The 72,089-nt window shown below is 31.0% G+C and overlaps 3 protein-coding genes across 3 annotated transcripts; 1 reads left to right on the forward strand and 2 right to left on the reverse strand.

Moving 5' to 3' along the window:
• Positions 1–31,683: 31,683 nt before the first annotated feature.
• On the forward strand, positions 31,684–36,630 carry LOC139891534 (probable ADP-ribosylation factor GTPase-activating protein AGD8). The gene is made up of 7 exons (XM_071874508.1): positions 31,684–31,938; positions 32,072–32,190; positions 33,639–34,062; positions 34,791–35,054; positions 35,279–35,401; positions 35,828–35,929; positions 36,299–36,630. Exons 1-7 carry the CDS (start codon positions 31,870–31,872, stop codon positions 36,404–36,406), a joined length of 1,209 nt encoding a protein of 402 aa, XP_071730609.1. The 5' UTR covers positions 31,684–31,869; the 3' UTR covers positions 36,407–36,630.
• A 1,715-nt stretch (positions 36,631–38,345) lies between these two features.
• LOC139891535 (uncharacterized) lies at positions 38,346–39,071 on the reverse strand. Its single transcript, XM_071874509.1, has one exon. It carries the CDS (start codon positions 39,069–39,071, stop codon positions 38,346–38,348), a length of 726 nt encoding a protein of 241 aa, XP_071730610.1.
• A 2,122-nt stretch (positions 39,072–41,193) lies between these two features.
• On the reverse strand, positions 41,194–42,060 carry LOC139891536 (putative gamma-glutamylcyclotransferase At3g02910). Its single transcript, XM_071874510.1, has one exon. The coding sequence runs from the start codon at positions 41,945–41,947 to the stop codon at positions 41,396–41,398; it is 552 nt and encodes a 183-aa protein (XP_071730611.1). The 5' UTR covers positions 41,948–42,060; the 3' UTR covers positions 41,194–41,395.
• Positions 42,061–72,089: the final 30,029 nt, after the last annotated feature.

Raw genomic sequence — 72,089 nt, forward strand, 5'->3', positions numbered from 1 at the left:
TATATAAATAAAGTATATTAAATATATATTTTGTGATTTCGAAACTATTTAGTAAACGACAGTAACACTCAATTACCATTCGATGGATATTTAAAAAGTTTAATACGAACTTATATGATTTTAAAGTAAACGGTGATTCGAAAATGAGTGAATTAAATTATAGGCTTATTAGAAATGCATTTAGGATCTAATTATTAAATTTTAACACTTTTTAGTTTTTTCATGAAATCGAGCGCGGACAGTGATTTAATTTTCAAAGAATGAATGATCGGTTTTTATACCATAATGACCAGAATAAATAAACGAACTTAATTTAAAAATTTGGGATTTTTAGGAACACTTTTATATTTTAACTTTTTAGCAATTGACCACGAAATAATATCCTAATAAAACTGTCGGCAGATTAAAAATCTTTAACTGTTTCTGGTGCAAGTTTAGGAATCACTTATTATTATTATATAGATTTATATTTATTATTATATTCATTAGATTTAATATATATGCATATACAAATCATACATATCACATACAGAGAACTCAAACTTCTTCTTCTTCTTCCTCTCAAAGCCGACGCCACCACCTTCATTGTCTATCACCACCGGTGATCACCCATCACCACCACAATCTCATCACCAATCACCACCCTATCATCACCTTCACCACCCTCTCATGTTTTCTACTACGTTTTCCGTTTATATATATATATATATATATATATATATATATATATATATATATATATATATATATATATATATATATATATATATATATATATATATATATATATATATTCTTTTCGATCACCATGACCACAAACACGAGCCACCTTTTTTTACTATTGTGCAACCCAAACCCCCACCTTCGGTCAGACCCATATCTTAAACGATCTAATGTTGCTCGTCTTTCAATTCCTGTTTTTGGTTCGAAACAAAACACCAACACATGAACACCACTATCACTTACTATCTCTGTCGATTTCCAAACCCCTTTATTCATGTTATAGTTCGACTGAAACAGTTACAACCATGGTTTCATTCGGCTGTTGTTGCTGCTATACACCTGTCTGTTTCTGCAGCTATACAAACGCCCACAACCACCATTTCCTGCTACTCACCTACATACCATCGTGAACACCACAACCAAAGGTAACCATACACTACTTGTTACCACCTCCACGACACCTTCATTCAACATTAAACCACCTTAAAAGCTGTTACTGCCCTATATGTTTCTGTTCATTCGAACAAGCCAAGGACCACCCTGCACCACCGAGAAAACCACCATCATTATCTCTATTATTTCTCCTTCTTCTTTCTATCTAATTGTCGACAAACCACCGTAAAACTACAGCGGTTAACTTCTGTTTTCGTTCCTATTTTCGTTCCTAGTTTCCACCACTAAACACCCACTAAGATAAACCATCTAATAACTGTTTTTCTACTATTATTTATCTCTGTTGTAGCTTTTCTAATGAAACACAAAAACCCAACAGTTACTATCTTTAAGCTTCGAAATAATTGAAACCACCATTAATTCGCTGTTTTAGTTGAACTAAAACAAACCGAGACACTCGTACTCTCAACAATCAAACGTCTTTGTTCTCAAAACGGATCCAGAGGACGAAGAAGAAAACGATGACCGATAACAAAGAAGAAGAAGATGATGGTACGATTTGAACAAGATAATTGTGACGACCCGGAAATTTCTGACCAAATTTAAACTTAATCTTTATATGACTTCGACACGATAAGCAAAGTCTGTAATGTTGAGTCTCAAAAATTTTGAAACTGTTTTAATAAATTCAGTTGACACTTAACAGTCCCGACGATTCACGAAAAATTGTGTGTAAATAAATATGTAAATATATATATATATATATATATATATATATATATATATATATATATATATATATAAGTGTATATATATTAATTTGAATTAATATGATAACATTTAATCATTTGAATTAAATATGCAGAGTAATATACAAAATAAATAAGATGTTATTAAAATGTATGTATATATATATATATATATATATATATATATATATATATATATATATATATATATATATATATATATATATATATATATATATATATATATAAATTCTGTACATAATTAATATTGTATGTATGTATGTTGTAATATGCATAATATATATAAATACTAAATATTCAAATATGTTATTATATAATATGAGTATTACATAATTAATGAAATGTAATATTATTATATTAAATTTAATTACAAGTTAAAATATAGTTATCATATTACTTTCATTATTAATATTGATATTTGTATTATTAATATTATTAATTTAATATATAATATATAAATATGAGATTTGATAAGCATAATTTGTTATATCAGTATTATAAGTATTACTCTCATTATTATTATTATTATTAGTATTAATATATGTATTGTTAATAATAATATTATATAATATAGATATATAAATATTTAAAATATGTAACTTGTTATTACTAGTAATATTATTATGTTTTGTCATTAAGAATCATTATTATTATTATTATTATTATTATTATTATTATTATTATTATTATTATTATTATTATTATTATATATTATTATGATTAATATTATTATTATTATTATTATTGTTGTTGTTATAAAAATAATATAATTTATTAATATTCTTAAAGATATCATTATTATGATAAATATTATTATTATTAGGATAATTATTATTAATTGTATTATTATTATGTTATTATTGTGAATAATATGCAGTATTATTATTATGTATTATTAATAGAATGATTATTATTAATTTTATTTTTATAAAAGAAAATCAAGAAAAGGAACTCATTTCAGTTGCTAGTACCTATCAAACTGTATATAAATTTGTTTCTTGTCTATAACTTTATAATAAGAATCAAAATCCAAAACAGATATATCCAAATTCAGTTACCCATCTATATCTGTTTTAATTTTTTTTATTCATATTTCTGTTTCTGATTGAAATTCTTGTCGACACAATTAAGCTACAAAACAAATTACAGTTAAGCGAATTTAGCTGTAATATTATCACTCAACCTCTATATAATACTCTTCTTATACAATTCGAGAATCAAAAATAGAAAAATTCAATAAACAACTCGTTATCCCTTGTTTTCATTAATTTTTGCCATAAATCGAATTCGAGTTCCATTTCAAAATCTATAAATGCAGTTATGTTAAAAATCTTTCGTTTAAACTATCTGCAAAGTTTCAAAACCCAATTCTTCGTATCAAGTACGAATTTTGGAGTCAAAGTTTTGTTTTCAAAAGTCAAAGAATTTGTTCATGGGGAAATTTGAACTTGTTTTGATGTTTTAGATTAAACTGATGATTCAAATAGTTTACATGAATAATTTAAAACCTTTTTTATGAAGAAATCATGATCCAAAACATCTTAAAATTTGAATTTAATGTTAGAGGTCATGGTATTCATAACTGTGATTATCCATAGCCTAAATTCGAATTCAATTTCAAAATCTTTAAATGAAATAAGTGTTAGGAATAGTTTACTTAAACTATCTGTAAAAATTCAAGTTCCAACTCCTCGGATTGATTGTTAATTTTGAAGTCAAAGATTCAGTTTAAAAAAGTCAAACAATTGTTCAACGAACAAATTCGAGTGAAATGTTTTGATTCAAGTTCAATTGATAATTTCAGAGGTTTCTATAAATGATTTAAGACGTATTTCATGTTATAATCATAAGCAAAAAGGGTTCGAATCTTAAAATCAAATTTTGAATTTATTATTTTTTTCGTATCAGCTACTGCTGCTATTTTTTTTCCTTCTTTTCTGGTAATCAAAATTTCTAAAATCTTTTTAATTCTGTGTCGTTTGCAAAGTCAAAACCCACTTCATTGTTCAGTTGCTATGATTAAAAGATTTCAGCCGATTGAATTATTAAGAAGAAAAAGAAAATGGAAACAGTTTTATATACGGGTTAAATAGAAATCGATTAGGAATTAGATCAGAAAAATAATAGCAGAGGAATGGTTTGGGAATGTTTCGGGGTTGCGAGAGGTCACGGGTTCGAATCTCGTAAGGAGCAATTTTTTTAGAAAAGGCTTTCAAAAGGGGTATACACTCCTAATTTCATTTATATTATTATTATTAGTAATTATTATGATTATTATTAATGTTATTATTATTATAAATATAATTATTATTGTTATTATTATGATTATTATTATTATTGTTATTACCATGATTATTATTATTGTTGTTGTTATTAATATTGTTATTATAAGAATTATAATAATTATTAGTTTTATCATAGTTACAAGTATTATAACAATTATTATTATTATTATAAGCATTATTATTATTATTATTATTATTATTATTATTATTATTATTATTATTATTATTAATTTATCATTTTAGTATTATTATCATTATATTGATTATGATTATTATTATTACTATTATTATGAAAATAATACAAGTTATTAATATTTTCATAAATATTAGTATTGGTATCATTTTATAAATACTAGAATTTTTATTATTAACATAAGCATAATTGGTAATATTATCATGAGTACTATTATCATATAATTATCAAAATCATTATCAAAACTATCTTTAACAGTAAAATTAATATTTTAACAATTATAATTATTAATATCATTATTATTATCATTAATGGAATCATAAGCATTTTATCATTATTAATATTAAGTATTATCATTATTATCATTTTCACCATTACTAATATTATTTTAGTATTATTATAATTACTATTTTTAACAAATAAATTATATATATATATATATATATATATATATATATATATATATATATATATATATATAATATATTTAATACATATAACATAACAAAATTAATATTTTTGTATACAAAATGAATACATGAAACGTATATATATATTATTAACATAAAAATGATATAACTAATAAATTAATATATATATATATATTTGTCTGATTTCAATTATGTGTGTTAATATATATACAAATGATATAGGTTCGTGAATCCAAGGTCAACCTTGCATTGTTCAGTTGCCAATGTCGTCATATGTATTTTTACTACGAAATACAGTATAGTGAGTTCATTTGATTCCCTTTTACTCTTTATATTTTTGGAACTGAGAATACATGCGCTGTTTTTTACAATTGTTTTATTAAATGCCTTTGAAATCTATATTTTTGGACTGAGAATACATGAGATGCTTTTATAAATGTTTGACGAGATAGACACAAGCAAAACATTCCTCGAATGAATTATTATACAGACAGAAGTTCTGTTGATTATTATTGAATTAGTTGGACGTTATAATTGCCACTAATTGATGTGAATATTTCCCCTTGATTATTATACCTTGGAAACCTAAGAATTAGGAAACGGGTATGGCCCCTAATTCACGCGAATCCTAAAGGTATCTACCGGGTTTAACACCCCCATCCAGAATGTTCACTAGACGAAAGAGCTAGTGGGTGTGGTGTTTAGTACTTCGAAGTTTATATATTATACAGACGAGATGTTCTGTTTTTGGGGATATTATTGATGCGCATTATATGTTAAGGTCGGTTACCAAGCCAAGCAACGAAAGCAAAGTGAATGTTATGTATCGAGAGAATGATTTTATACACAGGTTATGTGTATGTTATTTTTGTGTACGAGATATGTGTACGGTTATTAAAAATTGTGAGGCAACCTACGGGGGAGAAAAGGATACGAACCTACTCTGCCAAGTATTATGAAAAATGGTTTTGTACACGAGATAGGTGTACTGTATTTAAATCTTGTGGTCTATCAAAATGACGAATTTTATTGTTTATGATAAACCTATAAACTCCCCAACCTTTTGGTTGACACTTTTAAGCATGTTTATTCTCAGGTATGAAAGAAATCTTCCGTTGTGCATTTGCTCATTTTAGAGATATTACTTGGAGTCATTCATGACATATTTCAAAAGACGTTGCATTCGAGTCGTTGAGTTCATCAAGATTATTATTAAGTCATTTATAGTTTGGATATATTATGAAATGGTATGCATGCCTGTCATCTTACGATGTAATAAAAGTTTGTCTTTTAAAAATGAATGCAATGTTTGTAAAATGTATCATATAGAGGTCAAATACCTCGCAATGAAATCAACTATTGTGAATCGTTTATAATCGGTATGAACGGGTCTTTTCAGTTGGTATCAGAGCGATGGTCTTAGCGAACCAGGTCTTGCATTAGTGTGTCTAACTAGTAGTTGTCAGGATGTATTAATGAGTCTGGACTTCGACCTTAGCTGCATGTCAAAAGTTTTGCTTATCATTTCTAGTCGGAAATCATCTGTTTATCATCCTTAGGAAATTACCTGCTTATCATTCTTAATCTAGACACATGTTACTGTATTAATTGCATGAATAGTGTATAGACAAAATTCTTATCTTAGCGTATCTGTTACTATAAACTTTGCCTGACTGTGACGACCCAGAAATTTCCGACTAAATTTAAACTTTATCTTTATATTATTCTGACACGATAAGCAATGTTTTTTAAGTTAAATCTCAAGGATTTTAAACTATGTTTATACATTCATTTAAACCTCGACCAAATTCCAATGATTCACGAACCATTAAATGAACATATATGAATATGTATGTATATGTGTATATGTTATAAATTGAAAATGTCAACAAAGTATTTAAAAGTATAATGCTTTATATGAACGTATTTGTTTCAATATGATTATCGACGAAATTAAAAAAAATATATTAAATGATTGAATTATCAGAAACATTGAATTATGATTACAAGTCTCAGTTGAGAGGTCCACTATGATTTGAGAAATCTATTCCTCTTAACGATATTCGGAATAATTTGTAAAGCTATTTATAAATAAAAATAAAAAGTGTCATTTACGAAAGTTAGACAAAAGCTAGTGGAGAATTGGTTTCCATAATATTCTATTAATCTATTTTCAAACGTACAAAAACGTTTTCAGTTTAAAAAAAACTTTATTATTAAACTTTTATAAATATCTAGAATCACTTTTGACAACTCATTACTTAACCAGTATAATAAATATAACGATATTTATATTTTATTTCATTAAATATATATAACGATTTAAATTAATATTATATATATTTATACGCGTATTATACATACATAGTTTTTATACTTTTACTATACTTTAACTTTACCTTTACTTTACTTTTACTTTACATTAACTTTAATAATTCACTTTAATAATTCATACTTTAATAATTCACTTTAATAATTCATACTTTAATAATTCACTTTAATAATTCATACTTTAATAATTCACTTTAATAATTCATACTTTAATAATTCACTTTAATAATTCATACTTTAATAATTCACTTTAATAATTCATACTTTAATAATTCACTTTAATAATTCAAAAATCTATTATAAATAGAATTCAATAGGTTTCATTATTTCATAGAAACTTGAAAATATATTTCTCTAAACTCTCTCAATCGATTTACATATATATATATATATATATATATATATATATATATATATATATATATATATTTGCTCTGTATTATTTCAAGATATTATTAGTATACATAAAATATTACGACGGAGTGATGTCCGAGTGATTTCAAAATAGTTTTTTGAATGAGTCGAAGCTAAGGAAATTATGGGTTATAGCTATGGAAGTGATGGGTATGGTTCATGGGTATGCTCGTGAGGTCAATCTAGTGTTTATCATCTCCGTTGCGTCTACGTACTTTCCTGCAATATTGAATCTCAATATTGATACGTGAGCACTCATAACTTAACTTTTATATATCAATAGTGTATCCCTGACTAGTGCTCGAGTATATAGGATTATGCATGCTTGTACATTCGATATTGTCCTTAGATAGGTTTGTTGAATCCTGAATTAGATACATATGCTACTGAGATAGGGTATATGATATGCATGTCATTGGAAAGCTAGCGAAAAATTAAGAACTTTTTATTTAGATATCGAATGGTTTCGATGAACGGATTTGAAGTTATAGTCAACTGAATTTTAGTATTATTGTTAAAATGATTATTATTACTATCGTCGTTATTATTTTAATAGAAATATCATTGTTATTATAAAATATCATTATTACTATTATGTTAGTATTATCATTTTATCATAATAACATTTTTAGTAAATATAAATATTGATATTTTTTTATAGAATAATAATTATTATTATTACAAAATAATACAACTTTTACTTATTATTATTATGGTCAATATTATTTTATCAAATAAATAGGGGATACAAAGATATTTTTCACCACGCGTAATATAATTACATTAATAATACTTACCACTATAGTTTTAAGATATTAAGTGAACTTTATAAATTTTACTACTTAAGATATATAAAAGTATATTTTATCATATATAAATGTTAATATAAATTTTTATTAATAAATGACTTTTATTATTATAAAATCTAATAAATATATTTAAATATATAAAACGACTATAGTTAAGTTATATAATAAACACGTATAAATTTTAGAAGTCATTTTGGGTCAAGTTGACTTTTGTTGACTTTTGCATATTAGTCTCGAGCATTAGGATTGTGGTACACTATGACTTGACCAAAAATTGTTAGACAAATATTGACCAACATATAAATATATATAATTAATATAGGTTCGTGAATCCGAGGCCAACCTTGCACTTGTTAAATGACGTTATATGTATTTTTACTACGAAATACAGTATGGTGAGTTTCATTTGCTCCCTTTTATATATATTTTTGGGACTGAGAATACATGCACTGTTTTTATAAATGTTTTACGAAATAGGCACAAGTACTAAAACTAATTCTACGTGGGTTTAAACCAGAAATATACCCTTAGCTTGGTAACATTAAACTACTTGTCTATGTACGGTAGGCGCGAATCCTAAAGATAGATCTATTGGGCCTGACAAACCCCATCCTGACTATGGGATGCTTTAGTACTTCGAGGTTATTTTAAACACACCTGATCTGGTGTACTTCAGAGGGTAAAACATGAACGTTAAGGATTGTTACCGGGTGCCTACAACTTATAGAATATTTTTATACGCTTGCGAGTGTACATATATTTATAAACGGAAATCTTGTGGTCTATTAATATATTGAAATGATTGTTATGATAAACCTATGAACTCACCAACCTTTTGGTTGACACTTTAAAGCATGTTTATTCTCAGGTATTAAAGAAATCTTCCGCTGTGCATTAACTCATTTTAAGGATATTACTTGGAGTCATTCATGGCATATTTTGAAAGACGTTGCATTCAAGTCATTGAGTTCATCAAGATTATTATTAAGTCAATTATAGTTGGATGTATTATGAAATGGTGTGCATACCGTCAATTTTTGTTATAAAGAAAGTTTGTCTTTTAAAAACGAATGCAATGTTTGTAAAATGTATCATATAGAGGTCAAATACATCGCGATGTAATCAACTATTGTGAATCGTTTATAATGTATATGAACGGGTCCTTTCAGTTGGTATCAGAGCAGTGGTCTTAGCGAACCAGGTCTTGCATTAGTGTGTCTAACTGATAGTTGTTAAGATGCATTAGTGAGTCTGGACTTCGACCGTGTCTGCATGTCAAAATTTTTGCTTATAATTTTTAGTCAGAAATCATCTACTTACCATTCTTAGGAAATTACCTGCTTATCATTCTTAAGTCTAGACGCGTTTTCCTACATTTATTGCATAATAGTGTATAGACGAATTCTTATCTTAGCATATCTGTTACTGTGAACTTTGACTGACATCTTTCAAAGATTCCTCCGTAATTTATGGGATTTTGGTATTATATATACATATGTAAATTATGTATTGAAGAATACCAAATCTAAATTCTACAATCTATTTCATACCAAAAAAATTCTTTCCCTGATCATACAAGATGGATCCCTCAACTAGTTCGAGTTCCTCGAATTCCGACAGCTATGCCGATATGGATTTCCACATGAGCTCCGAAAGCAGCGTGACCGGAATGGATCAACCAATTAGCTATCATCTATTCTGGATGAATTGGGGATGGGTTCGTAATCTACTTAACCATTGGAGACAAGAAGAAGGCGATCCCTTTCATCCACCACATTGCCCTCTTGGCAATGAACCTGAAGCGCTTACCGGCGAACCTGTCCGAAACACCATTTTCTCTCTCATTTTCAGAGTATCTCGTCATGATTATATACTACACCAAATTCTAGATCTTATTTATCCGCTCGTCCGAACCGACAATCACCCCGGTGTAATAGAAGAAGTCAACGAGCTTCGCGCTCGGGTAGTGGCTTTGGAGAATATGGTGCAAAGGTTACAAACACCAGCAGTAGCACCAGCAGCATAACCAGTACCACCATCAACAACATCAACAGTACCATTACCACCACCAACAACAACCGCATCGCAAACCTCAACTTCACAATCTGTCTCACGAGCATCGACGTCATACGCCATGTAGATACCAAGGAATACCACAACGATGAAGTATTGATTCATAACTTCATTGGGGAAACATTCTACGGCGATTATGTAATTTCTAAAGTTTAGAAATTATCTATCCTAGCCTTAACCATAAATCAAATGAGTTTAATTTAATATTAACTCATTAAATCAATATTACATCTGAAGAAATATACACATATATATTTTCATAAAGACTGTAATAAAATTCTTTTGTACAAAATATTAATTGTGAATTTTTTTTTTACGGGTAGGTAATACCCGAGAGATATATAAATTCACAATTAATATGTTACATTCTTCGAATCTGAATCAGCAAATCATCCATTATACTCCCTACTTTCACAACAATATACATTCTTTTATAGAAATCAAAACAACCATACTCATTCAAAATCTAATTACATATTCTGATTTTGAAATTTCAGAATTCGATTCAAGATATAACCGAAATCATCACTCTTAGATTCCTACATCTTTCAAAACTATACTTTGACTTTAAAACTGTCCTAGAACCTCATTTCTATTCATGGAACTCACAAAAATATTTGTATCATTCAAAATCTTAGAACATCATATGTATATTAACAATTACAATATGTGTTCAAACACTTCGAAATTCCTAAAGACATGCGAGATGATGATCCAACCACATATTACCCACTGTCATGCATCTGAAAAGCTCTCGAAACCAAAGTTATAGTTTAACACGTATCCGTGTCAGATCCTTTGATATTTATTACCAAATATAATTTTTCAATCTCTTTCCAAAATAGACAGTTTTGTCACAGCTCCAGCAAATCACCTTCATTTGTTTATACGAATAAATCTTATTATAACAATTACCCCGTCATCATTGTTACCGGGGAACCTTTCATATCTCGCCACATTAGCAGTAAACTTATTAACAACTTCATTGATCTTTGACTTTCCGAAAAATCTTTATATTTATCAAAATCCCATCATTTACTCATCTGCATCTTGTAACGAGAATTGCCATATGAATCATCAGAAATTAGCAATCAGTATTTTGAAATCTCGCAGCATGTCTACGCCAACAATTATATGTGTCTATCTTCTGGACTTATATACTTTGAATGTGAAGTTTCTGAAAAACACCTTAAACTGCGAACTAGTTCTCGAAATACTGATGAAGCATCAAAAACTGTAAACGATCTTAACAGTAAAAAGTTTGATGACAAAGAATAGTAAGGTGGAAAAGCTGAGAAAAAGAGAAGGTTTGGAACTGGAAAACGGATTGAACAGACTATGAAGGAGGCTGTTGACAAATCACAAAGACTAAATCTGCCTTCAAAGAATCCAAATGATTCAGTGCCTGCTAAAGTCATTAACGAATACCTTACTCTTTATTCTAAACCTTTACAGACAAATCTTCATCATCATCCATCAATATTAGAAATTCTAAGATATTATCATATCTTTCATTATAAATATCCTCGATATTTCTGAAGATATTTTCATAACTAATCTTATCTGAAGTCATTTATCTCTTTGCGCTATCAGTGTTACATCATATAAGAAACTATTAGTTTCTATATTCTATAAACTTTCGAGTTTAAATTATGAATGTTTTGAAGTAGTGTTGGGAACTGAAGCATGAGTTAGTATAATATAATGACACTTGATCAACGTGATTATATTACAGTAAGTCATGCTGAGTTTCTAATGGGACATGACGATTCACAGATCATGCCGTCATCATGTTCCATGTTACACGACTCTTGTATTCTATTTAATCTCTAAAAATATCAAGAATATATTTTCTTGATGATTCGGTCTTTTCAGGGTATTCTGGTAAATTAACAAATCAAGATCGTGCAATTACCATTTCCTTCTTAGAACATTAACTATGTTCATTCTAAAATTCATATCTGCGAATACTGGACCATTACAAACGTTGCTTAATCGCAAGAAGAAGAAACGAAAGGACAAAACTCCAAAATAGAAATTGGAGTATAAATCGCAGCAAATAGAAGGGAGCATTAACTGTGGATGTCAATGATTATAGAAGACAAAAGCAGGGGCTTTGAAATATAAGGGAAGATATAAATCCCAACAACCACCCAAAAATTATAAACCGTATATATTGATGCATATAGCAATATAAAGACACGGAAGAACTAAAAACACTATAAAACCGAGAGTATAGTGGAAGTAAATAGATTCTTCCGGAGGCAGATGAAAAAGAAGAACGACAGATATGAAAGTGAGGAGTATATCAAGAATCAGTACTGGATGAAGGATATTGACAAATACTTTAAAATATGAGTTGAGGGAGAAAGAATAGAAGGTGTGAGTTGTAAGGAAACGAAGGAGGTGGATTTATAGTGAAATACCTGACAGAGAAATCAAGATGGATTATCGTATTAATTCGAAGAGAATCATAATCTCCTTAATCACCGAAGCATCAAATCCAACATAGATTACAAAGATTTTCTTTAAATTCGGAGATCAATTGTGATGACGTCAAAAGATATGACGAATCACTATAATCTTATTTCCTTCATTTACGATAACTTCCCTCATACGCTTTGAGTAATCGAATTATTTTATCCATACTTCTTAGACATGATAAAACTTCATAATCGTCATAATAACATTTTCATTGTTAGCCATAACGACCTCTATCAAATTTCGGGGACGAAATTTCTTTAACGGGTAGGTACTGTGACGACCCAGAAATTTCCGACTAAATTTAAACTTTATCTTTATATTATTCTGACACGATAAGCAATGTTTGTTAAGTTAAATCTCAAGGATTTTAAACTATGTTTATACATTCATTTAAACCTCGACCAAATTCCAATGATTCACGAACCATTAAATGAACATATATGAATATGTATGTATATGTGTATATGTTATAAATTGAAAATGTCAACAAAGTATTTAAAAGTATAATGCTTTATATGAACGTATTTGTTTCAATATGATTATCGACGAAATTAAAAAAAATATATTAAATGATTGAATTATCAGAAACATTGAATTATGATTACAAGTCTCAGTTGAGAGGTCCACTATGATTTGAGAAATCTATTCCTCTTAACGATATTCGGAATAATTTGTAAAGCTATTTATAAATAAAAATAAAAAGTGTCATTTACGAAAGTTAGACAAAAGCTAGTGGAGAATTGGTTTCCATAATATTCTATTAATCTATTTTCAAACGTACAAAAACGTTTTCAGTTTAAAAAAAACTTTATTATTAAACTTTTATAAATATCTAGAATCACTTTTGACAACTCATTACTTAACCAGTATAATAAATATAACGATATTTATATTTTATTTCATTAAATATATATAACGATTTAAATTAATATTATATATATTTATACGCGTATTATACATACATAGTTTTTATACTTTTACTATACTTTAACTTTACCTTTACTTTACTTTTACTTTACATTAACTTTAATAATTCACTTTAATAATTCATACTTTAATAATTCACTTTAATAATTCATACTTTAATAATTCACTTTAATAATTCATACTTTAATAATTCACTTTAATAATTCATACTTTAATAATTCACTTTAATAATTCATACTTTAATAATTCACTTTAATAATTCATACTTTAATAATTCACTTTAATAATTCAAAAATCTATTATAAATAGAATTCAATAGGTTTCATTATTTCATAGAAACTTGAAAATATATTTCTCTAAACTCTCTCAATCGATTTACATATATATATATATATATATATATATATATATATATATATATATATATATATATATATATATATATATATATATATATATTTGCTCTGTATTATTTCAAGATATTATTAGTATACATAAAATATTACGACGGAGTGATGTCCGAGTGATTTCAAAATAGTTTTTTGAATGAGTCGAAGCTAAGGAAATTATGGGTTATAGCTATGGAAGTGATGGGTATGGTTCATGGGTATGCTCGTGAGGTCAATCTAGTGTTTATCATCTCCGTTGCGTCTACGTACTTTCCTGCAATATTGAATCTCAATATTGATACGTGAGCACTCATAACTTAACTTTTATATATCAATAGTGTATCCCTGACTAGTGCTCGAGTATATAGGATTATGCATGCTTGTACATTCGATATTGTCCTTAGATAGGTTTGTTGAATCCTGAATTAGATACATATGCTACTGAGATAGGGTATATGATATGCATGTCATTGGAAAGCTAGCGAAAAATTAAGAACTTTTTATTTAGATATCGAATGGTTTCGATGAACGGATTTGAAGTTATAGTCAACTGAATTTTAGTATTATTGTTAAAATGATTATTATTACTATCGTCGTTATTATTTTAATAGAAATATCATTGTTATTATAAAATATCATTATTACTATTATGTTAGTATTATCATTTTATCATAATAACATTTTTAGTAAATATAAATATTGATATTTTTTTATAGAATAATAATAATTATTATTACAAAATAATACAACTTTTACTTATTATTATTATGGTCAATATTATTTTATCAAATAAATAGGGGATACAAAGATATTTTTCACCACGCGTAATATAATTACATTAATAATACTTACCACTATAGTTTTAAGATATTAAGTGAACTTTATAAATTTTACTACTTAAGATATATAAAAGTATATTTTATCATATATAAATGTTAATATAAATTTTTATTAATAAATGACTTTTATTATTATAAAATCTAATAAATATATTTAAATATATAAAACGACTATAGTTAAGTTATATAATAAACACGTATAAATTTTAGAAGTCATTTTGGGTCAAGTTGACTTTTGTTGACTTTTGCATATTAGTCTCGAGCATTAGGATTGTGGTACACTATGACTTGACCAAAAATTGTTAGACAAATATTGACCAACATATAAATATATATAATTAATATAGGTTCGTGAATCCGAGGCCAACCTTGCACTTGTTAAATGACGTTATATGTATTTTTACTACGAAATACAGTATGGTGAGTTTCATTTGCTCCCTTTTATATATATTTTTGGGACTGAGAATACATGCACTGTTTTTATAAATGTTTTACGAAATAGGCACAAGTACTAAAACTAATTCTACGTGGGTTTAAACCAGAAATATACCCTTAGCTTGGTAACATTAAACTACTTGTCTATGTACGGTAGGCGCGAATCCTAAAGATAGATCTATTGGGCCTGACAAACCCCATCCTGACTATGGGATGCTTTAGTACTTCGAGGTTATTTTAAACACACCTGATCTGGTGTACTTCAGAGGGTAAAACATGAACGTTAAGGATTGTTACCGGGTGCCTACAACTTATAGAATATTTTTATACGCTTGCGAGTGTACATATATTTATAAACGGAAATCTTGTGGTCTATTAATATATTGAAATGATTGTTATGATAAACCTATGAACTCACCAACCTTTTGGTTGACACTTTAAAGCATGTTTATTCTCAGGTATTAAAGAAATCTTCCGCTGTGCATTAACTCATTTTAAGGATATTACTTGGAGTCATTCATGGCATATTTTGAAAGACGTTGCATTCAAGTCATTGAGTTCATCAAGATTATTATTAAGTCAATTATAGTTGGATGTATTATGAAATGGTGTGCATACCGTCAATTTTTGTTATAAAGAAAGTTTGTCTTTTAAAAACGAATGCAATGTTTGTAAAATGTATCATATAGAGGTCAAATACATCGCGATGTAATCAACTATTGTGAATCGTTTATAATGTATATGAACGGGTCCTTTCACTGACATATTTCGTAAATTCCTCTGTAATCTACGAAATCTTTTATTCTATATATATAGATATTCTATGTAATTAGAATACCATTCGATAGCCGGAAATCATTTCATATCGGAAAAAAATCCTTTATTCAATTATACGAAATGGAACTCGTCACTAGTTCAAGTCCCTCGGATTCCGATATGGAGTTTCACTCGAGCTCTGAAAATAGTGTAACCGGAATGGATCATCCAATTAGCCATCATTTATTCTGGATGAATTGGGGATGGGTTCGTAGCCTACTTAATCATTGGAGACAAGAAGAAGGTGATCCCTTCCATTCACCACATTTTCCTCTTGACGAAGAACCTGAAGCACTTACCGGCGAACCTGTCCGTAATACCATTTTCTCTCTCATTTCCCGAATATCTCGCCATGATTATATACTATCTCAAATTCAAAACCTTATTCACCCGCTGGTTTCAACCGCCAACTATCCTGGAGTAAAAAAAAATTCAACGAGCTTCGCGCCTGAGAAATGATTTTAGAGAATATGGTACAAAGGTTACAAGCACCGGCAGCAACAGTACAACCATCAGCAACATCAACAGTACCACCAATAACCCAAGTTTCAACATCACATGCCTCAACATCTCATTCTGTACCTCGAGCATAATCATCGTTCTACGTATCATTCTACCTCCTTTATCTTCGTTCTACATATCGTTCTACATCAATTATATTCGTTCGACATGGTGATTATGTAATCTCTAATGTTTTAGAGATTATATATTCTTGTTCTAACGGTAAATCAAATGAGTTTAATATCATATTGACTCATTAAATCCATGATTACATCTGAAGAAAATATATATGTATATATGTTTTTATAAAGATGGTAATTAAAAATTCTTTTGTACAAACTGTTAATGGTGAAAATATTTTAACGGGTAGGTAATACCCTAGAAATATTTAGATTTCACATTAATAAGTTACACTGTACATTCTTCCAATTTGATTCAACAGTCATTTACTATCCTACTTACATCCACAAATATACGTATCCGCTCACCGCAGAATAACCATTTTCATTCAATTTTATATTTGGATTTTGACCTATCAGAATCCAACAAGTGGCATTATGAAGAAAACATTGGACAAAATAAAATTTGTTAGAAACAAACAAATTAACTATGAGAAATTCTATTAAGAATCCACGCTAACAAAATCCTATCTAACTGTTCCTAGCTAACTGTTAATTCCTTATCACATTTTATTGATCGCAATTTATTTATCGCAATTTATTTATCGCAATTTTAATTCTCGCAATTTTATCGTAATTTAATTTCGGTTATTTATTTTACGCACTTTAAATATCTTCGGATAAATCGGGACACATATACAATGTTTTGACATATCATATCGACATCATCTATATATATTATTTGGAATAATCGTAAGTCACTCTATATGGCGGTAATGCTCGAGTTAGCATATAGAGGGTCGAGGTTGATTCTAAAATAATATATATACTTTGAGTTGTGATCGAGTCTGAGACATGTATACAGTGGATCACGATACGTATTAATTAATTCGAATATTATATATTAAACTATATATGAATTGTTGAATTACTAACTGTGGACTACTAACATTAGACAATTAAAATGAATTATAATATTGATTATAACGTATGAAACTAAACATTTCTTTAAGTTTGCCACTTGATTTCATCTTTAACCTCATTTATATCTTGACGATTACAATCTGCGTTCAAACCTTTCATGATTCTTGAAAACACCTCAATCGAGAGGATGAACCAACCGCACTTCATCTACGGAAGGAAAGATTTATGCATATAGTTATGCACCTGAAAACACTTGAAACCTGAGTAAACGTTTAACATATATATGTGCTAGCTACTTTGGCATTGTTATTACCGAAAATAACATTGCAATTCTTTTTTATATTAGCCAATTTTGTCACAGCTCCAGCAAATCAACTTCAATTTTTTTCATTTGAATAAACCTTATTATAAAGATTACCCCTTCATCATCGTTACCGGAGAACCATTTATATTCCACCACATTAGCAGTAAACTTCCAGCAACTTCATTACTCATTGGCTTAAGTCTCTCCGAAGAACCATTATATTTGTTCATTAAAACCTATTCATATACTCATCCACATCATATAACGAGAATTACCACATCAATTACCGGGAATTAGCAATCAGTATTTTGAAATCTCGCAGCATGTCTACACCAACAGTTATATGTATACATATAACCTTTATCTCTTAGAATTATGATCTTCCATTCTGAAATTCTGAAAAGCACCCAGTCTGCGAATCAATACTCTGAATTTTGAAAAGTTGAATGAAGTAACAAAAACTGTAAATGACCTTTAACAGCCAAAAGTTTGATGATAAAGAATTGTATGTTGGCAAAGCTCAGAAATGTTGGAACTGGAAAATGGATTGAGCAAACTATGAAGGAGGTTGTGGACAAATCACAAAGACTAAACTTGCCTTCAAAGAATCCAAATGATTAAGTATCTACTGAAGTCATTAATGAGTACCTTGCTCCTGACTCTAAACCTTTATGGACAAATCTTCTTCATCATCCATCGATATTAGAAATTCTAAGATATCATCGTATCTTTCATTATAAATATCCTCGATATTTCTGAAGATATTTTCATAACTATTCCTATCTAAAATCATTTATCTCTTCGAGATATCAGTGTTACATCAGAAAAGAAACTGTTTTAGTTTCTAAATTCTGAAAAAAATTCGAACTTAAAATATGAATGTATTGAAGTAGTGTTGGGAAATTGAAGCATGAGTTAGTATAATATAATGACACTTGATCAACGTGATTATATTACAGTAAGTCATGTTGAGTTTCTAATTGAATGTGATAATGGTTCACAGATCATACCTTCATCATGTGCCATGTTACATAACTCTTTCATTCTAATTAACCTCCGAATATATCAAGAAAATATATTCTTGATAGTTCTATCTTCTGCGATTCTGGTAATTTAACAAATCAAATCTTATATAGATTTCCAAGATTTTCTTTAAATTCCTTTAATTTCGGAAATCAACCGTGACTATGTCAAAAGTTAAGACAAACCTTTAATTTCTCGTTTCGCTCTTTTGTGATAGCTTCACTCGTACACTTTGAGTAATCGAATTGTTTTATCCATATTACTCAACAGTAATAAAACTCTATTTATCAACTCATATTCGTCATGAAAACATTCTTATTGTTCACCATGATGACCTCGATCAAATTTCGAGACGAAATTTCTTTAACGGGTAGGTACAGTGATGACCCGAAAATTTCTGACCAAATTTAAATTTAATCTTTATATGACCTCGACACGATAAGCAAAGTCTGTAATGTTGAGTCTCAAAAATTTTGAAACTGTTTTAATAAATTCAGTTGACCCTTAACAGTCCCGACGATTCACGAAAAATTATGTGTAAATAAATATGTATATATATGTGTATATATATATATATATATGTATATATATATATATATATATATATATATATATGTATATATATATATATAAGTGTGTATATATTAATTTGAATTAATACGATACCATTTAATCATTTGAATTAAATATGTAGAGTAATATACAAAATAAATAAGATGTTATTATATATATATATATATATATATATATATATATATATATATATATATATATATATAAATTCTGTACATAATTAATATTGTATGTATGTTGCAATATGCATAATATATATAAATACTAAATATTCAAATATGTTATTATATAATACAAGTATTGCATAATTAATGAAATGTAAAATTATTATATTAAATTTAATTACAAGTTAAAATATAGTTATCATATTACTTTCATTATTAATATTGATATTTGTATTATTAATATTTTTAATTTAATATATAATATATAAATATGAGATTTGATAAGTAAAATTTGTTATATAAGTATTATAATTATTACTCTCATTATTATTATTATTATTATTATTAGTATTAATATCTGTATTGTTAATAATAATATAATACATAATATATAGATATAAATATTTAAAATATGTAACTTGTTATTACTAGTAATATTATTATGTTTTGTCATTAAGAATCATTATTATTATTATTATTATTATATTATTATTATTATTATTATTATTATTATTATTATTATTATTATTATTATTATTGTTATAAAAATAATATAATTTATTAATATTATTAAAAATATCATTATTATGATAAATATTATTATTATTAGGATAATTATTATTAATTGTATTATTATTATGTTATTATTGTTAATAATATGCAGTATTATTATTATGTATTATTAATAGAATGATTATTATTAATTTTATTTTTATAAAAAAAATCAAGAAAAGGAACTCAATTCAGTTGCTAGTACCAATCAAACTGTAAATAAATTTGTTTCTTGTCTATAACTTTATAATAAGAATCAAAATCCAAAACAGATATATCCAAATTCAGTTACCCATATATATCTGTTTTAATTTTTTTATTCATATTTCTGTTTCTGATTGAAATTCTTGTCGACACAATTAAGCTACAAAACAAATTACAGTTAAGAGAATTTAGCTGTAATATTATCACTCAACCTCTATATAATACTCTTCTTATACAATTCGAGAATCAAAAATAGAAAAATTCAATAAACAGCTTGTTATCCCCTGTTTTCATTAATTTTTTCCATAAATCGAATTCGAGTTCCATTTTAAAATCTATAAATGCAGTTATGTTAATAATCTTTCGTTTAAACTATCTGCAAAGTTTCAAAACTCAATTCTTCATATCAAGTATGAATTTTGGAGTCAAAGTTCTGTTTTCAAAAGTCAAAGAATTTGTTCATGGGGAAATTTGAACTTGTTTTGATGTTTTCGATTAAATTGATGATTCAAATAGTTTACATGAATGATTTAAAACCTTTTTCATGTAGAAATCGTGATCCAAAACATCTTAAAATTTGAATTTAATGTTAGAGTTCATGGTATTCATAACTGTGATTATCCATAGCCTAAATTCGAATTTAATTTCAAAATCTTTAAATGTAGAAGTGTTAGGAATAGTTTACTTAAACTATCTGTAAAAATTCAAGTTCCAACTCCTCAGATTGATTGTTAATTTTGAAGTCAAAGATTCAGTTTAAAAAAATCAAACAATTGTTCATCGAACGAATTCGAGTTAAATGTTTTGATTCAAGTTCAATTGATAATTTCAGAGGTTTCTATAAATGATTTAAGACGTATTTCATGTTATAATCATAAGCAAAAAGGGTTCGAATCTTAAAATCAAATTTTGATTTTTTTTTTTTTCGTATCAGCTACTGCTGCTATTTTTTTTCCTTCTTTTCTGGTAATCAAAATTTCCAAAATCTTTTTAATTCTGTGTCGTTTGCAAAGTCAAAACCCACTTCATTGTTCAGTTGCTATGATTAAAAGATTCCAGTCGATTGAATTATTAAGAAGAAAAAGAAAATGGAAACAGTTTTATATACGGGTTAAATAGAAATCGATTAGGAATTAGATCAGAAAAATAACAGCAGAGGAATGGTTTGGGAATGTTTCGGGGTTGCGAGAGGTCACGGGTTCGAGTCTCGTATGGAGCAATCTTAGAAAAGGCTTTTAAAAGGGGTATACACTCTTAATTTCATTTTTATTATTATTATTATTAGTAATAGTAATTATTATAATTATTATTAATGTCATTATTATTATAAATATAATTATTATTATTATTGTTATTATTATGATTATTATTATTATTGTTATTACCATGATTATTATTATTGTTGTTGTTATTAATATTGTTATTATAAGAATTATAATAATTATTAGTTTTATCATAGTTATAAGTATTATAACAATTATTATTATTATAAGCATTATTAATATTATTATTATTATTAATTTATCATTTTAGTATTATTATCATTATATTGATTATGATTATTACTATTACTATTATTATGAAAATAATACAAGTTATTAATATTTTCATAAATATTAGTATTGGTATCATTTTATAAATATTAGAATTTTTATTATTAACATAAGCATAATTGGTAATATTATCATGAGTACTATTATCATATAATTATCAAAATCATTATCAAAACTATCTTTAACAGTAAAATTAATATTTTTACAATTATAATTATTAATATCATTAATGGAATCATAAGCATTATTATCATTATTAATATTAAGTATTATCATTATTATCATTTTCACCATTACTAATATTATTTTAGTATTATTATAATTACTATTTTTAATAAACAAATTATATATATATATATATATATATATATATATATATATATATATATATATATATATATAATAACATAACAAAATTAATATTATATATAATAACATAACAAAATTAATATTTTTGTATACAAAATGAATACATGAAACATATATATATATATATATATATATATATATATATATATATATATATATATATATATATATATATATATTATTAACATAAAAATAATATAACTAATAAATTAGTATATATATTTGTCTGATTTCAATTATGTGTGTTAATATATATACAAATGATATAGGTTCGTGAATCCAAGGCCAACCCTGCATTGTTCAGTTGTCAATGCCGTCATATGTATTTTTACTACGAAATATAGTATAGTGAGTTCATTTGATTCCCTTTTACTCTTTATATTTTTGAAATTGAGAATACATGCGCTGTTTTTTACATCTATTTTATTAAATGCCTTTGAAATCTATATTTTTGGACTGGGAATACATGAGATGCTTTTATAAATGTTTGACAAGATAGACACAAGCAAAACATTCCTCGAATGAATTATTATACAGATAGAAGTTCTGTTGATTATTATTGAATTAGTTGGACGTTATAATTGCCACTAATTGATGTGAATATTTCCCCTTGATTATTATAGCTTGGTAGCCTAAGAATTAGAAAACGGGTATGACACCTAATTCACGCGAATCCTAAAGGTAGCTACCGGGTTTAACACCCCCACCCAGAATGTTCACTAGACGGAAGAGCTAGTGGGCGTGGTGTTTGGTACTTCGAAGTTTGTATATTATACAGACGAGATGTTCTGTTTTTGGAGATATTATTGATGCCCATTATATGTTAAGGTCGGTTACCAAGCCAAGCAATGAAAGAAAAGTGAATGTTATGTATCGAGAGAATGATTTTATACACAGGTTATGTGTATGTTATTTTTGTGCACGAGATATGTGTATGGTTATTAAAAATCGCGAGGCAACCTACGAGGGAGAAAAGGATATGAACCTACTCTGCCAAGCATTATGAAAAATGGTTTCGTACACGAGATAGGTGTACTGTATTTAAATCTTGTGGTCTATCAAAATGATGAATTTTATTGTTTATGATAAACCTATGAAGTCCCCAACCTTTTGGTTGACACTTTTAAGCATGTTTATTCTCATGTATGAAAGAAATCTTCCGCTGTGCATTTGCTCATTTTAGAGATATTACTTGGAGTCATTCATGACATATTTCAAATGACGTTGCATTCGAGTCGTTTAGTTCATCAAGATTATTATTAAGTCATTTATAGTTTGGATATATTATGAAATGGTATGCATGCCTGTCATCTTTCGATGTAATGAAAGTTTGTCTTTTAAAAACGAATGCAATGTTTGTAAAATGTATCATATAGAGGACAAATACCTCGCAATGAAATCAACTATTATGAATCGTTTATAATCGGTATGAACGGGTCCTTTCAATAATGAACTCGTTGATGATGATGAGTAATCAACGATCTACTCAATTTGTTTTCCTGTTGGTGGCCGACAACTTTAACGAAACCCTTTATTTATTTTTTTCTTCGTCGCTGCATTATTCACAGATCAAATTTAACGGGCCACTAAACCCAATTTTGGTTTGCAAGTTAGGTCGTGGACATTCTGTTGGGCCAAGAACGTTTATGCCGGTTGGGCCGAGTCACATATGGTCCATTCAAAGTTTTGATATTCGCTGTTATGATTTTCAAAGAAGTAACGGGTTTTATATATTTAGAATAGCAATTATTTAGATAAAGCAGAAACGGGAGAATGGTTTGAGAGTGTTTTGGGTGAACGGGAGGTCGCGGGTTCGAGCATGCCCTGAGGCATTTCTTTTTTTAAAAGAGCTTTAAAGGTAGCCTATTTTATTTATTATCATTATTATTATTATTAATCTCATTATTATTTTTATTTATTATTATTAATAACATAAATTTCATTATTATTATTATTATTATTATTATTATTATTATTATTATTATTATTATTATTATTATTATTATTATTATTATTATTATTATTATTATTATTATTATTATTATTTTTATCATCATTAGTATTATTATTATGTCACTAGTATAGATATTATAATTATGATTAACATGATTAGTTATGACTATAATTATAGGTATATCATTAGGAATATAACCCTAAGCATAAAATGGTACATGGTAATGATAAGTATGATTTAAGTATAATCTTTGTATGTATAAAACTAATACTGATAAAGATAAATATATTATTATTATTAACATTATTATTAGAGTTATCATTTTTATTAGAATTATCTTATTTTTATTATTATTATTATTATTATTATTATTATTATTATTATTATTATTATTATTATTATTACTATTATTATTATTATCATTAATAGCATCATTAATATTATTATCATTGTTATTAATATTAGTATTATCATTATTATTACTTTTATCATTACTAATATTATTTTAGTATTATTATAAATAATAATTTTAACAAACATATGATATATATATATATATATATATATATATATATATATATATATATTTAATACATATAACATAACAAAAATTAATATTTTTATTTATTTACAATATATAAAATGAATACAGGAAACATATAAGTTATTAATATAAAATAGCTAATAAATTTATATATATATATAACTTTATTCAATTACAATTATGTGTGTTAATATATATATATAAATGTTATAGGTTCGTGAATCTAAGGCTAACCCTGCATTGTTCAGTTCCATCGTATGCATATTTTTACTACAAAATATCGTATCGTGAGTTTCATTTGCTCCCTTTTTAAATGCTTTTGCAATATATATTTTTGGGACTCAGAATACATGCGCTGCTTTAATAACTGTTTTACGAAATAGACACAAGTACTTGAAACTACATTCTATGGTTGGATTATTATACCGGATATCACTCTTTTTAGTCTGGTAATCTAAGAATTAGGGAATAGAAACCCTAATTGATGTGAATCCTAAAGATAGGTCTATTGGGCCTAACAAACCCCATCCGGGTTACAGATGCTTTAGTACTTCGATTTTATCATGTCCGATGAGAGTCCCAGAATGATAGGGATATTCTAGATGCATTTTGTTAATGTCGGTTACCAGGTGTTCACCATATGAATGATTTTTATACACAAGTTATGTGTATTATGTTTTGTACACGGGTTACGTGTGCGGTTAAATATTTGAAATCTTGTGGTCTGTTAAAATGTTGAAATGATTATTATAATAAACCTATGAACTCACCAACCTTTTGGTTGATACTTTTAAGCATGTTTATTCTCAGGTATGAAATAAATCTTTCGCTGTGCATTTGCTCATTTTAAAGATATTACTTGGAGTCATTCATGGCATATTTCAAAAGACGTTGCATTCAAGTCGTCTGAGTTCAAAAAGACGTTTATTAAGTCAATTACATACTAGTCATTCATATTACGAGAATCATATATCATTGTATCAAAAGGTTATGTTTTGAAATGAGTTTGTCTTTTAAACGAATGCAATGTTTGTAAAACGTATCATATAGAGGTCAGTACCTCGCAATGGGACCAAATGTTGAAGACTTCGTCCAGGTGGATTAGGATGGGTTACTACAAATCACTAGGATTAGTGATTATGTTGGTGATTGAGACCCAAATGGGTATGTTTGGAAGTATGATTTTGGGTGTAAACCCAATTTGGGTCAAAATGTGTCTTTGATTGAAATGGGTCATGAAGTGCTCCTAGCACTTGACCATAAGTTGTAATTTGGTGAGTTTGAGATCAAACCATAAGCCATTAGTGATTTGGGTTGTTATGGTATTGTTTGACCAAGTTGGGAAGTTAGGTGCAATTTGGGTTGAAATTGCACTTGAGATATTTTGGGTCACTAGAGCTATAATTGATTTTAGCTTGTCATATGTGCAATTTGATAGGTGACTTGAGTCTTGTTGATAGTGAAGCTCAAGTGTTGGTGCTAGCTCAAGTTGGTAAAGGTGAGTGGAATATCTATGTGTATAATTTACTTGCTTGAGTTTGTTGTGGTTTAGTGTTACCGCGTGTGTCAGGGTTCACTAGAGTGCTACCACGTGTGTCGGGGTTACACTCAAGTTCGTGTATCGACACCACATAAGTCTTATGGTGAAACATGTGTCGTGTAACCGCGGGGTTAGTGCAAAACGTATGTCGTGACACTAACGGTTATTATGAACGATCAGTGGTTCTTCTAATGAACCGCTCCCTAGTGCTAATGGTTAACCATGATGTGTTGGGCTTTTATACATGTTGTTTCTAGCATGCTATTTCGGATTATTTGTGCTAGGTGATTGTGGTGCTATATGTTATGCATATGTATTGGTTGTGTGGTAAATCAAGTTGGTAAGTTGTATGCATACTTGTATACTTATTCTTCTCACTAAGCTTTGCTTACCCTCGTTGTTTTACTATTTTTTTTATAGATTGTGGCACCTCGAAGGACAAGGGTAAGGGATTGGCTTAGCTTGCTTATTGGTGGTATTGGAAAAGCGCTTTTAGAAATGGTCCCGACGGTCATGTTCACTATTGAGTCGTTTTGGTTAAACAATTAGTTAAATTTATGGGACTTGAGTTCCCGATGATGTAAACTCATAACTTATTGTATTTTGAAACTTATGTTAACATTGAGCAAGTAATGTACCCAAACTTATGTTGTTGTGGTTAATACCATTGTTCAAAAAAAAGTGTGTCATATTTTTACAAGTAATTGTTAAATTGGGTTGGAGTCGTTTCAATTAGGGAGTTGATTAATCTCATTGGAGAATAATACTTGACCAAGGTGGAAACAAGTTGATCTAAGTTGAAGGTAATCTTTTAAAGGGATAGAAGGATTAGGTTTGCTATCTAAGGAGAAGTACAAGACTTGTAAATCGGATCACCACCGGATTTGGAGAAATGTGCTTAGTGAAGCAAAAATCCCGATTAGTGAATCGGGGAGTGGATCAAGGTGGATTAGTTAACATCCACCCGAACCACTATAAATCTTTGTGTTTATGTTCTTACTTTACATTCCGTATTATTACAAACATAAACACACCACACAATTGTTTGAGTTGATAGCAGTGATTAAGAATTGTTTAAATTGCGTTGATTATCGAAAAAGTTTTATAAATCGTATTAAGTAACTATTCACATCCCCTCTAGTTACTTACATACAAGAAAAAATTGCCTTTTTTGAGACCGACTTAAAAATGTGAAAAATGACTTGAAAAGTTGGAGAAAAAAAGAGTTTGGGTGCTTAGATAATGAAATTATTGTGTTAAAAGATGAAGCAAATAATCTAGAGTTGCTTGTTGAATCCGGCACAATTAGTGATAATGATCGAAAGCGATGGTTGGAGGTTCGTAAAAATTGGATTGAAAAAGATAAAATAAAGATGAATATGATGAAGCAAAAAGCGCGAATTCGTTGGATACTTGAGGGGGACGAAAACTCCAAATACTTTCACTCTTCCTTCCATAGACGGTAAAACAAATGTAATCTTCGGGGTTTAAATATAAACGGGTCTTGGAATGAGGAACCAAATGTTGTAAAAGAGGCGGTATTGGAACACTTCCGAAAAAGATTTAGGGCAAATAATAACTCCATGCCCTCCTTTTGTACTCGATCCAGTAACACAAATGGGCCTGCTGGTCCGCCAGATGCTACTTTTGCTGGTCTTGGCTCAGTTGGGCCGAATGAAGATGCATGTAACATATTGGACGGAGGTGCAGTTAGGCCAATTGGGACTGATTCAGGTAACAAATTGGATACTGTGGTGGGCCGGTCCAACATGTCGGGGTTAAATCATAGCGGGCTATAGCAAGGTGGGTTAAATCATAGAGGGTTGGCAAGGCTGTTAGAAAATGAGGCAAAAGAATTGGAGATTAGGTTTAGTGAAGCCGAAATTTGAGAGGCGATTAAAGATTGTGGTAGTTCAAAGGCCCCGGGTCCGAATGGATTTAATTTGGGCTTTTATAAGTAATATTGAAGCATCATTAAGGGAGATCTTTGTGTGGCAATAAACTTGTTTTAGGAAAAAGGTGAAATCTTAAAAGAATGCAATGCATCCTTCATCACCCTTGTGCCAAAAAGGTGGATCTAATTGGTTTAAATGATTTCCGCCTGATTAGCTTGATAGGAAGCTACTACAGGGTCATTGCGAAGCTTCTTGCTAATCGACTTAAGAAGGTTATCCCTAATCTAGTCGGGTTTGAACAAAGTGCTTTTATAAAAGGAAGAAATATTTTAGATGGTGCTCTTATCGAAATGAAACACTCTCTTTTTTGAAACACACACGTCTTAAGAGTCTTATCTTTAAAGTAGAATTTGAGAAAGCATTTGATTACTTAAATTGAAATTTCTAGATGAAGTAATGGAGATTATGAGATTTGATTTAAAATGGAGGAAGTGGATATTATCGTGTCTCAAGTAGGCTTCTATTTCGGTTCTTGTAAATGGGTCACCACAAGTGAATTTTATTTAGATGTGAGGTTAGATAAGGTGACCTACTCTCCCCTTTTCTCTTTATTTTGGTAGCGGAAGGCTTAAATGTCCTTACGAAGAATACGGCGGAAACAAAACTTTCTTGGGTGTGGGAATTGGGTGCGAAAAAATTCCAATATCTCATCTTCAATATGCGGATGACACTAGTTTTTTTCGGGTCGTGGAGTGAGGGAAATATCCAAAACGTTATGAAACTCCTAAAGTGTTTTGAGCTTACTTTCGGTCTTAAAGTTAACTATCATAAAAGTAGTCTAATCGGTGTTGGGGTAGACAATAATGAAGTTGAAAACAAGGCTAACTCATTTCGTTGCAAAGTTTGTACGATTCCATTTATCTACCTTGGACTTTGGACTTCCCGTTGGTGGTAATATGAAAAAAGAAGATAATTGGAAACCAGTTGTTATAAATTTGAGAAACGTATTTCGAATTGGAGAGCTAAATCGGTGTCTTTTGGTGGGAGTTTGACTCTTATAAAGTCGGTGCTGAATAGTCTTCCGTTGTACTACTTCTCGCTATTCCGTGCCCCGCAATGTGTGATCAAAAAACTTGAGTGTGTAAGACATTTTTTTTTTTGGGCGGGTCAGGGGGTAATAAATCTAAAATTTCTTTGGTCAAATGGGATGAAACAATTTTACCTTATGGGGAGGGTGGGTTAAATTTAGGTTCTCTTAAAGGCAAAAGCATGGCTTTGATTGGTAAGTGGTGGTGGAGTGGGTCAAGGTCATTTTGAGTATTTACGGAACATCGGGCAGTCTCTTGGTTGATGATTCATTACATATTGATTCTTACAAATTGATATGGAATGACATATTAAAAACCGGTAATAACATTAACGATATTGGTCTTCCTTTTCGGAGATTTATTGTCTAAGATCTAGGCGATGGCGGCTCTACTTCATTTTGGAATGATGCTTGGATTGGAAACGAGTTACTAAAATACAAGTACAAAAGGTTATTGAGGTTAGAAGCCGACACTAATGCTTCGGTCAAAGATCGGGTCATTTGAGACGGTTCAAAAGGTGTGGACAATTGGTCATGGACAAGAGAACCATTCGGGTGTGCGATGGATGATTTACAAAGTCTATCCGCAATGATCTCGGGTACGGTTCTAATTCCGAAAAATAAAGACACATGGAGGTGGACACCGGGTAGCAATGGGATTTTCACCACAAAAGCACTTACGGTTATGATTAACTCGAGACTTTTAGCTTCAAGTGATACATATGGTGAGACTCGACCGGAGCATTGCTTTTGTCAAATTCGAAAATAATTGGCAATCAAATGACGCAGTTACAAAGATGAATGGAATGACTCTCAACGATAAAATGAATTTCGTAAGATTCCCCAAAGTAAATATGATTGTCCGGTTAGTTCAAAAGACAAATTCTACACCGACACAGGTATTAACAAACTCGATATCTTTTTGTTGGAAATTGAATGTAATTGAGGGATTTGGTCTACACTTGTAAATGAGTTAGGAGGTACGCAGTGTACACTCATTACCCATTAAGTGATAGACTAGCCGAACTCAAAAGTGGTTTTCCATATTTTACTATCATGACTCAAAATTAGACTAGCATTTTCGTGTTATGTCTTCTTAGTCAGCTAAAATTTGACTAAGTGTTTTATGTGTTATGTCTCCTTAGTCAGCTGAAATTTGGCTAAGTGTTTAATGCTACCTCTTAAAAGGCAGCACAAGAAAAGCCTCTAGAGGTAGCACAAGAAAGTGCTAAAGAGGCAACACAAGTTTAAGGTTGATGCTCCTTTTAAGATACTTCGAGGTAAAAAGAAAACAAAGAAGAAAAATATTTGTACTCCGTATCTAATTTCTTTAACATCTACTTCAAACCATTATCTGTATAAACTTCTAAACTCCATATTTTGTTCTTCAAAAGCACCAAACACAGATAAATATAACAGTAACTACTCAAAATTCAGAGAGGGCGACTGCCTCTTCTAGCCTCCAGTAAGATCCGACCCTGATCCAATTGTATAATCTCTTAACTAACTAAAATATGATGAAAATTACAAAATTAGTTTTAGGGTGTGTTTGGACGAAAGTAGCTGGAGCTAGAGCTTATAGCTGGAGCTGGAGCTTATGAGCAGGAGCTGGAGCTTATTTTTAAAGCTGGTAGCTGGAGCTTATTATTTTTTATAAATGTTTGGTAAACTAGCTGGAGCTTATTTTTCAGTTCATAAGCTCTACTTTTTTTCATAAGCTACTACAAGTAGCTTATTTTTTCAGAGCTTATGATTTTCATAAGCTCTATTTTTTTTGTCTACCAAACGAAGCTTATGACTTGAAGCTTATTAAATCATAAGTTCAAGCTCTCATAAGCTTTCATAAACTACAATAAGCTACGCGCCAAACACACCCTTTAGACACCTCTTTAACCTCAACTAACTACCGTACTAACTAGACAACTACACGATACCAATACAAAGGGCATTTCCGTAAAACACCACCTAACATTGCCATGCCTTCCAATAAACGTAAAATCACATAAAACAACAATCATACGGAGGGGTTCAACCTCAACGAACACATATAAATACTCGCACAAGTACTTACATATATTTCATTTTCATTAATTATTATTCTGAATATTAATTTCAATTCCAATTCGATTCAACATCTTCCGTTTCTCTCCTTCATCGATTGTTGTTCCCCTGAGGAGTTCATAAATTTCAGATTCAATAATCTCCTCTAGGGAACTGTTAATAAATCAAATTTTGCTTTCAGTGTACTCTAATGGCTTCCGATACTTTCACCGACAAAAATGCCGTTTTCAGAAAGCTGAAAGCTAAATCGGAGAATAAGGTAATGCATATATGTAAGTTTTACATCTAATTGATTGAAATTATTTCAGATCTGTAATTAGGTTTACGTGAATCTCATCATATTCAATTGATCTGATCTGATCTGATCTGATTTTATTTGTATTGTGTTTCAGATGTGTTTTGACTGTAACACGAGGAACCCTACTTGGGCGTCGGTGACCTACGGGATATTTTTGTGTATTGATTGTTCCGCTACTCATCGTAGCCTCGGTGTTCATATCAGCTTCGTTAGGTATATAAATAAATATCAACTATTTTATATAGATATTGTATTTATGTGTGATTGAATCATGAATTGGTTTTCGAGTGAATTATGGCTGATTTAACTTAGAATTGACTTAAAAGTTGAACTTTAATGTAGTTTGATTGAAGTGAGTCTCATATACATGCTGGTTTGATTTTTGTGTGATTGGCATGACTACTTTTGAAGTTGCATATTCATATTGGAATATTAAACTTTACAAGGGCTTTTTGAGCAGTAAAAATTGGTATAATAATTTGAATCTGGTAACTTCTACATGAATATGCCTTCTGCAACTATAGGAGGTTTAGAAAGAAAGAAAGAAAGGGCCTTTAAACCTTTATTTTTTAGGATTTTAAATTATAGTTTTAGGGAAGCAATGCAATTATGTTCTGGTAGTTAATGATGTTATTATCTCGAACTGAGAATTTGGGAAATTGGACATCAGTCTGAAACAACTTTGGTGATCATAATGACAATCATGTGGAAACTTTTTGAGTACACAGACAAATAGTGATCATTGCCTCACTGAATTGAACTAACAGTGTAAACTCTAGATTAGAATTGTAAGCTCTATAGTAAGCCACACTACCCTTGGTAGATAGATAGTTGGGGGAATGCACAATTTCCGTTTGTGTTTTGAGTCAAATCACTTGATACTTCAATGCCAGGAGAAGCAGATAGAAGTTAGGCCTATGAACCTGATTTTTTGTAGCAACTGCTGCTCCGTGCTGGTTGAATTTCTCTTTGCAGTTTTTAAATCACAAATTCTGAATAAGATTAAAGTACATCGTTTTCAAGTTAATCTACAACATCCAACTTTAAGCAGCTGATATACATTCCATCAGTTCATATAGTTCCATCTCTGGCAAAGACACAATCTCAACACAGTAACCAATACCCAAAATTTTATGCAACCTAAAGGGAATCTGTACATTTTTGCATGCATCTATATTGTAGCTTTAGCTAATGTTGTTATGAGACGATGTGGTGGTGTCTTTAGGTTTGTATACTTGTATATCCATTGCATTTGAGTTGCTTCTAGCTGGTGATAGTCACAACAATGTAACATTATTACATTAGTGATTAGACCACATTTTCTTGCACATCTTACTTCTAAATAGAACTACAATCTGTTAATTATTGCACTAACTAAATATCCAACTGAGGGAATATGAACATCATTTTATCAAAATTAAGTACTAAGGTATGTTGTACTTTAAGATTGTTCCAGAGTAGCTTCGAATTATATTTTTATCAAATAACAGGGTTCATTTGATCGATTTGGTTTCTGAGGGTTGGTTCCTAAGTGAGGCAAAATTTTTGAGTGTGCTTTAGATTTATTTAACAACCAACCATTTAAATTTGCAATTGTAATAGCAACATCTTAGTTATGGTTAATAAGGTGTTTGGGTTAACAATAGAGATGGTTTCTGCAGGTCAACCAACTTGGATTCATGGACACCAGATCAGTTAAAGATGATGAGCTTCGGGGGAAACAATCGTGCTCAGGTCTTTTTCAAGCAGCATGGTTGGACAGATGGAGGAAAAATTGAGGCCAAATACACCTCAAGAGCTGCTGAGTTGTATAAACAGTTACTTTCTAAAGAAGTTGCCAAAAGTACTGCAGAAGATGTTATTACTTTGCCATCTTCACCTGTGTTTGCCAAATCTGAAAATGAATTATCAGAGTTTAAGCTCAATGAAGCCCCAAAAGAGAGCTCTTTAGCAAAATCTGACACCAATGGGTCTACTGTTCATGTGAAAGCTCCATCAATTCGTACAGCTACTATCAAGAAGCCTATTGGTTCCAAAAAACCTGGAAAAACTGGTGGACTTGGTGCACGAAAGCTTAGCTCCAAGGTATCGTATTCAGTATGCCTGGAAAACGGGTCAGGTTGGGTCGGTTTGGGTAACGGGTCAAAGCGGTTTTAGGTTGAAATGGGTCACGAGTCAAACGGGTAAAAAATTTAAACGGGTCAGGTTGGATCAGTTTGGGTAACAGGTCGAAACGGGTAATGGGTCAAATAGGTTGAAACAGGTCACATGCTTTTACATTTGATTTTTACATTTATTATACTGTTTTAGTTATTACTCCGTACTTCCGTAGTATTATTTATTATTAATATTAATATTTAATATTTATTATATATTATATATATAAGAAAATATAAATATAATAAATATACATAATAATTGATATCACATTAATGCTTTCATTAATGATTGACGGATGAATCTTGTTATACTCGACCCATTTGACCCATTCACAAGACCCATTAGAGATGTTTCTATTTATTGAACTTTAGAATTTGATATCCATTTGACCCGCTCTTTTATATTTTGTATAAGACCCAATAGGTTGAAGAAAATTCATTGGACCTTTTTTTAGATTTTGGTTTACATTGTCAAACTTAATTTTTTTCAACATCCAATTGACCCAAAAGCTTGACCCATTTGACCCAATTTTTAGATCATGGGTTTCAATTGCCAGATATATAATGCAGTTATCTATGTATTATCTTCTTGAACTTATACTGGGATTTAAGTTTCATCTATAGAAATTTGTTTAAATTTATTGTATAATGCAGACTAGTGAAAGCATTTATGATCAGAAGCCTGAAGAACCAGTTGTACAAGTGTCCACCTCTGCAAGTAGCAAATCGTCAGCAGCTGTAACACAGCATACATCTCGGTTCGAGTATGTAGATAGTTCTCAAACTGTGGAGACTGGTCCCGGGGGCGTGAATTCACTTAGTCATGTTGCGCCTCCTAAGTCATCCAGTTTCTTTGCAGAATATGGAATGGACAGCGGTTTCTCAAAGAAAAGTTCTTCATCAAACTCAAAAGTCCAGGTAAGCAATGTCTTACTTGAACTTTGCATCTAATGGTTATAAGCAATGTCTTTCTAGTTTTGTTACTTTTGGGATTCAGTGGTCATAGTTTATTTTTTATCTTCTTTACTCTTTGGGTCAATGTTGAATAATATCTACTTCTTGGTATTTCAAATAAAGATTTTTGTGCAATGTAATTATGTTGTTAGTTTGTGATATAATACATGTTCTATATCTATACTCAGGTAGAAGAAACTGATGAAGCAAGGAAGAAGTTCTCTAACGCCAAGTCTATTTCCTCCGCCCAATTCTTTGGGGACCAGAACAGAGCTGATCTTGATGGTCAAGTTTCCCTCCAAAAGTTTTCGGTGTGCATTCTCCCTTTTAATCACATATTTTAAGTCCCATGTGCATGTTCTTGTTTAAATATAATGTTGTTAGTATTTTTGGCTGGCCACAGAATTTAAGCTTCTATTTTATCTTCGTGTCAACAAGCCAACTCTTTTTATTTATGTCTCTTAAAGGTGACAAATGGGGAGGTTAGTATACAAATAAATTGGTAGAAATATTTTTTACAAGCTGAAACTTGTTGGGCTGGGCGGGGCTGAAAAGCTTTTTGTCCAAAAACATTTTCCCCCTCTAACCAATTAGACTGTCAAATACGGTTGTAAAAGCTTCTACTATAATTAAATAAATAGAAGATTTAAAATAAGTTGGTGCTAAGCATGCATGGCCTATTCATTTCTGTAAGGGTATTAATACGACTGAAACGCTCTTTATAATTGGTCTTATAGGGTTCTGCTGCCATCTCAAGTGCCGATCTATTTGGTCATGATGAGGACAATTCTAATCTTGATCTCAGTGCAAGTGACCTCATCAACCGGCTCTCATTCCAGGTAATTTTTGTTAAAAATAAGATTTTTGGGACTGCTACCTTTCACGCTTATTTTTCTTGTCTCGAATTCACTTTAAGGACTAAACATATATTTAAAAAATGAAGTCAACATACTTTATGAGAATCCTAACTTACAATTGATACATATCACAAATAATCAAATATGAAGTCAATACAATTGATACATATCACAAATAATCAAATATGAAGTCCATAAAGCAACAATTCTGTAGACATGGTCTAGTAGGTCCTGTACTTGACCCGGGCTGTAACTTGTTCTCATTACTGATAATGGGGCTGCTTTGGATAACCAAGGGGGTGATTTGCAAATTTGTCATCTTATTATTTTATAAATATTTTTAAATTGCAGGCACAACAGGATATGTCATCCCTAAAGAACATAGCAGGAGAAACCGGAAAGAAGCTGACCTCAATTGCCTCGACTCTAATGAACGATTTCCAAGACAGAATCCTGTGAGTTTGTATGAGAAAGGTGTTAATTACAGAAATACCCTGATAAAGATTGTATGTGTAATTTGTAAAGGGTGAAAATACTCTCATATTCTATCTGGCCTTCTATCGAATTTTTGTAGCCGGAGATTCTTTTTAATATACTGTAATGTGTGCATTTGTATAATTTTCTTGGTTTAAGATTTAGAGAGCTACAAAGTGTTGGTACATCTATATCTATAAAAATATTAAATTCTCCAGAAACAGACTGTGTATCAAGTCTTTTTAAGACTGATCTTTTTAAATTTTGCATTTTATTCTCACATTTTGATTTGAAGTCATATTCAAAGGATTTCTGGTTTTTTACTAGTTACCATATTAAATAAAGCAATGATTTTTGTACCAATGTTCTATCAAAGGTATCAGGTTCACCTGTCCAGCTTAAATTGGCTGGTGAATTCTAGCTATATGAAATGATTACCTTGTTGCTTAGTACTGACTAACCTCTTGTAAAACGTATATACCCTTATAAGTTATAACATTAGTTACTTGTCAGCTTACAATGGAAGATTGTCCCGTTGTAAAGAAAAACATGATCGTTTTTATTTTGCAGTTAAGTTCCGTCATTCAGAACTAAGTTAACCACGAGCTTGAGAAAATTGCAAGCGATAATAATTGAATTCGAGTGACATTTCCAAGTTCCCACCTGAATATTAGCCTATTGGGCAACTTTGGTTCCTAAAAAGTTCTCCCGTAATGTCCTAGATACTTGTTCTTTTGTGCTAAGATGTTTGTATTGTTCAAGTGTCTAAGGAAGTTCAAAAGTGTCCCCATATACTCAGATGCTGTGTTGTTGTTTCGTATACACCACACAATCAACATAAAAATGTCCTTAATGCTTTTCGCAAATGTATTTGTATAGTGCTGCTGACATGCTGTTTTATTTTAATAATCACTCATTCACCTTGATGTCATAAATTAAGGTGGCAGCAGAATCGGATGGGAGTCATATGGGTTGGGTCAGCTTGACCCGTCAACAATTTTCTGCAAACTTTATTATTTTGTTCACCCAACTAATGTATTAAATATGATCATGAAAACTATTGATAGGTTTTTCCTATTTAGATTATCCGGAGAGGGGCAAGTATGTTTACTCAATCTGTACTCAAGTGTACGTCAGTATGTGGTCTAACCGGTTTATCCCATGCCTGGCACCTCATGATAATGAAAACTATAATGTAGAACTAATAAATTTAACTTTATATATATATATATATATATATATATATATATATATATATATATATATATATATATATATATATATATATATATATATATATATATATACACACATAATTATGAATGGTTGCAACTTTTAAGCATGTAAATGCACTCCAAAAGACTTTTATCCATTTGAGCATGACGTACAGGCATCATAACAAGAAGCACATAGGATTAGTTGCCAAGAAAGAGCGTATTTTCGTCCACTTTTATAATCAATGACGATTTTTCAAGATTTTTTACATCTACAACTGCTGCATCCAAGTTGATGCTTCCTGATGAGTACAAGAAGAAGCTCAACCTCATAAGTCCTTAGAAGATGTGTTATATAACAAGCTTATACAGTATGTTATACGGGTTTACAATAAGTGTCTCTGTTTACCAAAAGTCTCGCGAGTCAGTCACGTTTGGTTTGTTCCACAGATTGAGTGTGTTATGGCGAATAAAATTATTACTAAGGTTAAAATTATTACTAAGGTTAAAATCATCATTAATTACCTCTCTCATATCTCTACTTTTGTGAAATTGAGTGTTATTGATGTTGAAGTTAAAATCATCATTAAATTTTATCAATTTAAGAGCATAAATGGCCGATTAATTATACATAATTCAATGACATCAATTATTTTTAAGGATAATGGAAATGAAATTCGAATAAACATTATAACTTATAACTTAAGATGTCATGGAATATAGCCACCATGTCCACCACCACCACCGTTTCCACCACCATATCCACCGCCATGTTCACCACCGCCACCACCACCTCCAGAGCCACCACCTCCACCACCACCATAAGCACCACCACCACTACCACCATACGCTCCCCCAGCACCACTGCCTTCTCCACCACCACTCCCACTCCCATATCCACCTTCCCCTCCAGCCCCTCCACCACCTCCACCATGTCCACCACCACCTCCACCACCATATCCTCCACCATTTTCACCTCCTCCTCCATACCCTCCACCACTACCACCTCCTGCACCACCACCCCAACCATGCTCTCCACCATAATACCCACCACTACCACCTCCACTCCCTCCACCACCACCACCACCATACCCTCCACCATGCTCTCCATACCCACCATACCCTGAACCACCTCCAATCCCACCACCGCCACCTCCATAACTACCATCACCTTGTCCTCCATATCCACCACCACCACCTTGCCCTCCACCTTCACCACCACCATACCCACCGCCAATATGATCACCACCTCCACCATAACCACTACCACTCCCTGAACCTTCACCGCCACCTCCATATGAACCACCATACCCAGGCACAACATGTTCACCACCACCACCACTTTCATAACTGAAAAGTGATCTAGTAGTGGCAGAGCAAATGCCAATGCAAAACAGGACAAATAAAACACTAAGAACAACTTTCCTATTAACCATTTTGGGAAAGTTGAGCAATAACAAACAAGTTTATATGCAATTTATAGGAATTCATTTTGGGAAAGCTGACCCTATATTTGGTCCCAACTTCATCCTACTGCGCACTCCACCGCACTGAGTCTGGATTATATATATATAGACAAAAAACATTGAGCGCACCATGTATATAGCTAGGTAGCCGCAATTTATCATCATCTTCAACCATTCTAAAACGAAGTTCTTTTACTTTAATATATCAAGCTGATTTGGGTTATATTTGATCTCCTATAGACCAAGAAAATAAGGATTAGAAGTTTTAGCTAATGAATTTATAAGGGTCATGAGCTGCCCAAAGTATATCTTGATTCTTTCTTAATCCTCTTAATAACCAAGTTTATTTGGATTTTAAGACTATATGATTCACACATTTGTAAAACATGCGAGTTGATTTGTCATATTATCGATATAAGTCCAAACTATTTTAATTAAACATAAAGACACTTCCATTTCGATCATGTTACGCCAGGTATAGGACCAATGTTGTAGACAAATGCAGAGTAGTGAGTTCTATGATCTATGGCTTCTCATGCTACTTTGGATGATAAGCTAATTAATCACTTCTCATTTTCTAAACTAATAGAACGAATATTATGTTTGTGGTGAAAACCATGATTAGATCAATATGTACAATCCATTATTGATGTTAAAACCATTTACATACTAAAATCAAACAACATAGCAAGTCACTATTGCTTTGTTTTGATATTTTTGGAAGCAAAGTGTATAGAAGACAGCTAACATCCCATTTAGATTGTGGGCACAATGGCTACTACCCATATCAAACACTCAAATTATTGGTTTCATCCACCAAAGAACTTAGGTCAACTGTTGCCCATTAGGCATACTCTAAATTGTTCATCAACAATTCTTATATTTCTCTAAAAATTTAGTAAGATTGGTTGAGAATTCGATTTCCAATTCTTCATTATCTTATGATGTTAGTATAATGAAAAGCTACTTATGGCCACTATGTATGTTGTATGTGATACTCAAGTTACGAGTTCGTATTGGGCCTGCCCAGCCTCATTCAGTCATATTCACCCATACCTAAGCCCAACATCATCTAAGCGAGTCTTATTCCGAAACCTACATCAAGTCTTATTCAAACTGTGAACCCGTCAACATAACTCACTAGAACTAAATGCAGACTAGCCCAAAATAAGTCAAAATCTAGTCCATTATTGACTAATGGTTGTTAGATTTATGATTCTACAATATTGTTCTGACTGATTTCTTGTTTCAATATTAATTTTACATCATCATATTATGTGACTATCGAGTAAGGAACGAATCTAGTATATAACTTCTTAATCAGGACTGATGTGGTGTAAGATTACTATATTATACAAGTCTTCCAAAACTGTTTCTTCTTTTTCATTTTTTCTTTCTTTCTATTTTCGAAGCACCAAAGGAAATCACACACCAACAACTTAAAGGTTGTAGAGGTTGTGTGGCACCGATGGGCCGAAGCCCCTCTGGTCTCTGATTACTATCATCTTATTCTAGAAAGATTGATTACTTGATTAGGTTTGCTGAGCATACCCTAGTCATCACATAAATATTAACCTATTTGATAATAAATGGGTCAGCATGGGTTTTCGTTTGTCTCCACCGGGTCAAACTGATCAAATGAAATAAATCAAACAGACTAATCAAATGGGTCAAAGAGAGTTTTTTAATCCTTACAACCTCCTAAACCATTTTAATTAAAGTTAAAATTTGGATATCTTTGTAATCAACTAGTTATACAGTTTATGCAGTCAGATTCAACGCTTAACTGTACTCATTAGATATTTTCCTTATCTTGTTAAGGTGAAGGTTAAGGTTATAAGGTTTTTGTCTGCTCGGGTTACCCTAGTGGCCCAACCGGATTAGTCCGTGGCCGTTACCAAACATCCCTGGCCAAAACAAAATTTTCCGTATCTAGTTTTTATCCTAAATAAGCATGTGATGTTAGCATTTTTGGCGGCTTCGGTTCACCCTAACACACATGTAGTGCTAGATCCTAAGTTATACTCTAATGTTCATCTATTGTGTAATATGAAAATATTGTCAACGAAGAGCTTCAAATCATTGTCGTTTCATAAATTGGCAGATGCATAGTTACATAAATACATCTATGATTTTATAAGTTATAATGAGCCAACAAATGCCACAAATCAACATAGACTCTTGTCACCATTTACATTCTAAATTCTGAATCTTAATTACTTCACCGTCCCCAATTTATTGTCCAGTATTCCATTTTAAATTCAGAATCTTAAATCAAACCTTATAATAATCGTTCAATTCGACGAACAAAACAACGTAATCTGCTCACGAAAACTCATATCCTTCGGCCTCAAATCCCTCCGTACATATCCTTTAGCAACATCATGATTAAACGATTCAAATCCTACCTGTCCACTTCTCCGCCACATATCCTCGGCAAAGCTCCGGTGTGCAAAATATGCCTCAGCCTCAACCATCGTTTTCCGGTCACCGTCACCGGAATCACAATTATCCGGCCGAATGGTGATCGGAAGCCGTTCGTAATGACCTAGGGTAATGCCTTCAAGTACATCAAGACGTTGAAGGCCAGAATCAGAAACGGAGTACAATTCACCGCGGACACGGTGGCGTGACGTGTCAGGTAAGTTGAGGAGAAACGGAACGCCGTGTGGACCGCAGACGAGTGGAAGACGGAGCTCGGTGACGAAATTACCGATGAATACGGCGTCGTTTTTCGAGATCAGGTCTTGCATTAATTTGTGATTAGAGAAGCCTTTTTTTAGAGTTCCGTAAGAGTAAATTAGCGTCTGTTTTTGTGCATTTACGGTTTTACCCCCGATCGTCATAACTTTCCGATACGGTGCCGGATAAATATAAAGATATGAGTGGGACTGTGGGAAGTTAGCATATATAGTTGCGTGAGATTTTGTTTTTATTTATTTATTTATTTTTTGCCGGCTCTTTTTGTGGGGGATGAGATCGTACGGTTCAATTTTCAGAGCTAGGTACAAATTTACATGCGTTGTGTCAATATAAGCAAGGCATCATTTACCGGTAGAGCCAAATTACAGGTCCGTGCAATCTGCCTGTGACGTGACAGTGTCAGCCTTTGACACCAAAATAACCCTGGCGCTCCTCTAGTGTCAAATAAGTCCCACCCGTTTTATTTTTTATTTTTTATTTTTTATTTTATTATGCATACAAATTATATTAAATATAATTAACCATTACATAAAATGTAACCATTACATAAAATTTAACTATTACATAAATTTAACCATTCATGGTACGGAATGCGGACGGAAGGTTCCAAATATGCTCAACTAGATCATCAAGTTAGTTGGTCGTGCACCGTCCTATCTCTTATTTCTCGGATGATAACGTCTTGATCCCGTCCTCTATTCGGTATCCGTTCTGGACTATTCTTGTAGAGCCCCGTCCTAATCCATCCGGACGAAGTCCATATCGATTATAAACGATTCACAACAGTTGATTACATCGCGAGGTACTTGACCTCTATATGATACATTTTACAAACATTGCATTCGTTTTTGAAAAGACAATCTTTCGTTACATCCAAAGTTGACGACATGCATACCATTTTATAATATATCTAACTATAATTGACTTAATAATAATCTTGATGAACTCAACGACTCGAATGCAACGTCTTTTGAAATATGTCATGAATGACTCCAAGTAATATCTTTAAAATGAGCAATTTCACAGCGGAAGATTTCTTTCGTACCTGAGAATAAACATGCTTTAAAGTGTCAATCAAAAGGTTGGTGGGTTCATTAGTTTAACATAAATAATCATTTCCATCATTTTAATAGACCACAAGATTTCATTTTCAGTTCTCACAAATATACGTCCCATGCATAGAGACAAAAATATCATTCATATGGATTGAACACCTAGTAACCGACATTAACAATATGCATATAAGAATATCCCCATCATTCCGGGATCCTCCTTCGGACATGATATAAATTTCGAAGTACTAAAGCATCCGTTACTTTGGATGGGGTTTGTTAGGCCCAATAGATCTATCTTTAGGATTCGCGTCAATTAGTAGATCGGTTTACTAATTCTTAGGTTACCAAGCAAAAGGGGCATATTCGGCTTCGATCATTCAACCATATAATGTAGTTTCGATTACTTGTGTCTATTTCGTAAAACATTTATAAAAGCGCATGTATTTTCAGTCCCAAAAATATATATTGCAAAAGCATTTAAAAGGGGAGTAATGAAACTCACCTAATGTATTTTGTAGTAAAAATACATAGAACGACATTGAACAAATATAGGGTTGGCCTCAGATTCACGAACCTATATCAAGTATGTATATTAACACATATAATAACAACTAACAAGTTTATATATTAATAATTTACATATCGTATTACTAAATAAGTTATATTTATCCTATATACTTTGAGTAGTTAATATTTATTTATATAATACATTTATTATTATAGTAAATACTTATTAGAGTAGTTTAATAATATAATATTTATCATTTATCCTAATCCTAATATATATAAGAATAGAATTTATTTTCAAGGTTTATATGTGATAAGAATATATATATCTGTATTAATTAATATATTTTATATATATAGCTTACTAAATGTCATTTTAATAACAACAATCTAGTAATATGTAATATTAATATATTTGTAATGTATTTGTAAAATAATATTTATTTGTAATAATAACAATAATAGTGATAATAATAATAATGATAATAATAATAATAATGATATTGATAAAAATAATAGTGATAATAAAAATGATACTTTTAAAATGATAATTTTTAATAGGAATGATAGTAATACTATTAATAATCTTTGTTATAATAATAATATCAATAATAATGATAATGAAAACAATACTTTTGATAATAATACTTAGTACCTAATAATAATAATAATAACCTTATTACTAATGATAATAATATTACTTAATGATAATCTAGGATTGTTAATAATATTAGTGATAACAATAATAATCATACTAATAATCATAATTGTAATTAAATTCATGATAAAAATAATAAAAATTATAATACTAATAATAATAATGATAATGTTAATAATTGTAGAGCACAACCTTTGAAGAAGCAAGCCTAACAAAAAAAAAATGCCTCTACCAAGGCTCGAACCCGCGATCCCTCGTTCACTCATAAACACCCATAACCAACTGCGCTGCTTCTGTATTTCTTTTTTATTCTTAACTGGAATATATATATCCCGTATTATTTCTGTTATCCTATATCTTTTTCTTCACAAACTAATTCATCCAGAGTAAACCAATAATCATAATAATAGAAAACGAATTGGAAGACAATTAACGTAACAGGAACCGTTCATCATCATCATCGTTTAATCATGAATCATCATTCTTAACATAAGATCATCATAAACATTATCATCGTATTAATGACACACGATATCATCATCATCTTCTATACCGATGTTCGTTTTCATTATCATCGATATCATTATCCATCGAATCATATCATTACTATCTCAGGCTCATCATCATCGTTTTATATCTTAACTTATACCATTATCATTAACGCCACCCGTCCCCTAGCTGCAACCTAATTGGGTCTCGGCCCAGCAGTAAAACCGATTAATAGGCCCAACATATCCATTTAATTCCTAACGGCCCAAGTTGCTAAGATAAATGGAAATTCATTTTTTTCTTTTCTTGGATCCCTTCTCATCTGGAACGAAACAACTAATGAGCTGGAGGTGGGATCCATTAATTCATAAGCTTTCTTCAATTATAAATTTTTGGCACGTTCTAAAAGTTATTTCCATTGTCTGCCAACTACTTGATCCTTATGCTTTAACTAATACCCCGTAATATTATATATCTAAGCTCCAACTTTAATTTTTGTGATCCCTCATTAAATTTATATTGGTTATCATTATCAACTTTCCTTGTTACATACATGAAGAGCAGGAAAAGTTTTCTAACAGCACAATGGATGGAGGTTCGGTTACAATTAGCAATAACAGAAAAGAAACAGTAGTTCGAAAGTGGTTTAATGGTCGTGGTTTTCATGGTGGTGGTTGATGTGTGTGTGTGTGATTGAGCTAGCTGCCAGCAATAATATATCATGATGGTTTTTGGAGTCAAAAGATATCGAGCATCAGGTTTTTGTGATACTGAAACGGGCTATAGAAATAACAGTTTATAATATGTTAACTTTATGGCGAGGTTTAAAAGTTATTCTAAGTGGTGATTCACAATTGATTATGGTGGTGGGAATTGGCGGTTCATGTTGAGGTGTAAGAGAGAAAAAGATAGTGAGAGAGGAAGAAAGAAAGTGATGACCATCGATGGTTGTGATGGCGGTTTCAGTTGATAGTAAAATGTAGGGAAGATGGTTGATTGTTTGCAATGTAAATATGATCTATGTATATATATTTGAAGAGAACGAGATGGTTGATTGATTCATAGTATTTGAAGGATGTCGACAGCATATTCTTCAATCAGTAAGAAGACAGAAGTACAAGAAAAGAAAATGAAAAGTAGATAGCGATTCAAAACTGAATTTGGATTACTCTTCTGTTTTTATGTTGTGATTGGTACTTGATAGATTTAAAAGATCAATCACACACAGTAGAGGAGATATAAGAAACTGATTACGTTCTATTCTGTATTCGTAACTGTATATATATATATATGTATTTATACATCTATATTCATGTATACGTATGTATGGATATCTGTTCTTATATATATTTGAAATCTGTATGTATATAGGTATATTTATATAACCGTATATATATATATGATTCAGTAATTATATATTATAATTAGTTCTTTTATATAATTGTATTAATATTACACTTAATATTATAAATGATAATAAAAGCAACAATGTAATAATAAAATTAGTAATAGAGATAGAACTAATAATAATAATACATAATAATAATATTAATAATCATATTATTAATGTTAATAATAATAAAATCTATTATTTTCTAATGATAACAATAATAATAATAATAATTTATAACAATAATATTGGTTTTTAATGATAATAATAATATCTATTCATAGTACTAATATTAATCATGTTACATGTTTCACTTTTATATAAGAATATTAATAATACAAGTATTAATATTAATGAAAGTAATAATAATAATAATATTGATATAACAATTTATACATATCAAATCTCATATATATATTTATTTACATATTTACCTATACACACTTGTTCGTGAATCGTCGGGCATAGTCAAATGGTAATTGATTACATGAATGTAGATTTTAAAACTTTCGAGACTCAACATTACAGATTTTTGCTTATCGTGTCGGAAACATATAAAGATTAAAGTTTAAATTTGATCGGAAATTTCCGGGTCATCACAGTACCTACCCGTTAAAGAAATTTCGTCCCGAAATTTAAGTGTGGTCGTCATGGCTAACAATAAAAATGTTTTCGTGACGAATATGAGTTGATAAATAGAGTTTTATCATCATTGCGTATTATAGATAAAATAATTCGATTATTCAAAGAGCACGAATGAAGCTATCACAAAAGAGTGATATGAATAAATAAAGTTTCGTCTTAACTTTTGACATTGTTCTGGTTGAATTCCGGAATTCAAGGGATTAAAGAAAATCTTTGTAATCTATATAAGATTGGATTCTTCGGTGATTAAGGAAATTAGGATCCTCTTTGGTTGAATGCGATAATCTGTTTTGATTGCTCTGTCGGATATTTTAATATAAATCCACCCCCGTCGTTTCCTTACAACTCACACCTTCTATTCTGTCTCCTTTAATTCGTACTTTGAATTATTTGTCAATATGCTCTATCCAATTCTGGTTCTCGATATACTCCTAACCTTCATATCTGTCATTCTTCTTTTCCATCTACCACCGGAAGAATCTATTCACTTCTACTATACTATGGGTTTTATAGTGTTCTTAGTTCTCCCGTGTCTTTATATTGTTATATGCATCGATATATACGGTTTGTAATTTCGGTGTTGTCATTGGGCTTTATATTTTCCCTTATATCTCGGAGCTTTTTGCCTTTTTATTCTCTTCTCGACTCTAAGTTAAGCGAATAATGGTCCATAATTTGTAGATATATGATATTCGGAATGAACATAGTTAATGTTCTAAGAAGGAAATCGTAATGGCACGATCTTGATTTGTCAAATTACCAGAATCTTCAAAAAGATATAACTATCAAGAAGATATGTTCTTATTATGGTTGGAGATTGGGTAGAATGTAAGAGTCGTGTAAATGGCACATGATGATGGTATGTTCTGTGAATCATCACGTTCCATTAGAAACTCAGCATGAATTACTGTAATATAATCACGTTGATCAAGTGTCATTATATTATACTAACTCATGCATCAGTTCCCAACACTACTTCAAAAACATTCATATTTAAACTTAAATTTTTCAGAATTTGAGAAACTAAAACAGTTTCTTTTATGATATAATACGAATAGCGCAGAGAGATAATTAATATCGAACGAGAATATTTATGAAGATATCTTCAGAAATATTGAGGATATTTACAATGAAAGATACGATAATATCTTGGAATGTTAGAACCAAATTGTGATGAAGAAATTCATTCACGATGATTTAGAGCGGTTAAGGAGTAAGGTATTCGCTAAAAATTTCATCAGAAATAGAATCATCAGGATTCTTTAAATACAGGGTTTGGTCCTTGTATTTGTCCTTGGTCTCCTTCATGTCTGCTCAATTCATTTTTCATAACTGATCTGATTCGTAATCTAGAGTGCTTTTCAGAATTTCAGAATGAAAGTTCATAATTCTATGAGATAAATGTTATATGTACACATATAACTGTTGATGTAGAAACGCTGCGAGATTCAAAATACTGATTGCTAATTCCCGGTAATTGGTATGGTAATTCTCGTTATAAGATATGGATGAGTATATGGTAAGGTTTTAATGGACAACCATAATGGTTCATCGGAGAGACTTAAGTCAGTGAGTAATGAAGTTGCTGGTAAGTTTACGGCTGATGTGGTGGGATATATACGATTCTCCAGTAACGATGACGAAAGGCAAACTTATATATCAAGGTTATAATAAGACTAATCCAAATGAATGTCGAAGTTGACTTGCTGGAGCTGTGACAAAATTGGCTAATTTGGGGAGAGAGAGATCAAAGTTGTTTTTGGTAATAGTAACGCTAATGGAATTAGCACAGCTACGCATTAAACGTTTACTTAGTTTCCGAGTGTTTTCAGGTGCATAACTTATATGCATAAATCTTTCCTTCCGTAGATGAAGTGTGGTTGGTTCATCCTATCGATTTAGAAGTTTTTAAGAATCATGAAAAGTTTGAACGTAGATTGTAATTGTCAAAATACAAACGAGATTTAAGATGAAATCAAGTGGCAAACTTGAAGAATTGTTTAGTTTCATATGTTATAATCAATATTTTAATTCATTTTAATTGTCCACTGTTGGTAGTCCTCAGTTGATTAGTCCACAGTTAGCTAGGAATAGTTAGCTAGGATTTTGTTAGCGTGGATTCTTAACAAAATTTCTCATAGTTAATTTGTTTGTCTCTAATTTTATTCCGTCAAATGTTTTCTTCATTATGCCACTTGTTGGATTCTGATCGGTCAAAATCCGAATATGAAATTTGAATGGAAATGGTTATTCTGCGGTGATCGGATACGTATATCGGTGGATGTAAGTAAGATAGTAAATGACTATTGAATCAGATTCGAAGAATGTACAGTGTAACTTATTAATGTGAAATCTAAATATTCCTCGGGTGTTACCTACCCGTTAAAATATTTTCACCATTAACAGTTTGTACGAAAAATTTTTTAATCACAATCTTTATGAAAATATATATACATATATATTTTCTTTAGATGTAATTATGGATTTAATGAGTCAATATGATATTAAACTTATTTAATTTTCGGTTTGAGCTAAGATAAATAATCTCTAAAACTTTTTAGAAATCACATATTCTTCGCAGAATATTTCTTCAATGAAGTTATGAATTAATACTTCATCGTTCATTGTTGTTGGTACTCCTTGGTATCCATGGTACGTATGACGTTGATGTTCGCGTGACAGATTGTGAAGTTGAGGTTTGCGATGCGGTTGTTTTTGGTGATGGTAATGGTACTGTTGGCGTTGGTGGTGGTACTGGTTATGCTGCTGGTGTTTGTAACCTTCGCACCATATTCTCTAAAGCCACTACCCGAGTGCGAAGCTCGTTGACTTCTTCTATTACACCAGGGTGATTTTCTGTTTGGACTAGCGGATAAATATAATCTAGAATTTGGTATAGTATATAATCGTGACGAGATACTCTGGAAATGAGAGAAAAGATGGTGTTTCGAACAGGTTCACCAGTAAGTGCTTCAGGTTCTTCACCAATAGGACAATGTGGCGGATAAAAAGGATCACCTTCTTCTTGTCTCCAATGATTGAGGAGGCTACGAACCCATCCCCAATTCATCCAGAATAGATGATGACTGATTGGTTGATCCATTCCGGTCACACTGCTTTCGGAGCTTGAGTTGGAATCTATTTCGGAATCCGAGTGACTTGAACTAATGACGAATTCCATTTCGTACGATTGAATAAAGAATTTTTAGATATGAAATGATTTTCTGGCTAACGGATGGTATTCTAATTACATAGAATATCCATATATATAGAACAAAAGGTTTCGTAGATTACGGAGGAATTTACGGGATACGCCAGGTAAGGTTTACAGTAACAGATACGCTAAGATATGAATTTTGTCTATACACTATTCATGCAATCAATGCAGCAAGACGTGTCTAGACTAAGAATGATAAGCAGATAATTTTCGACACAAAATGATAAGCAAAACTTTTTGACATGCAGACCAGGTCGAAGTCCAGACTCACTAATGCATCCTAACGACTACTAGTTAGACACACTAATGCAAGACCTGGTTCGCTACGACCACCGCTCTGATACCAACTGTAGAGCCCCGTCCTAATCCATCCGGACGAAGTCCATATCGATTATAAACGATTCACAACAGTTGATTACATCGTGAGGTACTTGACCTCTATATGATACATTTTACAAACATTGCATTCGTTTTGGAAAAGACAATCTTTCGTTACATCCAAAGTTGACGACATGCATACCATTTTATAATATATCTAACTATAATTGACTTAATAATAATCTTGATGAACTCAACGACTCGAATGCAACGTCTTTTGAAATATGTCATGAATGACTCCAAGTAATATCTTTAAAATGAGCAATTTCACAGCGGAAGATTTCTTTAGTACCTGAGAATAAACATGCTTTAAAGTGTCAACCAAAAGGTTGGTGGGTTCATTAGTTTAACATAAATAATCATTTCCATCATTTTAATAGACCACAAGATTTCATTTTCAGTTCTCACAAATATACGTCCCATGCATAGAGACAAAAATATCATTCATATGGATTGAACACCTGGTAACCGACATTAACAATATGCATATAAGAATATCCCCATCATTCCGGGATCCTCCTTCGGACATGATATAAATTTCGAAGTACTAAAGCATCCGTTACTTTGGATGGGGTTTGTTAGGCCCAATAGATCTATCTTTAGGATTCACGTCAATTAGTAGATCGGTTTACTAATTCTTAGGTTACCAAGCAAAAGGGGCATATTCGGCTTCGATCATTCAACCATATAATGTAGTTTCGATTACTTGTGTCTATTTCGTAAAACATTTATAAAAGCACATGTATTCTCAGTCCCAAAAATATATATTGCAAAAGCATTTAAAAAGGGAGTAATGAAACTCACCTAATGTATTTTGTAGTAAAAATACATAGAACGACATTGAACAAATATAGGGTTGGCCTCAGATTCACGAACCTATATCAAGTATGTATATTAACACATATAATAACAACTAACAAGTTTATATATTAATAATTTACATATCGTATTACTAAATAAGTTATATTTATCCTATATACTTTGAGTAGTTAATATTTATTTATATAATACATTTATTATTATAGTAAATACTTATTAGAGTAGTTTAATAATATAATATTTATCATTTATCCTAATCCTAATATATATAAGAATAGAATTTATTTTCAAGGTTTATATGTGATAAGAATATATATATATCTATATTAATTAATATATTTTATATATATAGCTTACTAAATGTCATTTTAATAACAACAATCTAGTAATATGTAATATTAATATATTTGTAATGTATTTGTAAAATAATATTTATTTGTAATAATAACAATAATAGTGATAATAATAATGATATTAATAATAATAATGATATTGATAAAAATAATAGTGATAATAAAAATGATACTTTTAAAATGATAATTTTTAATAGGAATGATAGTAATACTATTAATAATCTTTGTTATAATAATAATATCAATAATAATGATAATGAAAACAATACTTTTGATAATAATACTTAGTACCTAATAATAATAATAATAATCTTATTACTAATGATAATAATATTACTTAATGATAATCTAGGATTGTTAATAATATTAGTGATAACAATAATAATCATACTAATAATCATAATTGTAATTAAATTCATGATAAAAATAATAAAAATTATAATACTAATAATAATAATGATAATGTTAATAATTGTAGAGCACAACCTTTGAAGAAGCAAGCCTAACAAAAAAAAAGTGCCTCTACCAAGGCTCGAACCCGAGATCCCTCGTTCACTCATAAACACCCATAACCAACTGCGCTGCTTCTGTATTTCTGTTTTATTCTTAACTGGAATATATATATCCCGTATTATTTCTGTTATCCTATATCTTTTTCTTTACAAACTAATTCATCCAGAGTAAACCAATAATCATAATAATAGAAACCGAATTGGAAGACAATTAACGTAACAGGAACCGTTCATCATCATCATCGTTTAATCATGAATCATCATTCTTAACATAAGATCATCATAAACATTATCATCATATTAATGACACACGACATCATTATCATCTTCTATACCGATGTTCGTTTTCATTATCATCGATATCATTATCCATCGAATCATATCATTACTATCTCAGGCTCATCATCATCGTTTTATATCTTAACTTCTACCATTATCATTAACGCCACCCGTCCCCTAGCTGCAACCTAATTGGGTCTCGGCCCAGCAGTAAAACCGATTAATAGGCCCAACATATCCATTTAATTCCTAACGGCCCAAGTTGCTAAGATAAATGGAAATTCATTTTTTTCTTTTCTTGGATCCCTTCTCATCTGGAACGAAACAACTAATGAGCTGGAGGTGGGATCCATTAATTCATAAGCTTTCTTCAATTATAAATTTTTGGCACGTTCTAAAAGTTATTTCCATTGTCTGCCAACTACTTGATCCTTATGCTTTAACTAATACCCTGTAATATTATATATCTAAGCTCCAACTTTAATTTTTGTGATCCCTCATTAAATTTATATTGGTTATCATTATCAACTTTCCTTGTTACATACATGAAGAGCAGGAAAAGTTTTCTAACAGCACAATGGATGGAGGTTCGGTTACAATTAGAAATAACAGAAAAGAAAGAGTAGTTCCAAAGTGGTTTAATGGTCGTGGTTTTCATGGTGGTGGTTGATGTGTGTGTGTGTGATTGAGCTAGCTGCCAGCAATAATATATCATGATGGTTTTTGGAGTCAAAAGATATCGAGCATCAGGTTTTTGTGATACTGAAACGGGCTATAGAAATAACAGTTTGTAATATGTTAACTTTATGGCGAGGTTTAAAAGTTATTCTAAGTGGTGATTCACAATTGATTATGGTGGTGGGATTTGGCGGTTCATGTTGAGGTGTAAGAGAGAAAAAGATAGTGAGAGAGGATGGAAGAAAGTGATAACCATCGATGGTTGTGATGGCGGTTTCAGTTGATAGTAAAATGTAGGGAAGATGGTTGATTGTTTGCAATGTAAATATGATTTATGTATATATATTTGAAGAGAACGAGATGGTTGATTGATTCATAGTATTTGAAGGATGTCGACAGCATATTCTTCAATCAGTAAGAAGACAGAAGTACAAGAAAAGAAAATGAAAAGTAGATAGCGATTCAAAACTGAATTTGGATTACTCTTCTGTTTTTATGTTGTGATTGGTACTTGATAGATTTAAAAGATCAATCACACACAGTAGAGGAGATATAAGAAAATGATTACGTTCTATTCTGTATTCGTAACTGTATATATATATGTATTTATACATCTATATTCATGTATACGTATGTATGGATATCTGTTCTTATATATATTTGTAATCTGTATGTATATAGGTATATTTATATAACCGTATATATATATATATATATATATATATATGATTCAGTAATTATATATTATAATTAGTTCTTTTATATAATTGTATTAATATTACACTTAATATTATAAATGATAGTAAAAGCAACAATGTAATAATAAAATTAGTAATAGAGATAGAACTAATAATAATAATACATAATAATAATAATATTAATAATCATATTATTAATGTTAATAATAATAAAATCTATTATTTTCTAATGATAACAATAATAATAATAATAATAATTTATAACAATAATATTGATTTTTAATGATAATAATAATATCTATTCATAGTACTAATATTAATCATGTTACATGTTTCAATTTTATATAAGAATATTAATAATACAAGTATTAATATTAATGAAAGTAATAATAATAATAATATTGATATAACAATTTATACATATCAAATCTCATATTTATATTTATTTACATATTTACCTATACACACTTGTTCGTGAATTGTCGGGCATAGTCAAATGGTAATTGATTACATGAATGTAGATTTTAAAACTTTCGAGACTCGACATTACAGATTTTTGCTTATCGTGTCGGAAACATATAAAGATTAAAGTTTAAATTTGATCGGAAATTTCCGGGTCATCACAGTACCTACCCGTTAAAGAAATTTCGTCCCGAAATTTAAATGTGGTCGTCATGGCTAACAATAAAAATGTTTTCGTGACGAATATGAGTTGATAAATAGAGTTTTATCATCATTGCGTATTATAGATAAAATAATTCGATTATTCAAAGAGCACGAATGAAGCTATCACAAAAGAGTGATATGAATAAATAAAGTTTCGTCTTAACTTTTGACATTGTTCTGGTTGAATTCCGGAATTCAAGGGATTAAAGAAAATCTTTGTAATCTATATAAGATTGGATTCTTCGGTGATTAAGGAAATTAGGATCCTCTTTAGTTGAATGCGATAATCTATTTTGATTGCTCTGTCGGATATTTTAATATAAATCCACCCCCGTCGTTTCCTTACAACTCACACCTTCTATTCTGTCTCCTTTAATTCGTACTTTGAATTATTTGTCAATATGCCCTATCCAATTCTGGTTCTCGATATACTCCTAACCTTCATATCTGTCATTCTTCTTTTCCATCTACCACCAGAAGAATCTATTCACTTCTACTATACTATGGGTTTTATAGTGTTCTTAGTTCTCCCGTGTCTTTATATTGTTATATGCATCGATATATACGGTTTGTAATTTCGGTGTTGTCATTGGGCTTTATATTTTCCCTTATATCTCGGAGCTCTTTGCCTTTTTATTCTCTTCTCGACTCTAAGTCAAGCGAATAATGGTCCATAATTTGTAGATATATGATATTCGGAATGAACATAGTTAATGTTCTAAGAAGGAAATCGTAATGGCACGATCTTGATTTGTCAAATTACCAGAATCTTCAAAAAGATATAACTATCAAGAAGATATGTTCTTATTATGGTTGGAGATTGGGTAGAATGTAAGAGTCGTGTAAATGGCACATGATGATGGTATGTTCTGTGAATCATCACGTTCCATTAGGAGATCTCATGTAACGTTCTTTGTATAATGTAATAATACATTTACAAGAGTTATCTAAACAAAGTATTGAGTTTTGCTCACTCATTTTTAAATATTCATCAAACATATCGGCGGTAGTTCCATACGCCAATTGGCGTAGAGCCGAAGTCATTTTTTGCAATATTGTAAAAGTCGGCCGACCGATAGGATCAAAACGTTCCCTAAAAAATCTAAAATGCTCGGGAGTATCATGAGAATCGAAATTAGAAATACCTTGTGATATTCGGAGAAATAGTTCAATCCGCATACGAAAACGCCTTTTAAATTTATATGACGGAAACACGGGTGTGTCACTAAAATAATCCTTCCATAAATTTTCTCCTGCTTCTTCACGATTTCTTGGAATATAAATTCGTGATCTTGGAACACGCTCGGATTCGACTTCGTCATTATCATCTTCTAAATGTTGAATTAGTGCAATAATACGCTCGTCTTCCGAATCGGAATCTTAACTAAGTAAATACGATGCCATGAAAGAAAAACAATTGATAGTTATGAAAGAAAATTGTATGATATAATTGATAGAATTGAAAGAAAAATAAAGAGAAATGGTGTGTTAAAAGTGTAGAATGTATGAGTTTATATAGATAAATATATATAGAATTTAAAAAAAAAAAAATTCAAAAATAGTCGTTTGCCAACGGCTTTATTTTTCAGCCAATCCCCATCTGACACGTATCCCTGACGCTTCCTCTCTCTTCCGTGAAAAACTTGACTAACGCCCCGTACGCGTCATCGGTAACGCCCCACTAGGGGCGTCAGGGGGCGTCACCCAATGCCAGCAGGTCTAACGGGACCCCTCTGACGTCGCGTTAAAATTGGTCTTAATGACTTATATTCCTTCAATCCAATATTCAATGACTATTTTATTTGTTTCTTCCAATATTGATATTGTTTATATTATTCTAAATTAATATTCAATGTCATTATAAAAAAATAATAATAAGATAAAATTCATTCATACTCTTAATTTTCGGACATAAAATAAAAAAAAATATGCAAAAAATAAGAAGTAAAACTATAAAGTAAGAAAATACGTATAAGTAAAAAATAAGGCGCATTGCTTGAAAGTAAAAGAAATATACAGCAGTGGCGATTTCAGGATCATAAGTCAATGGAGTCCCGAATTTTTTTTTAGTACTAATTATATTAGAATGATATTTTAGTGATAGTTACCTTCAAAAAAAATTTAATTCGAAAAATATATGAGATTCGAGTAGTATAATTTAGTGATGTCCTATACAATTTAAAATAAAAACTATATATTTGAAAAATATATGGGGTCATACCTTTAAATTTAGTGGTGTCCTATACAATTCTCAGTGTATTTACTAAAAAAATTTTAAGCTAATGGTGTTCCATGACCCCACGGGTTCCCACTTACATTCGCCACTAATATACAGTGTAATTCTTAAATAGTGTGTTTTCTTCATGTAAACTAATAATATGGACGGAAGGAGTACTACTTAGAATTAAACATTGTGTCACATCGGTCTAACCTTAACATCTCCTTTCAATCACCAATTACATTTCACTATGATCCATAACCTACTACCTTACCATCAAATAAACTTACATATATTAATTAATTAATACAATGTATTACTCTTAATAAATATTGTAAAAAAATATCAACGTTTGTGATTAAAAATGTCTCAAATTGATCTGAGCATCACGGTGAAAGATTAAAGCTGCCTTTGGCTTTCGCTAGAATTGGCGTCAAAGATTGGATGGTTTGGACTTTGTAGATTGCGTATCGATAAGAACTAGTCCGGACCGGCCCGCGCGTCGCGGCGGGGGCTTTCGGCCTACGTATTCATATTTAACGTAGCATTGTGTATTTACATAGGGGAACACGGCCCATGTGTTAAGCGCCGTTTTAGATGTCGTTGTGTTAAGCGGTTTTTAAAAAGTATCCGTTTCTAACGTAATTAGTTTTATTTTGTTCAATAATTTTTTTCGAGTGTAACGGTGATGTCGGAAAAATTTAACTCGCGGCGAACAGAAAGATGCGTCCTGTCTGTCGTTATGTTTAGCGTTTTTTAAAAAGTGTCTGTTTCGAACGTGGTTAATTTCGTTTTGTTCATAAAATTATTTCGAGTCTGACGCTGCCGTCGGAAAAATTTAACTCGTGGCGAGAAGGAAGATACGGATTGTCGTTGTGTTTAGCGTTTTTTGAGAAGTGTCCGTTTCGCGTATAGTTAGTCCCGTTGGGTTCGCAAGACATTTTCGAGTTGAACGGTGGTCTCGGAAAAATTTAACTCGCACCGAGCGAGAAGATAGGGCCCCGTTATAAATTCGGGTGGCATTAGTTTCTTTTATTTTAATAAAGTTATATATTTACACGTTTTACCCCTAAAAAAATGTAAACATGAGGGGCCGTTGTGTAAATATAGCCGAAGTTGATGGACCGTTTGTAATGTGAACGTAAACTCAAAACGACAATCCGATATAACTGAAACGACGGAAATCTCTATGGCTTTGAGTATATTGATAATGCTAAAAACGAACATATATTTCATAGCATTATTCCTCAAGAAAGACAAGCTTTTAGTTGCAATTGTTCTATTTACAAGTGATATTCGTTTAAATAATAAAAGGTGAAGACAAAAGACAGATTCGACGAATTGAAGACGCAAACGACCAAAAAGCTCAAAAGTACAAAAGACAATCAAAAAGGTTCCAATTATTGATAAGAAACGTCTCGAAATTACAAGAGTACAAGATTCAAAACGCAAAGTACAAGATATTAAATTGTACGCAAGGACGTTCGAAAATCCGGAACCGGGACCAGAGTCAACTCTTAACGCTCGACGCAACGGACTAAAAATTACAAGTTAACTATGTATATAAATATAATATAATATATAATTAATTATATTAATTATATATATATTATATTTATAAATAAAAACCGTCGGCAGAGAAAGACTCCAAGGGACTGAGCTGTAATTTCATTCTCCGCGACTCGCGGAGTTTGAAGGCCAAAATGGCCGCGAGTCGCGGAGCCCCCAGTTTTGAAACTCCCTATAAAGCAAACCGAAATCTGATCATTTTCATCATTTTTTTTTCTCCTCATTCATACGATATATTTATATTTATAATTTATATTTTAATTTTAATTTTAATTATAATTCTAATAATAAGGGTATGTTAGCGAATATTGTAAGGGTGTAAGTCGAAATTCTGTCCGTGTAACGCTACGCTATTTTTAATCATTGTAAGTTATGTTCAACCTTTTTATATTAATGTCTCGTAGCTAAGTTATTATTATGCTTATTTAAAACGAAGTAATCATGATGTTGGGCTAATTACTAAAATTGGGTAATTGGGCTTTGTACCATAATTGGGGTTTGGACAAAAGAACGACACTTGTGGAAATTAGACTATGAGCTATTAATGGGCTTTATATTTGTTTAACTAAATGATAGTTTGTTAATGTTAATATAAAGATTTACAATTAGGCGTCCCTATAAATTACCATATACACTCAATCGGACACGATGGGCGGGGTATTTATATGTACGAATAATCGTTCATTTAACCGGACACGGGAATGGATTAATAGCCACTAGAATAATTAAAACAGGGGTGAAATTATGTACAAAGGACACTTAGTATAATTGATAACAAAATATTAAAACCTTGGGTTACACTCAGTCGACATCCTGGTGTAATTATTAAACAAAGTATTAAAATCTTGTTACAGTTTAAGTCCCCAATTAGTTGGAATATTTAACTTCGGGTATAAGGATAATTTGACGAGGACACTCGCACTTTATATTTATGACTGATGGACTGTTATGGACAAAAACCAGACGGACATATTAAATAATCCAGGACAAAGGACAATTAACCCATGGGCATAAAACTAAAATCAATACGTCAACCATCATGATTACGAAAGTTTAAATAAGCATAATTCTTTTATTTCATATTTAATTTCCTTTATTTTATATTTAATTGCACTTCTAATTATCGCACTTTTATTTATTGTTATTTAATCGCATTTTTAATTATCGTACTTTTTAATTATCGCAATTTTATTTTATCGCACTTTTATTGCAATTTCATTATCGTTATTTATTTTACGCTTTAAATTAAGTCTTTTATTTATTTAATATTTTACATTTGGTTTTAACTGCGACTAAAGTTTTAAAATCGACAAACCGGTCATTAAACGGTAAAACCCCCCCTTTATAATAATAATATTACTTATATATATATATTTGTATTTTTATAAAAGTAAACTAATATAGCGTTGAGCTTTGCTTAAAAAAGATTCCCTGTGGAACGAACCGGACTTACTAAAGACTACACTACTGTACGATTAGGTACACTGCCTATAAGTGTTGTAGCAAGCTTTAAGTAGATCCATTCTATAAATAAATAAATATCTTGTGTAAAATTGTAGCATATTTAATAGTTTTTCCTAGTAAAATATAAACTATTTCGTATCCCTTAGCTTTGACATCAAGTATTTTTGGCGCCGCTGCCGGGGATCTCTCTTAAAAGCCGGAAGCGCAACACTAATAATAATAATAATAAAAAAAAATTTTAGTTAACTTTTATTAAAATTCGTTTTTGTAAAAATACGTTTTAATTATTCGAAAATATAAAAAGAAAAACAAAAATTTATGTATTTTTAGGAGTTTAATAAATATAAGTTTTATTTTGTAAAAATATGAGTTTTGTTTAATTTATTTTATAAATATATTTTATAAATATAAAAAAAAAACCGAAAAAAAAGAAAAAAATACATATATATAAATCTATTTTTTTTATTGTTATAAAGTATTTTATTTTTATCTTAATTATTAAAGATAAGTTTTATTTAGATTACATAAATATTTTAATAAGATAATATAAACAGAAAATATAAAAACAGAAGAAAAAAAAACGCGTAAATTTTAAACTGTTTCAGATCTGAATTTCTGAACCCCGCGACTCGCGGGGTTTGCTGCATTAATTACCGCGACTCGCGGAGATTTTCTGACAGGCGACAAAACCCTAATTCAGCATTTATTACAGATTATTAATTATTATTATTATTATTAACCCTAATTATTATTATTATTATAATTAAGTTTATTTTTAATTTAAGTTTTATTTAATTTATATTTTAGTTAAAATAGTTTAATTAAATTGTAAAATTAGTAGTTTTATTAAATAAATAATATAAAAATAATATTTGTAATTTTTACAACTTTTTGTATATTTTTATATTTTGTCCCTTTTTAATCTCTTTAGCGTAACTTTTGTATTTTTAGCTCATATTTAGTTTTAAACTTAGTTTTTGCCATAGTCATTTTTACTCCTAGATTTTTAAGCTTTGCCGTAGAATTCCTTAAGTGCTTTTTCTTTAGACTAAGATTTAGGTGCTTTAGAATTTTGCGACGCCTTTTTAAGTTTTAGTTTCTTTTTAAGTTATTTCCATTTGGGATTTAGTTTTTTCTGTAAGCTTTAATATTTTTAGACACCTTTTACTATGTATCAATTATCATTCCAATTAGTAATCTCAATTTGCGATTATAATTTTAAGTTAGTTGTAGTAATAAGGTTAGGTTAGTCAAGTATTTTTAAGTTTTATAAGTTTCTTTTATTTTTTCGTCACCTTTTATTTTTCAACCATTTTTCTTTTTCGACCTTTTTCGACGAACTCTTTTTCTTTCTTATTTCTCGCTATTCTAGTTTTAGGACATAGATTTTTATTCTACTTCTTATCTAAATTTCTTAAAATTACGAAAATTTATTTTAAGTGGTTAAATTAATAGACATCAAAATTTTCTGGTTCGTAGTAATAGTTGGATTTGTACGTGGACCGGGTTATTGGAGCCAAACAGTCCTCAATTATATTGAGACCAAACGAATCCTGCCCCTCTGCTGCATCTTTTGGCTATTCGAAACGTGGGCAAAATCAGAAAAGTCTATTGATTGGATAACTTATTATAATTTTTCTTTCCTTTTAAAAACTAATAGGATATTCAGTGAATGCACCGAGCAAGACGTTCACCACCTTTTGTACGTTCACCACCTGTAACTAGATCAAGACATTTAGCAAATATAACCGCCGTTGATTTTTCTTTAGAATCGTCATCCAGTCAACCAAGTACTTCAGTTCAAATTTCCGATAATCCATTTTTTGAACCCAACCTCACAATTGAGAATCCGGAGAATATTCAGGAACGGTTCGTAGATCCTGAACCACTAAACTTTCCTCCGGAGCCACCAATCATTCAAACAGAGATTGTTGAGGAACGAACCATTAAATCAGAATCATCTAGTGATACCGATTCAACAAATTCAATTATGGAGAATCTGGAACCTTTAAGTATGGAAGACCGAATGAGAGCTAAACGCACTGGCCAAGGTCACGCAATTACTCATCCAGACATTAATGCGCCAGATTATGAAATCAAAGGACAAATTCTACACATGGTGACTAATCAATGCCAATTTAGTGGTGCGCCGAAGGAAGATCCAAATGAACATCTACGTACCTTTAATAGGATCTGCACACTATTTAAAATCCGAGAAGTGGAGGATGAACAGATATATCTCATGTTATTTCCTTGGACTTTAAAGGGAGAAGCCAAAGATTGGTTGGAATCGTTACCTGAAGGGGCGATTGATACATGGGATGTTTTAGTTGACAAATTTCTTAAACAATTCTTTCCTGCATCTAAATCCGTAAGACTTCAAGCAGAAATTGTTACGTTCACACAGAAACCGAATGAAACTCTATATGAGGCATGGACAAGATATGGAAAGTTGTTAAGAGGATGTCCGCAACATGGTTTAGACACCTGTCAAATAGTACAAATATTCTACCAAGGATGCGACATCACTACAAGAAAAGACATAGATATAGCAGCTGGTGGTTCTATTATGAAGAAAACCGAAACTGATGCTTACAAAATTATTGATAACACTGCTTCCCACTCACATGAGTGGCACCAAGAAAAAGATATCATTAGATCATCTAAAGCAGCTAGAGCCGATTCTAGCCATGACTTAGATTCCATTTCCGCAAAGATAGATGCTGTGGAAAGACGAATGGAAAAGATGACTAAGGATATTCACTCAATACGAATTAGTTGTGAGCAGTGTGGAGGACCACATTTGACAAAAGATTGTCTCAGTATAGAATTAACAATGGAACAAAGAGAGAATATTTCATACATAAACCAAAGGCCTGGAAATAATTATCAGAATAATTATCAACCGCCAAGACCGATTTACAATCAAAACCAGAATTATAACCGAAATAATCCATACAACAACCAACAAGGTCCTAGCAATCAACAAGTATCCAATAATACTTACAATCAGCAAAGACCGAATTTTCAAAACAAACCACCACAACAAACCGATGATAAAAAGCCAAATTTAGAAGATATGATGACGAAGCTAGTTGAAACTCAAACACAGTTTTTCACATCTCAGAAACAAACCAATGAACAAAATGCTCAAGCATTTAGAAATCAAAAAGCTTCTATTCAAAATCTGGAACAAGAAGTAAGTAACCTAGCAAGATTAATAGGTGAAAGAAAACCGGGAAGTCTACCTAGTGATACAAACGCTAACCCCCGAAATGAAACAGCTAAAGCCATTACCACAAGAAGTGGTACAACACTTAAACCACATGAAATACCTGTAACTTCTGATGAAGCTACTCCTACTCCACAAGAACCACAACCTGATCAAGATAAGGAAAAAGAACCGGTAGTTGAAAAGATTAATGAAGATAACACAGCTAAGGCTAAACCTTATGTTAAACCATATCAACCACCACTTCCTTATCCAAGTAAAATGAAGAAAGAAAAACTTGAAGCCGAGCAATCCAAATTCTTGGATATGTTTAAACAGATAAATGTAAATCTTCCTTTCATTGATGTGATTTCAGGAATGCCTAGATATGCTAAATTCTTGAAAGATCTAATCTCAAATAGAAAGAAAATGGAAGAACTCTCGGCTGTTACTATGAATGCTAATTGTTCAGCAGTGCTATTGAATAAGATACCAGAAAAACTATCTGATCCAGGAAGTTTCACAATTCCATGTTTTCTGGGTAGTCTTAGTTCAATAGAAGCATTGGCAGACTTAGGTGCTAGTATAAATCTAATGCCGTATTCACTATACACTAAACTAGACCTTGGAGAATTGAAACCAACAAGAATAAGCATACAACTAGCTGATAGATCAATAAAATATCCTAGAGGGATAATGGAGAACATGCTAGTTAAAGTTGGTACTTTAGTATTTCCAGTAGATTTTGTTGTTTTGGACATGGAAGAAGATTCTCAAGTTCCTCTCATATTAGGAAGACCATTTTTAAACACGGCTAAAGCAATGATAGACGTGTTCGGTAAGAAACTGACCTTAAGTATAGAGGATGAGAGTGTTACCTTTTCAGTTGATAGAGCAATGCAACAACCACAATCTGCAGATGATACATGTTATTATATTCAAACTATAAATGCACATGCAGAATTATTAGAAGAATTTCCAGAATTACAAGGAACAGGAGAATGTTCTTTAGGAGAAGGTAATGAACCAATTGATGAAGCTGAAATGTTAGCTACACTTATAGCTAATGGATATGAACCAACAACAGAAGAAATTCAAATGCTAAAAGAAGAAGACAGATATCGATACAAATCATCGATAGAAGAACCTCCGAAATTAGAGTTAAAGCCACTTCCAAACCATTTGGAATACGCTTATTTACATGGTGAATCTGAATTACCTGTAATAATATCGTCTTCTCTTACTGAAAATGAGAAATCACAACTCATTTCTGTGTTGAAAGCTCATAAACCAGCCATTGCATGGAAGATTCATGATATTAAAGGAATAAGTCCTTCGTATTGCACACATAAAATCCTTATGGAAGAAGGTCATAAAACGTATGTGCAACGCCAACGAAGACTAAATCCTAATATGCAAGATGTAGTTAAGAAAGAGATTATTAAACTGCTAGATGCAGGTTTAATTTATCCAATCTCTAATAGTCCATGGGTAAGCCCAGTTCAATGCGTGCCTAAGAAGGGTGGCATGACTGTCATTACAAATGAGAAAAATGAGCTTATTCCTACTAGAACTGTAACAGGATGGCGTGTATGTATTGATTATAGAAAATTAAATGACGCCACCAGAAAAGATCACTTTCCCTTACCTTTCATAGATCAAATGTTGGAAAGATTAGCCGGAAATAGTTACTATTGTTTTCTAGATGGATTTTCCGAATATTTTCAAATTCCAATAGCACCCGAAGATCAAGAGAAAACCACATTCACGTGCCCTTATGGTACTTTTGCTTACAAACGCATGCCATTTGGACTTTGCAACGCCCCTGCAACCTTTCAAAGGTGTATGATGGCGATTTTTCACGACATGATAGAAGAATGCATGGAAGTATTCATGGATGACTTTTCAGTCTTCGGTGATACATTTGAATCATGTCTAGTTAATCTGGAACGAATGCTTCTTAGATGCGAACAATCAAATCTAGTACTTAATTGGGAGAAATGCCATTTCATGGTTAAAGAAGGCATCGTTCTTGGACATAAAATTTCAAAAGAAGGAATTGAAGTGGATAGAGCTAAAGTAGATGTAATTGCTAAACTTCCACATCCCACCAATGTTAGAGGAGTTAGGAGTTTTCTAGGGCATGCCGGTTTTTACCGACGTTTCATAAAAGATTTTTCTAAAATTGCCACTCCTATGAATAAACTCCTAGAAAAGGATGCGCCATTCATCTTTTCAGATGAGTGTATCAAATCTTTTAATATTCTTAAAGAGAAACTCACTAATGCGCCGATCATGATAACACCAAATTGGAATCTACCATTTGAACTAATGTGCGATGCAAGTGATTTTGCAATGGGAGCCGTTTTAGGACAAAGGATTGAAAAACGATTTCAACCTATATATTATGCTAGTAAGACATTACAAGGAGCACAAACGAACTATACAACTACTGAAAAAGAACTCCTTGCTATTGTCTTTGTTTTTGACAAATTTCGATCATATCTCGTTCTAGCAAAAACGGTGGTCTATACCGACCATTCAGCTCTTAGATACTTATTTTCAAAACAAGATGCTAAATCAAGATTAATCCGTTGGATCTTACTCTTACAAGAGTTTGATATTGAAATCCGAGATAAAAGAGGAGCAGAAAATCTCGCCGCTGATCATCTTTCTCGTCTTGAAAATCCCGAATTAGAAGTTCTAAATGAATCGACCATACAAGACAACTTTCCTGATGAATATCTATTGAAGATAGATTATAAAGAAATCCCATGGTTTGCAGACTATGCAAACTACTTAGTTTGTGGATTCCTTGAAAAAGGATTATCATACCAAAGACGAAAGAAATTCTTCAGTGATATAAAACACTATTTTTGGGAAGATCCACATCTGTTTAAAAGTTGTCCCGATGGAATAATACGCCGATGTGTATTTGGAGATGAAGCTAGTAAAATATTAAACCATTGTCACACAGGACCAACAGGAGGGCATTATGGGCCTCAACTAACAGCAAGAAAAGTTTATAATGCTGGATTCTATTGGCCTACAATTTACAAAGATGCACACATTCTTTGCAAATCCTGTGATGCATGTCAAAGGGCCGGAAAAATAAGTCAACGTGATGAAATGCCACAAAATGTCATCCAAGTATGTGAAGTATTTGACATTTGGGGTATTGACTTTATGGGTCCATTTCCAAAATCTCATAATAATCTATATATACTCGTAGCCATTGATTATGTATCTAAATGGGCGGAAGCACAAGCTCTCTCAACTAACGATGCACGAGTTGTAGTCAACTTTTTAAAACATCTTTTTGCAAGGTTTGGAACACCGAAAGCTTTAATAAGTGATCAGGGTACTCATTTCTGTAATAATCAACTTGAGAAAGTTCTTAAAAGATATGGAGTAACTCATAAAATCTCCACCGCATATCATCCACAAACAAGTGGACAAGTTGAAAATACCAACCGAGCTTTAAAACGTATTCTAGAGAAAACCGTAGGATCAAATCCGAAGGAATGGTCCATTAAATTGGAGGATGCACTCTGGGCTTTTAGAACAGCCTACAAAACTCCAATTGGAACCACACCTTTTAGACTTGTTTATGGAAAAGCATGTCATCTTCCAGTAGAAATTGAACACAAAGCATTTTGGGCTTTGAAGACATGTAATCTTGGTTTACATGAAGCCGGACGTCTACGATTAAGTCAACTAAACGAATTAGAAGAATTAAGACATGAAGCATACGAAAATTCGTTAATCTATAAAGAAAGAACGAAGAAATGGCATGATAAAAGAATCAGAAGTTCAAAAGAATTTAAAGAAGGAGACAGAGTTCTTCTTTTCAATTCACGATTCAAGCTATTTCCTGGAAAATTGAAATCAAGATGGTCTGGACCATTCATAGTCAAAAGAGTTTTCCCATACGGAACGATAGAATTAATAAATTCAAAAGGGATTGAATTTAAAGTTAATGGTCACAGAGTTAAACATTAGATACATGGTCCGATGGAAGTCGACAACGAAGTTAATCACAATTTCGACACCACAGCTAACTAAGTGTGGGGAGAATCAAGTCTTTAAATGATAATATGTATTTCTGTTAGAGTTAGATTGTCTGTTTTCGTGTAGTTCTCGAAAATGGAACCCGAATGGTCTTTCCCTAGCAGACCCTAAAGAACTAGTCTTCTCCCCCCATTCTGAATTTTTATTTTTTTTAGGTTTTTACGAAATGAAGACTGCCTGTGAACTAAACCATGGTCTAATGCTACACGCTTTGATCACTAAACGTAATAATGACATACTACCGAGTGAAATAGTATCAGTAATCAGAGAAAGAATGGACGGAGTTAGAAAAGAATCCAGATGCGAAGATAATAAGTTACAATTTGGTAAAGGAAAATCAAAATCCGCAGCGAAAAGAAGAGCACGACACCTAGAACGATGTCACAAATGCAGAAAATGGTCACATGGAGGTAAATGTTCAAATAATCAAACCTATTCAAATACCGAATTTGTTACTTTATGCAGAGACGGACCGTTCATATGTTTAGAAGAAAAGACACTGAATGCTCGAGGTTACGCCTATGTAGCCATGGAAAACCAATTAAACCGACTATCTTATGAATGGGATAGATCATATAACTAAGAAATCTATTTCACAGGTATGTCTGTACAGTTTTTATTTTTATTTTTTATTTTTAACCTTTTGATAATAAACGCTAATTTGTTCGCTAAAAAGTATTAAATTGGTATTGAATAAAATTAGGTTTGGCAACCGAAATTATTGATACCATTCAAAAATTTATTACATCACTGCGAAATTTAACGTTTATTCTTAAGGTATAAATATCTTTAATCAATCAACACAAAATATTTCAAAAATTCGTCATGAGTTAAATTAGGTCTTGGAACCGAAATTACTTTACCGAAAAGAGGGGCGCATATTTTTGATAATATTTGAATGATTAAAGTGAGATAAAAAGACAAAAAGAATTTTAATTTTATTTTTACCATGTTTTTAAAATTAATATTTAAATCTTAAATTAATATTGTAAACTTTGTAAAATCAATATTTTTAAAATTGTAAATATTTGAAAAAATTAATATAAGTTTGGTGTGAATTTATAATATGAATTTTTAAATTAAGTTTGATGTGAACTTTTAATTTTTAAAATATGAATTTTTAATTTTATGCATTTCAAATTTTAAGTTTGGTGTGAATTTTTAATATTAATTTTGAATTTTATATTTAAGTTGTGTGAATTTAAAAACAAAAATTTACTTTATCTCATTAAGTTAAAAATATGATTTTTAAAATTCGTCGTAAGTTGAAGACTAGGTCTTTGAACCGAAATTGCTTTACCCGAGAGAGGGACGAGAACTTTTATTATCATTATTTTTAATCTCATTGAATTAAAGTATGCCAAAAACATTAAAAAAAAAAAAACCCAAAAAATCTTAGCTTTTAAAACAATCGCTACAAAAAGACAAATTTTAAAATTTTGTCGAAGGACGGACTAGGACATCGATCCGAAACGACCTCGTCCTAAATAACAAGGGAAACAAAATTTTAAAAATTAAGTACTTAATTGTTTTAATAAGTTAATGATTATAAAAAAAAAAAATATATATATATATATCAAACTCCGCGACTCGCGGAGTTTGAAGGGTTATTCACCGCGAGTCGCGGGAGGACCGGAAATCAGAAAAAAAATAAAGAGCTGCAAACTGATCAGTCCACACCCCCAACTCAAAAACACTGCGAAAAACACTCCGAAAATACACCCAAAAACACCCCCAAAATCACAATTTTTAACCGTTAATCACCAAATCTTTTACTAAAATCATATTTAGAAGGATGCTATCTAGGAATTACTCAAGAAAAACGGTAAATTTCTACACCTAAACACCATTTAATCCGAAATTTGGTGTTCTTGAGCAATTTTTTCCCCAATTTGATTTTGATGCTTTTTAGTGTAATTATGATTAAATTGTTTATGTATTATGCTTGTATAACCTAGATTGATGCTGTTTAACATGATTAGAAGCCTTAAACTTCAATTTTTGAGTAATCTAGGGTTTGTGTTCTTGAGCAAATTTGGGGCTTTTTGATATAAACAGGTTATGGCCGATTTTTGTCATGAATTGTTGCTAAATTGAGTAGTGTAACATGTCTAGGTAGTTAAATGATCCAAACTTTGAGCCTAAACATGATTTTGAGAATTAAAGTGGACTTTTTCAAGTCTAAAATTCATGAACTTGATTTTTGAAAGATAATGCCATTTGAGACTTGTTTAATTGCTAGTAATGATTATTTTGACATGTTATTTGAGTTGAATGATTATGAACTAGGCGAACATTTTCGTATATGCTTATTTGAAAAAGTGTAGATTTGATGAAAATATGAAAATGAGCTTAAGTTTGATATAAATTGATAATGTCATTGTAATTATTTTGATTGATGATTTTGCTGACACTAATGCATATTTGGATGCACAAAATTTGTGTTTGATGTGTTTTGCAGACTGAAAGGGGTGAATCTTCATCCCAAGCCCACAATGCTCCTGCTGAGAATGCGGAACAACAGGAGGTGGATAACTACTACAAGCAGGATATACCTCATCCAGTCATGACCTTTTCTGATATGCACTTCGAAGAGTTGCACCCGAACCTGAGATTTGACAGACTTTGGATAGATTATCTAAAATATCAAAGGGGTTTGCATACTCTTCATTCTAAGGTTGTTGAGGTACCGAGGGTCATAGAATGGGGACCCTTAGAAGATGTAGAATTGGCCGGGCCAATTAGGGAATTACTTGTACAGAGGTATGATAATTCTACTTTTAATGACTGGGTACGTTTATTCACCATGCGTAGACCTGTATATAAAGTATGGTGTGAAGAATTGTTGTGTAGTATAGAGTTGAATGATCGGGTAGCTAGTTTAACCGATCGTTTTTTATTAGATTTTTGTTAGGCGGTTCGATGCGCCACATGTCTTTACTAGACATGGCTCAGGCTTTACGTATATATACGCCTGAGGAGTTAGCATCTGCCGATTGTAGAGGGTTGATACTAAACGGTAGAAAGATAGATGAAAATTTTGATACACACGGTGTGTGGAGTCAAATGACAAGCCATCACCGTTTCAAAGGGGGAAATTACTCTTATTTGGATATAGATAGAGCCGAATTAAGAGTGATACATAGGTTTTTAGCTAATTCGATTACACAAAGAGGTAAGAACAAGGAAAAAGTAAATGAACAAGATTTGTTTTACCATATGTGTATTCGAGACCCACAAAGCGCTGTAAGTATACCATATTGTGTGGGTTATTATTTATCAGCTATGGTTCGGGGGATGCGACCGCATAGCATAATAGGAGGTGGTATTTTTATTACTTTGATTGGTGAATATCTCGGTGTGGATATAAGTCGGGGGGGGGGGGGATTATTAGTAGAAGAACCAGAACCCCGCGATACTATAGGTTTAAATGTATACCATGGTGCGAAAGTTTTGAAGAGGCGAAATAACGCCGCAGTACGATACCATGGTAGACATCCACAGGTGGAGAGAAACCAACAGCAAGGTAATGTAGGAGGGGGGAATGAGATGCAAGAAATGCAAAGGTTTATAGCTTCTCAGGAATACGAAAATGCTAGACAGAGAGCATTTGAAGATTGGCAAGTTCATCAGAACCAAATCATAGCTCATTGCCAACATATAGGTAGAAACTATATTCCTACACCGAAACCCATCTTCCCTCCTTGGTCTATAGAGATGCAGCCACCATATCCTACGTATAACCCTGCCGAAGCATTCTATAGCACCTATGGTTATTCCTGGAACCCCTATTGGTACCAGTATCATCCCTAGTATACTTAGTTTTTTTTTTTTTTTTTTGTAATTTGTAATTATTGATACGTTTAATGCTTTTGTTAATATTGTAATCATTTTTATAATTGTCTAACTTTTATTCTTAGATTTTAATAATTTTTGAATGTGGGGTAATATACCAAACTTCAAAAATATGTATATATGTTTGCAGTTTATCTTATGTACACAACAGGGTAAAACAACGCATTTTCAAAGACTGGCATTAAGTTCAGCAAAAGCAACTAATTTTGACGACAAGATGCAAAATATATGTGAAATAACAACAAGACGGAATGAACAAATGATGTGCACCATTTATCATTCAGCAAACAAACGCCAATATATTTGGAAACTTTGGTAAAAATTTAATCATTTTCACACAAATCACCCTCAATAATTTAAATAATTACTGATTTCTTGCAAATGAGGGCATTGCAAGATCTTAAGTGTGGGAAGGGGTTAAATTCTTTCGGATTTTAAAATTTTTTACTTTATACACTTGGTTACCATTAAAAATACTAGTAAAGCAGTAGTTGTATTAGAATCTAGTGCTCTCTGATAATAAAGAACAGCCCTAGTCTTATATACTGACTACCCAATTCTAGTAAAATTTTTCAAAATTTTCAATTAAATGAACTCAAAATCATGTTTATACATATTTATGAACGATAAAACTAGGTTTTAACACCGAAATTATTGTTACCTCGGAAAGGACATAAATTGAGAAACAAACTAAAATGTTAAAATTCATTTAAAATGGAATAGAGGACGATAAAAAGGAAAATAAAAGCCAAGTGTGGGAAAATTTACCAAGTTATCTTAAACATATGTCACATATATCTGTAACAAATAACTGAAAATACTTTTGCTTTGGACTAAACTAAACTGTTTTACCCGATGAAAGAAAAGAAGAGATGGATCTACACGATGAATCAATTCCATCATTAAAAGGAAGTAAAGTCTTCCGAAAAAGAAACGCGCTTCTTGATTTAGGTCATGAAGTTGTCGTCCAGACCAGCTGTAGGTTGACGAAAAATCTAGAAAAGTCATCACTAAAATCAGCAGGAAATCCACGGACCTCAGCATTAAACAGGGTCGCCAAGTGGTCAGATTTATCCTAACCATGAGAAGGATTTATCTCGTACAATGGGGGGCGCCATGCAAATTAGCTGGATAAGACTAATGAATCAGATCCCCAGAAAGGATAATCTCCTTAAAGATTAAAAATCAGCTTTTAAGACTGATATTATTCAATCCTATAGATTGACCGTAAAGATTGAGAATTACAAACTCATGGAATTCAATGATATCTAAACTCGAGCTTGAACGAGAAAATATTTGGATCAAAATTACAAACCGATTTGTTTTCTGAAAACCCTATTTTCAATGCGTTCATTACCATTGAACGTAAAATCCTAGGAATTCACCTGGAATTCATTAGGTCACCTGAACTAAATCGGGTGTCAACCGTAAGAACGGTGGTTGCATAGCATGGTCAAAGACAGGACCTTGTGCCAGATCGAAAAATTATAAGGGTGAGCTTTACTATTGCTCCTACCAAGGATAGTAATTGCGTCCGACACGTTATAGACCAT

The sequence above is a fragment of the Rutidosis leptorrhynchoides genome, chromosome 2 (assembly GCF_046630445.1).
Source record: "Rutidosis leptorrhynchoides isolate AG116_Rl617_1_P2 chromosome 2, CSIRO_AGI_Rlap_v1, whole genome shotgun sequence".
Classification (NCBI taxonomy): Eukaryota; Viridiplantae; Streptophyta; class Magnoliopsida; order Asterales; family Asteraceae; genus Rutidosis; species Rutidosis leptorrhynchoides.

Coding starts and splice junctions, on each gene's coding strand:
- LOC139891534 (XM_071874508.1), top strand. CDS start 31,870: ATGGCTTCCGATACTTTCACCGACAAAAATGCCGTTTTCAGAAAGCTG. Junction 32,191..33,638: donor GTTCATATCAGCTTCGTTAG/GTATATAAATAA, acceptor TGGTTTCTGCAG/GTCAACCAACTTGGATTCAT. Junction 35,055..35,278: donor CATCAAACTCAAAAGTCCAG/GTAAGCAATGTC, acceptor ATCTATACTCAG/GTAGAAGAAACTGATGAAGC.
- LOC139891535 (XM_071874509.1), bottom strand. CDS start 39,071: ATGGTTAATAGGAAAGTTGTTCTTAGTGTTTTATTTGTCCTGTTTTGC.
- LOC139891536 (XM_071874510.1), bottom strand. CDS start 41,947: ATGACGATCGGGGGTAAAACCGTAAATGCACAAAAACAGACGCTAATT.